Raw genomic sequence first — 72,089 nt, 5'->3', positions numbered from 1 at the left:
AATTTAAACAAAGATGAACATTACTAAAATTAATTTGTGTGTTTAAATTCAACCTATATAAATTGTTTGCAACAAATTTGCAGAAATCTTTTTTTTTCAGTGTACCTAAAGCCAACTACTACCTTGCTAACTTTTACCTAATAGCTTAAAGTCTTAGTTAATGGTTTGTTAATAGCGAGAATTTAACTGTAAATTAAAGTGTGACCCAAATATCTTCCAAAGATGAACAAAAGCAGTTTTGAAAGACAAAAGGCTGAGAATAGACATATTTTTTCCCACTTTGCATACACTAAGCCACTAAATGCACTGCACCTCCTGAAGACTTTTTTAACAGGATGTACAATTGTTTTAAACATACCTAACGCTGTTATGATCACGCAACCACTGAATTCACAATGTAGGAACAAGTAATGTGCTTTTGTTCAGTTTACATCCACAGAGTCATAGACGACAGTGAAGATAATTCAAGCAAGAAAAATTCACTGCTTTTAACATTAAAAACATCCTCGTTTCATCTCTACTGCCGAGAATATGGACTAAGCGACGCAGGTGTCATTTTGCATTTGTTTAAAGCACACAGCACCGGCCTTTGATGCAAAGGCTCGACTTTCTACCATTTCCAACGAAACCAATTTGAAATATTCCATCGCATCACATGTCGTCGATCTCCGTGTAAAATGGTCATGATTATTTTATTTTGTAACATTAATGGAAGAACATGGGCGGGTGGAGGGGCGGCTCGTGCATTTGCAATTCATATTCCCCTGCATGATTACATTAAGAGAGTGTTCTGTCATATTTGATTAATGTATCTTGTTTTCCTTAAAACCAGATTAAAATATGAAAACTGACAGAAATGAGGCCATTACAAAGAATTATCAATTTTTAATAATCTACTCAAGAGAGGAAAAATGAAGTGGCGTACACAAAGGAGCTGCTCAGAAATTCAGTAATCAGGATTTTGCTACATTTGCAATCAGTGTTATGTGGCAGATGGGGACTAGGCGTCTGTGTTTTAAGGGTCTTAGCTGGAACACAGACACAATTAACATGAAAGGTTCTGCGCTAAGTGTGTTCATGTGTCAGAGCGCGAATGAAAAGTGTTATTGACTGTGTAAAAGCCCCAGCAGAGAATTTCAGATTTCCATATGTACATAACAGAGGGTGACAAGAATGGACTTGAAAATATTACAGCGACGGTTCACAGGAAAGTGTAAATCTTCTGTCATTCTTTACTTGGATTTTTACAAACCTTTGTTCTCCAGTGAGAAAACACAAAAAGAAATGGATTCCAAGCATCAAAAACACAAAAAAGTATATAAAAGGATAGTTCTGAAATAAGATTATAGCTTCTTGTGAGGAACGGGTTAAACTTATGGTCTGAACTTCCAGTCAGATGTTGACATTTGTAAGTGAATCTAGTCTCCATGATTTAAAGTGATAGTACATGCAAACAAATCATGATTTGATGTAATTTTCCTCGCTCTTAGGACCGGCAGGTGACTTTTTTTTCTTCAGTAGAACATTTAAGACGGTGTCACAGTGGCGCAGTGGGTAGCATGATCACCTCACAGCAAGAAGGTCGAGCCCCGGCTGGGTCAGTTGGCATTTCTGTGTGGAGTTTGCATGTTCTCCCTGTGTTTGCATGGGTTTTCTCTGGGTGCTCCGGTTTTCTCCACAGTCCAAAGACACAGGTGAACTGGATTAGCCAAATTAGCCATAGTGCATGTGTGCGAATGCAAGTGTGTTTGAGTGTTTCCCAGTGTTGGGTTGCGGCTGGAAGGGCATCCGCTGTGTAAAACATATGCTGGATAAGTTGGCAGTTCATTTCCGCTGTGGCGACGCCTGATTAATAAAGGGACAAGCTATAACTGACTAGCAATAAATGTCATGTTATTCTTGCACAATTCAGTTGCTTTTTTTTAATCTGACCTCAATGTATCATCAAGAGCCATGCATTAATTTTGTGTTCTCTATATATTTTGAATATTTACTCTAAAAGTGCTGCATTTTATGATTCATCAATAAACACAGTTTCAGCAAATTATCCTACTGTTGAAACCAAAACATCTGGGAATAAGCTGAGTTTTTTTTCTTTTTTTTTTAGAGTGAACTGTCCTTTTAAGAATAAATAATTCAGACATCTAAAACTATTAGATTTATAAGCATGATTAAGTAGACAGCTTTCAGGTTATATTTATGGTAGAGATGCACCAAAATGGAAAGTTTGGCTGATAGCATATATAACGGATAACTCTTTATATATGAAAGCCAACAATACATATAATCAGGTGGAAAAACATAAATCCTGAGATTAATTTTTTAGTGCATGATTACAAAACCAAATAAAGTGGATAACTGATTTTATTCTAAACACCTGACGGTAGAAACGGTGAGGAAACAGATATTTCTTTGCTTAAAATGAGGTTAGGGTTAGGTCAGGGTAATTAGGCAGATTATTATATAATGATGGTTTGTTCTGTAGACTATTGGAAAAATTGCTTAAAGGGGGCTAATAATTCGGATTGACCGTAAAATGGATTTTAAAAAATTCAAAACTTCTTTTATTCTAGCCGAAATAAAACAAATAAGACTTTCTCCAGAAGAAAAAATATTATCAGACATACTGTCAACATTTCCTTGCTCTGTTAAACATCATTTGGGAAATACTGAAAAAAAAAAAAAAATATATATATATATATATATATATATATATATATATATATATATATATATATATATGTGTATATATATATATATATATATACATAAATATATATATATACACACACACATATATATATATATACACACACATATATATATATATATATATATATATATATATATATATATATATATATATATATATATATATATATATATATATATATATATATATACATACATATATATATACATACATATATATATATATATATATATATATATGTATGTATATATATATATGTATGTATATATATATACATACATATATATATATACATACATATATATATATACATACATATATATACATACATACATATATATACATATATATATATATATATATATATATATATATATATATATATATATATATATATATATATATATATATATATATATACACACATATACATACACATATACATATATATATATGGTGCATTTTTATTTTATGGTGTTTACCGTTATAAAATATTTGATAAAATATAAAATTGTAAATTATATTTATAAATTATAAAATTACGGAATTGTATCAAGTAATTGAATAAAATATTTTCCCCATTAAAAGCCCCAGTGCTCACTTTCACTGCATAGAAAATAGCAAAAAGTGAATTGTTTCATTTTATTGTCTATTTAAAAAGACAAATGTTACCTAATCCTTAATTTCTGTTGTGTAAATTATCCCAAAACAACCAACTAATCGCCACATTCCCTTCACTTTCTGAAGCTACCCAGCAGCTAATAGCTTTACACGTCACCACAATGAACTAATTGTGTGTACACCATTTACACAATTGATATATTCATAAAGCCCACACTAGAGCCAACACAGAAAATGTTTAACCTTGTGAAACCGAAGAGGGGGAAATGTACCTCTCTTCAACCATCAAAGTTAATGGCTATATTTGGAACAAAGAGTGTGGTGTATGGGTATAAACTAGGATTTCAATTCCAGTATCAGCCATTTAGCATGACCGTGGGTGACTGTGAATTAAAAAGGTGGTCCTTTATGTGCAACCCCTCTGCTCAAAAGGGTACATCCATAACTTATGTAGACAGGCCGGCCATTAGCCACCCGAGCCGGGCCACCTTTACATAATACACTCTATACTAATCACTGACCAACCCAGTCACACGGCTAATAGATCACACAATGCCCAGAACATATATTTTAGGATAAACGTGCAAGATCATGCTGCTTTATACCATCCTCAATGTGATGAATGAAGGATTTCAGAAGCACCAGAAAGGTAGATCTACGACAATAAAGCAAACCTTAACATAACATTATTTTATAGTGTAAAATCTGAAGTACTCTAGAAACAAAATCATAGGTTTTTTTGTGTGAAATATGTATCAAACTTAAGTGATATTAAGGTTAAAAAATGAAAGGAAAATATCAACAAGGTGATTTTTTTTTATATATATTACCACAAAAGCCCATGCACTTCATGAAATAATGATATATATAATATAATATTAAGTGTTTTGTGGCAAAAATATGAAAAATCACTTAATTTTCATATTTTTGCCACAAAACACTTAATATTTCTGTCACTTCACTTCTAAAGTAAGTATTCTTAAATTCGAATTAGTGCTGGACAAAGAATAATCACAATTATTTGCATCTAAAAAGTTTGTTTTGGCATAATATGTGTATTATTTTTATTATGTATATGTGATACATTCATAGAAACTAAACTATACAAAAGAATGTTGTTACATTAATTTTCCTTCGGCTTAGTCCTTTTATTTATCAGGGGTCACCACAGCGGAATGAACCACCAACTTATCCAGATTATTTTTTTGCACAGCGTATGCCCTTCCAGCTGCAACCCAGTACTGAGAAACACCCATACACACTCATACACTATGGCCAATTTAGTTTATTCACCTATCCCGCATGTCTTTGGACTGTGGGGGAAACCGGAGCACCTGGAGGAAACCCATGCCAACACAGGGAGAACATGCAAACTCCAGAAATGTCAACTGACCCATTCGGGACTCAAACCAGCGACCTTCTTGCTGTGAGGCGACCGCTGAGCCACCGTGTCGCCCAATGCTGTTACATGGATATTCATTCATTAGTTTTCTTTTCAGCTTAGTCCCTTTATTAATCTGGGGTCACCACAGCAGAATAAACTGCCAACTTACCCAGCATGTGTTTTACGCAGCGGATGCCCTTCCAGCTGCAACCCATCACTGGGAAACACCCACACACACTCATTCACACACACACACATTCACTACGGACAATTTAGTTTATTCAATTCACCTATCCCGCATGTCTTTGGACTCTGAGGAAACCAGAGCACCTGGAGGAAACCCATGCCAACACAGTGAGAACATACAAACTCCAGAAATGCCAACTGACCCAGCCGGGACTCAAACCAGCGACCTTCTTGCTGTGAGGCGACCACTGAGCCATCGTGTCGCCCAATGCTGTTACATGGATATTCATTCATTAATTTTCTTTTCAGCTTAGTCCCTTAATTAATCTGGGCTCACCACAGCGGAATGAACTGCCAACTTATCCAGCATGTGTTTTACGCAGCGGACGCCCTTCCAGCTGCAACCCATCACTGGGAAACACCCATACACACTCATTCACACATTCAGTACAGACAATTTAGCTTACCCAATTCACCTATATAGCATGTCTTTGGACTTGTGGGGAAAACCGGAGCACCCAGAGGAAATCCATGCCAACACGGGGAGAACATGCAAACTCCACACAGAAATGCCAACTGACCCAGCCGGGACTCAAACCAGTAACCTTCTTGCTGTGAAGCGACAGTGCTAACCACTGAGCCACCGTGTCACCCAATGTTGTTACATACAGTTGAAGTCAGAATTATTAGCACCCCTGATTTTTTTTCCCCCCAATTCTCAAGATTTTTTTTCAACACATTTCTAAACATAATAGTTTTAATAACTCATTTCTAATAACTGATTTATTTTATTTATTTTATTATTTTATTATTTAACTTTGCCATGATGACAGTAAATAATATTTTATTAGATATTTTTCAAGACACTTCTATACAGCTTAAAGTGACGTTTAAAGGCTTAACTAGGTTAATTAGGTTAACTAGGCAGGTTAGGATAATTAGGCAAGTTATTATATAACGATGGTTTGTTCTGTAGACTATATCGACAAAAAAATTGCTTAAAAGGGGCTAATAATTTTGACCTTAAAATGGATAAAAAAAAACTTATTCTAGCCAAAATAAAACAAATAATACTTTCTCCAGAAGAAAAAAAATATTATCAGACATACTGTCAACATTTCCGTACTCTGTTAAACATAATTTTGGAAATATTTAAAAAAGAAAAAAAAATTCAAAGGGGGTTTAATAATTCTGACTTTAACTGTAAATATTTAAATTTATAAATAATTTGTATCATTTACACATATATTTTAGATCTATTTTCATTCCTGCAATTCATTCTCCTAATAGGTGATTTTCCCTTGTTTTAAAGCACAATAAATTCAGTTATATGACTACAAAACATGCACAGCATTAAAAAGTCTATATTAAAAAAGTCTTGCTTTAAACAGATAATAGTTTAATTTTATTTATCTTTTTTACAAAACAATGTAAACCAATTGATAACTATAAGAAAACAAGAAAGGAAAACAATTGATGCATGACTTTTTCAGATATTTAAAAGTGTCAGTTCACACTTGTCCATGTGCCATCCATTTGCGTGGTATAAGGAGAAATGAGCTCATGCTGAGAATATGACAGTTGCCATTGCTTCTCTTTTGATGTCCTCATTTCACATTGACACAGAGAATGTAAATATGTTGGCAAACGTCTCGCGGCAGTGCTGAGGCAGACTCTTTTGTTATTGGACAACAAGCGAGAATGACAATGTGTGATTTTGCCAATACAAACCATATGGGTTATAAATGTACACAAAGGCCTGCCTTCTCCAAAACTGAAGCAGAATCAGCTGTTTTAACAGAGACTGTGTGAAACAAAGTCACAGAGGTCTGAACGGCTCCACACACTGAACTGGTTAAAAAGCCTGTTGTGTGTTTGCTTCGCTACACATGTGCTCATAAGATGCTCTGAGGATTTATTGGTTCCTCCAGGATTTTGAAGGACTTTTTTTTTTTAATTTGCAGACTGTTCTTGAAAATCTATGGCTATATTTGCTGTTCGTTCATTCATTAATTTTTCCTTCGACTTAGTGCCTTATTTATCAGGGGTCACCACAGCAGAATGAACCGCCAACTATTACAGTATGTTTTACACAGCAGACCCCATTTCTAGCTGCAACCCTGTACTGGAAAACACCCATACACTCTCACATTCACACACACATACACACTACGGCCAACTTTGTTTACCCAATTCACCTATAGCGCATGTCTTTGGACTGTAGGGGAAACCGGAACACCCGAAGAAAACCCACATGAACATGGGGAGAGCAGGGAAACTCCACACAGAAATGCCAACTGGTCCAGCCAGGACTCAAACCAGCGACTTTTTGCTATGAAGTGACAGTGCTAACCACTGAGCCATCGTGCCACTATATTTGCTGTAATGTTTGGAATTTTGCTAATGAAGATATAGACAAGCAATATTGTAAACATTGAATTTCTATCGTTACACTTTATTTTGAGGTACAATTATCGATAATAACAAACCATTAACAGACTATTAGCATCATAAACTCCTAATTTGCTGCTTTTTAATAGTTATTAAGGTAGTAGATGCTTTAGGTATTGGGTGGGATCAGCTAAGACTGCATGATCTTATGTAGAATAAGATGATGCAGAATATGTTCTTTATAAGTACTAATAAACAGACAATATCTTAACAAGGTAATGAGCCACTAGTTAATAATTATATTTTTACATAAACTAAAGTGTTAAAAAAAATTTTTTACTTTAAGAACCACTGAGCTTCCTCTATTTGTCTACACTCTCAGAAATAAAGATATGTGAGCTGTCACTGGGGTGGTACCTTTTCAAAAGGTACACATTTGTACTTAAAGAGTCCATATTGGTACCTCAAAAGTATATAATAGTACCTAAAAAAAATTTAAGAGGAGCACTTTTTAGGTACTAATATGTACCATTGAGGTATTAATATGGACCTTTTAGGTACCACCCCAGTGACAGCTCAAGTATCTTTATTTCTGAGAGTGTATAAAGAAAAAACTGAGAGAAACAAACAGTTACTCAAGTGGATCACTCTTAACACAAAAGCCTACAGCATCATATCTGCTACACAAATGACTCAAAATTAACAAAATCTTTAAAAAAACTCATCTACAAAGATTAACAATGCAATAGCCATTGACAACCTCAAAAAATGGGTTAAGAATTAATTCTAAAAATAACCCAATCACTTGGTTTGTCCACATTTGACCCAACTTTGTGTGGAAACAACCCAGTATGTTTTTAAATTGTGAAATTTTACTAATCAAATCAACTCACTCAGCTACTTCAAGTGTGCTATGGCTGAATGTGTTAAAATAAAGCCACGCAATACACCTACAGTAAGTTGCTCAAAATCTGCACTGGCACTTGCTTGATTTGCTGTTAAATACTGTGATCACGGAATTGCTGAATCTTGGAGTGACTGCTCAATGTGCTGACATAAGGACAAATGAAGATGACCTTTGGAAAGTGTTGCGTGTTTGTTGAGTGATTGTGAACCATTTCTTTGACACAATCATCAGTGAAGGAGCATTCATTAGTTCAGCTCATCCCAATCACATCCACTACAGACACCGCAGCCGATCTCAAGGCACCAAACCTGGCAATATTACAAACAAATTTAAAGACTGCACTGGAGAGATTCTCATTAATACTAAATAGACGGTCTCAGTAGCGGAAGGCGTCATAGCTGGGTAAACAGAGCACAGTGAATGGGAGAGTACAACAAATAATTTTTTTACAATCTTATTTGGTGAAATAATAAAAGAAAAATGCCACAATAGTGTTATCAAGACTTTCAGGAAAAGGAAAAAAAATAGTGTGAGACTGATGACGGCAACCAGACGAGAGAATAACGTCAAATTTACGCTCAGCTACATAGACACTGCATTAGAAACACCTCACATTAGCGGTGATGCGCTTGTTGTAATCTGACACAGAGATAAAACATACATAAATGCATATAAATGTTCATACGCTTTTCAAAAATCTAAATATTAAACCCTTTCAAGGATTTAAGATTATGGTGACCGTTAAACGTGTCATAACAGTCTTGTGAAAAGGGTCCATTACTATGAAACTGTTCATTATCCTCTTACACATAAGTAAACGTCCCTTAAAATATATAAAGTGTTAAAATATATATTAGAATAAATTAGAAAACCTATACGACAATTTATAATATTTTTTCTTACTTGATATGCCCTGTTTTTAGGGAAAACAAATATAACATATAAACAATACAATTTAAACAATATATTTAAAACAAAACACATTTACTTAAAAGTTAATTAATAAAACATACAAAAACAAGAAACATACTAATTAAATTGTAAATCTGAAATAAAAAAAAAAATAATAGTAATTTTATATTAAAAATATCATATTATATATTTTTTTAATTAGTAATATTTAGTAATATTAGTAATAATTAGTAATATTTTAATAGTAATATTTCACGGGCGTCACAGTGGCACAGTGGGTAGCACAATCGCCTCACTGCAAGGCCGCTGGTTCGAGCCCCGGCTAGGTCAGTTGGCATGTCTGTGTGGAGTTTGCATGTTCTCCCCGTGTTCACGTGGGTTTCCTCTGGGTGCTTCAGTTTCCCCCACAGCTCAAAGACATGCACTATAGGCAAATTAAAGAAGCTAAATTGGCCATAGTGTATGTGTGTGAATGAGAGCGTATGGGTGTTTCTCAGTGATGGGTTGCAGCTGGAAGGACATCCGCTGGGTAAAACATATGCTGAATAAGTTGGTGGTTCATTCCGCTGTGGCGACCTCTGATGAATAAAGGGACTAAGCCGAAAAGAAAATGAATGAATGAATGAATGAAATTGGCCATAGTGTATGTGTGTGAATGAAAGTGATTGGATGTTTCCCAGTGTTGAGTTGCAGCTGGAAGGGCATCCGCTGCGTAAAATATATGCTGGGTAAGTTGGCGGGTCATTCTGCTGTGGCGACCCCTAATTAATAAAGGGATTGATCTGAAAAGAAAATGATTGAATGAATGAGTAATATTTTACTTTTACAATTTCATTTATGTTCTTGATTTTATATATTATTTTATATTTTTAAAAAATGACTCCTATATTTTTCAGTATTATCATTTTGAAGGTGAGAAAAAAAAAGAACATAGCCAAAACATTGGCATATTTTGCAATGAAACCGAGTAAATATCATAAAGAAAAGAAAACTGTAACTGAGAAGTGTTAAACTAACAAACAAATTAATACAATTTGTTTTATAAATCTGGTTTATGCTTAAAACAAATAACAACTGTCATTTCTTGAAAACACATTTTTTATAAAAGCAAAAAAACAAACACTAATTGAGAAAATGATCTTAGCTCATGGAAATGTCATTTTCCCTACATAAATGGAGGCAGACACAGATGGCCGTATCGTCCCCTCTAAACTCCCCTGCCGCCCCTTACATTTTTTTTATACCAGTCCATTGTGTTGTTTCTATAAGCTAAATGCTTTAAAAGGTATAGAAGTCCCTTGAAATGAGAGCAGTTGGATAATTGAACAGCTTAAAAACAGGAATCTAATTGTGCGGGCCCCTCTGGGGGCCAATATTGAACTACCTTATAATAGGCCTGAGATATTCTCTTTGTGATTTATTGCCAAATCCCTGTATTTTTCAATACATTATAGTTTCTAAATTGTGTTTAAATTGAGTGCGGAGGAGCTCAGGCCATTAGGAGATGCAGAAAATGAAGATCATATTTAAATATTCATGCACCCTTTACCTTATTACTGAATCTGAACACTAACAAAATCAATATTAAGTGCAGTTTGACATAAATTTATTTATGAATTTCGACTTTCTAAGTAGCGTATTTTTTCACTCAAAAATGCCTGCTATAATGTAGTAATGATATCAAAACAGAGTGTCAGGGTGCATTAGGCGTTCGGCCTCATGAAGGGCCGCATAAAAACTCAGAGCGACCATGTAAAACTGCTTACTGCGCACAACCGTCCCGTTTTACAAACATCACTCATTTTACTGCGCCGCATATGAAACCGAGGGAAAGATACAGTCGTCTTGTTTGTCCAAACGATAAGCTGGATTGTATTAGAGCCTTAATGCGATGCGGTGTAACAAGCGATCAAAACGGATGCCCTTCCTTGACTTCACCTGTCCTTATAACTCACCTTCCTCTGCTCTCAGCCTGCGTCTCATTTACATAGCAATACCATGAATTAAAATGAACCCGGAGAAACAGGGGGGAGGAAGACTTACAAAAGCAAACCTACAATTGCTTTTACTTGCTTACGCTCAAAGATTTCGTCTCCTTGCACAAACACTGAATAACACATCAATGATGTATGGATGGCAAATGACAAATAACAAATACGCAGTTTTTCCTCCCGACAGAGTTTTTGAGTGTCATTTCAATTTGATAATAAGATATTTCGAAACAAAACTAAGCAAATTATTAGTTTGCTCACTATTTGTACTTATTTTGCTCTCAATTTTGATCATTTGTAATTGCTTTTGCTTGCATATTTTCAAAGGATTTGTGAAGAATATATCAATGGCTGGGTTTTCATCAACCTGTTTTAATGCATATTTTGAAGTATCGAATAATGCAAGATATGATAACACATTTGCAGAATAAACTCTGACTAAGCAAACATTATACCCAAGTTACTAATCAGTAGGCCCACACTGCACGAGCAGAAATCTGTAGATTTCCGCCAATATCAGTTAAGTATCAATCCTGAATAAGGATCTGCAAGTTTTAAGTTACTATTCTCTCAAAATTGTGCCATATAAATATGCAGATTTTTTACAAACCTCTGCACAGAAATAGCAAATAATGTCCGCAGATTCTGTCTGGCCCTACTAACCAGTCTTCATTTTGCTTGCCTTGTTTATTGTTGGTTAAGTTAGCAATACTACAGTCAGCTACTATAACACCTTGGGGAGAAAACTACTTTAACAACTTAATGGAAACACACCTAATTTGCATTAAGGACATTCTTTTCTTGCAAACTTTAAAAAAGATTTCCTTCACATAAGGATGTATCCGGCTAATGAATTAAGAATGGCAAAACATTGTCTTAATTTAAAAAAAAAAAAAATTGTCTTTGTTTTATAATAAAAAAATAAAATTCTCACAGAATTTTTTTAATTCTTTTGATTGCTTACATTTTGATCATTTCAATTAGGTAATTTCAAAATGGATAGAAATGATCCGCATCTAGACAAATAGCAGTCAAATCCAAAATACACAGTTTTTCCTGACAGAATTTTCTCATGCCATTTCAATGATAATGACTTTTGCTCATTTTAATTTTAGTAATTAAATTTTCTAAACAGAAACTAAGCACAAAAACAGAGCATTTGCACATCATATAACAATTTAAATATTAGCACTTTTGCTTCTCTCAATTGAGTCAATTTGGTAATTGCTTTTAATTGCTTACATTCAGAGATTTCATCTGCTTGCACAAACTCTCAAAAACACATCAGTGACATATGGACGGCAACAAATGCTCTTTATCTAAAGCACAAGACGCTTACATTGGAATTCTTTATAGCTTTTTTTGGTCTTTAATGTTGAGTATTGAACATTAAACGGGGCTTTACTGGGCTGATGCCACATCTCTGGATACAAGATGATGTTGTAAAAGCAGAAAGGGCCGGAAAAAGCTCAGCATCAATCCAGAGAAAGACAGCGAAGCCATAAATCTCAGAGTCACAGCCTTGCCTCTCCTTTTAAAATCATCTAAACAGATTCAAAGAGCTTGATTCTGTCTGTAAGCAGCTCTTGTAAAGTCCTTACACATTGGAAACACAGAGTCAAAAAGGAAAATAAGCTCCTTCAAAGGTTCTAAAACTGTATTGATATGAGGGGGGAAAAGACTCAAGCGGCACTTGTTTAAAATCCAGTGTAATTCATATAGGTCATTTAAAGATTAGTGTGGTATTACTTGCAAAATTATGGTATTTTCTATGCAAAATCTTAGCATTTCTTTGCAATTTGATCTTAGCAAAAAAGCCATTTGTTTTTCCACCCTCCAAAGAATTTTTGTACCTTTAGTCATTTCTATTTTACTAATTTCGGTCATTTCAATTTTGATATTATCAGTTTCTAAAATAACTTATTTTTGCTCATTTTAATCCCGGTAACTACATACTTCTAAACGATCCAATTCTTAAACATTATTTTAAACATTATTTTTACAGTTTTGAGAGCTCCTAACAAATATTATTCCTATAACAAGTTCTTTAACACTAATAGGACATTGTGCAAATTTAAATCCTTTTGTGATTTAAATATCTATCTATATCTATATATATATATATATATATATATATATATATAGATATATATATCTATATATCTATATATATATATATATATATATATATATATATATATATATATATATATATATATATATATATATATATATTAATTTCTAAACAATAAGGCAAGATATTGGTCATTGAATTTCAGAAAATTATTCATTCCTAAACAAATGACAGAACAAAAAATTTGTAACTTCAAATGTGCTTATGTGTGGTAACAGCAGCTTTGAGTAGTCCTGCCTCTGTCCTCTTGTGTACAGTAATGTTGAGGTCAAGACTGTGATGTGAACAGCTCTGTCAGCAGAGACACAAGGTGAGCTGGAAGAAGACAGAGACGCTTCATATAAGACGACACTCAAGATCCACAACACAAACAAACTGCATCCACTTCTGTCCACTCAGCTCACAGTGTCTGTATAGAATGACCTCATACTCACAGCTGATGATGCAGGAATATGAAGAAACAGTTTTAAAGATAGATATCATAAAATCAATCTTTACTTTACTACAATCTTTCATTTAAAGAGGATAACAATTGGAAAATGGCGGCAAGGTGGCTCAATGGTTAGCACTGTCGCGTCAGAGCAAGAAGGTCGCTGGTTCGAGTCCCGGATGGGTCAGTTGGCATTTCTGTGTGGAGTTTGCATGTTCTCCCTGTGTTGGTGTGGGTTTATTCTGGGTTTACACAGTTGCTCCAGTTTATCCCACAGTCCAAAGAAAAATGTGCTATAGGTCAATTGGATCAACTAAATTGGCCGTAGTTTATGTGTGTGTGAATGTGAGACAAGGTTATAATAGTTTTGGATTTATCATTAGTTTTAGTTTCTATTTTGTTTAGACTTTTTGTTTTCAAATTTAGTTAGTTTTAATTAGTTTTAGAGGGAGATTTACTAGTTTTTATTGGTTTCAATATTTTTAAATGACTTCGTTTTAGTTTAGTTTTTATTAGTTTCGGTATTAGTTTTAGTTTTTTTTTTCTAAATGAGGATATTTGTTAGGTGCAAGATTCAAAATCAACAGAATAAATATTGTATAATAAAAACTCAGCCATACATTTTCTGAAACCTGTATTCAGAGGACACATGAACACTATCATCTACCCATCCTCAAGTTCAAATACAACAGCCCACAAGACAGCAGCCTTAAGTACAATATATGTGCAGGGTTGATTCTGATGTTAGATACACAGTAGTGATCGGAAGTTCAGATATTTATCGCGGATGTTAGGACTTAACCTTATGTAGTCAGCAATAGTAATTTCTGTCAATTAAAACATCACCATGATCTGAAAAATGTCTTACAGTAAAGTTTTGCAACCCAACTGAAGCATTTAACCTATTTAAACTCCATTATGATTTTCTTTTATGAAATAAACTTACGTTTCATCAGATCCTCTCATTTAAGCCCTCGGTTCACCCACGCTGCAGTTGTTGAAGTTTAGTTCAGTTCTGAGTTTAGTTCTGAGGTGCCGTACGGGTCAAACACCTGCATTGCGGAGTAAATAGATTTACTTCTTAAAGGCTTACAGCAAGATTATGTTTTAAATACATTTACAAGTACGAAAACGAAGGAGGCTTTTGCTATAATTTTAGTTAGTTTTGTATGTACACAATACAGTTTCAGTTAGTTCTAGTTTTTTGAAAAACTCTCGTTTTTATTTTTATTTCAGTCAACGACAATTATTTTACATTTTAGTTTTCGTTTTTTTCGTTCGTTTTCGTTAACTATAATAACCTTGATGTGAGAGTGTATGGGTGTTTCCCTGTACTGGGTTGCGGCTGAAAGGGCATCCATGCGTAAAACATATGCTGGATATGTGACCACTGATAAATACGGGACTAAGCTGAAGGAAAATGAATGAATGAATTGACAAAATGCACAATAATAAAAGTCCCATGCCAAAATGTTGCCTCAATGTTGATAAAACAGCAATCACTTTTTGTGCAACGTACTTTTTGGAAGATTCATTCAGAAATGCACATTATTTCAAAGAATATTGAGGTAATATGATTCTTTATAAAGAAACTAATGTCACCTCAGAGCTGTGTGAATAAATATATTACAGGATGAGCTCACAAAAATTGCCAAGAAATGGCTAGGTCATGTTTCAAACTAAACAAAAAAATTGAAGACATTTTTTTTTTACATCCCATCCAAAATCTTGCTTATGCTTCCTTACTTGCCTCAAAATACAGTTCATATTTTCAGAAAAATAACAACATACATTTTGTATATACATATATTGAACGGGCATTATCAGTGGTTATCAGCTGATAGATATGTGCCAGTAGGGGCCTTCTGCGCCTAATAGTAGGCTCAGAAGGTTGTTATCATCCATCCACATGGTTAATCAGCTATAGACCAGATACGGCTGCGGTCAGAAGCTAACAAGAATTATTTACATTTATTACATTTCCCATTAATTGTATTTTATTAACGTCTACCCCAACCCTAAACCCAACCGCCACAGTAATGTAAAAACAGATCTGGATCTGGAGTCTTCTCTATTAGTATAGCTGAATAACCACGAGAATTATTTACAATATTTAATAAATTCCACATTAATTGTATTTTATTAACGTCTAATAAAGCTGTGTTATACTGAAGAAAGATGTGACTTGATAGCATGCTAAATAATGCGGTATTCGATATATGATGTTATATGTGACATGTTTTACATACTGTATGAGAGGAAATAAAGCATTCTGAAAGGTGAACAGCCATGTTTTACCACTGGATAAAACAAATAGGACATTTCAACGGTGTAAACAATCAAAAATAATATTAACCTGAAAATACTAAGAACACTCCAGCTGCAGACACGTGTGATCTATAGCTGATTAACCATTTGGATGGATGATAACAGCCTTCTGTGCCTACTAGTAGGCGCAGAAGGCCCCTACTGGCCCATATCTATCAGCTGATAACCACTGATAACACCCATTCAATCGAGTGATAAGATTCAAACGGGTATACATTAATCATGTATTAATCATATCAAACACACGGTCAACATTTTGCTATAATTATGTGAAAATTGTAGTGAAAATCATCCTGAAATATATCTTTTCCTTGGAATTACATCTCTGTCCTTTCTAAAATAAAGAATAAAAAAAAAATCAAACAGTATGTCATCCTCCTTCCATTCCTCCCAGTTAGTTTGTCTTGGTATTTATTTTCTCATGAATACAAAAATTCCATAAAAGGTGCGTCAAGCCAATGAAATAGTGACATCATAAAGCTAAAGCCATTATAGGAAGATTACCCTCCCCGTTCCCAAATATCAAGATACAAGCAGCTCCCTTTTCATCATGTTGCAGCCTTTTCTTCCTCATTGCTTTATGCGCATTAGGGAGAGCAGCCATATGTCATTACTGTAATACAAGATAAAAGTCAAAAGTTGGACTCTTTAAAGCCGCTTGCTAGGATTAGCAATAAAGAACTGTATACAAGTCTGGGAAGAGCTTAGCGAGCAGAAACCGGGCCTCTAAACATCAGTCAATTTATATTAGAATTTCCATACATGCATTTGCTTGTTACTGTCAATATGCAAAAATGGTGCTTACCAACAAATAAAGCGTAATGTACTCAAGCTGGCGCATCAATAACTGCGTCTGAGCTTTAAAAGAAAATGCAAAAAGGGGAGAGAGCACAAAGACGCCTCCTGTGAAATATATCTCGCATTAAACGCGAAAAACGTCAGAAAAATAAAGCTGGCTCTTCGCTCGCACGGCAGAGCCTCCATTCATCTTAGCGGAGACTGTGGCTCAACGGGAAATAAATAGCATCCTGTCAGCTCCCGTATTTCATTGAATTACACAGTCAGGTTTTCGTGTTATGGACGACTCTCATAGCACAGACCTCCTAGAAGACACACAAGCGGAAGAGGCCTAAGAGAGAGAAAAGAGTGAAAAATGGACTCGAAGTGGAAGATCAATGAAATCAGATTGCGGGCAAACAAAAACTAGCCAAAAGTGACAGTCTGGGCTTCTATCGTGATTTTGAATGCTCATTTATAATGCATGAAGTGAAAGTAGGGAAGGTAGACAGATGTGGAGCGTTAACCGCAAGGGAGCGTCTAGAAGTGAATGATGATTGACCGCTATCCTGAACGTGAACTACTGGAAAACGGAGGTTGGGTCAGTTGAAGGAGTGATTTTAGCTTAGTGTAATACGGTTGTTATTGGCTGGAGTGTGAATACAGTTCTCCCAAATCTCCACTAGGAATGCAGATGCTTGTGTGTAAATATATAAAGGCCCTGATATACTCACTGCAAAATTCCTTTCCGTTCTTTGTTTAAATGTAAAGAGAAGTTTGAAACACCTGAGCCAATGTATAATATTAGCAATGATCCAAAAGTGATTCGCAATGTTAAGAGTGGTGTTTAGTGACATTTTACATTTATATGTTGTTCAAAATGTACATAGACAATTTATAGTTCCTTTAAATATCAAAATAAACAAAGTAAAAATTACAGCGGTTAGACAAGCTTCTGACAATAGCGATATGTAAAGAGCTCTATGTAATTCAGCACGTCTTGTCATGTTCATTCATTGATAACTTTACGACTTTAAAGGGTCACGAAACACCAAAACACATTTTTTGAGATTGTTGACAGTCATATATGTGTGCCACCCTGCTAAAAACATTATTAGGACACATATGTTTCACAAAAAAAGTGAAAATTGGTTGTTTTTGTGTTATTTCCAGCAAATTTGTTCTTCTGGTTTGAAAAGAAATTAAGATGCAACATCACTGTGAATAGATCCTTGTGTGAACTTCAGCGTGGAGACTGGATGTCTGTACTGGCAGGTACAACCTGATGTCTTTGAGCTTTAATTCAAGAGAAAGACTTGATTCGAACCCATCAGCATGCTCTATTGTGAATGAGGTGCAACTTCATTAATATGCATGATAGCTTTTTACCTGTTACATTGTTCAGAAGGCAGAGAGACGCCACGTTGTGTTGATAAACCGTAATTCACACAAGTGGAAGAAGAAGAATTCTTTGAAGACATGGGTTGTCTGTGGGTTTTTTTTTTAGATGTGCTGCAACGAAGATTTTGTTTTAATTTTCCCGCTATGAGAGCGCAGCTGGACTCACGTGTGGATTTTGGTGGTCATGTAACACGCGACAAAAATATGTTTGTAAGGAAAATTTTTTTATCCGAGAGCTTTTCGAAACTGGAACAGTTTTGGTACAGATTTGGCAAGTGTGTGATCAGTGTTCTTTGTTTATGTTTATTCAGATGGCAAAGCTAGTTAGTATCGTCAGCTGGACTCTTGCTTTTTTTAAAGACATACCTTAGTCAAAATGATGTAGCTACTAAGTCTACAGTACGTTAATATCACTACATTATTATGGACTGAAAAATCCGCTGTAAATGCTGCTCTCCGAATGTAAACATGTAAACACCTTAATCAAACTATTACTATAGTGTAGGATTTTTGCCGCATTTTGTGACAGGATAGTCCAGTGTTTCCCAACCCTGTTCCTGGAGGCACACCAACAGTTCATGTTTTGGATGTCTCCCTCATCTGACCCATTCACTTCAGGTTTTGGAGTCTCTTCTAATGTTCTGATGAGTTGTTTCAGGTGTGTTTAATTAGGGAGAGAATGAAAATGTGTACTGTTAGTGTGCCTTCAGGAACAGGGTTGGGAAACTCTGGGATAGTCTATCGAATTATGTGCTTTAACATGTAAAACGGGATCATGAAAGTAACATTCAAAAAACAACTCATGTAAATACCTTAATCATATTATTGTATTATTCAGATTAAGGCAAATAACTTGATTACTGATATCCATGTAAACGTAGTCACTGTCTATCTCCCCTGCATCTGTGTTTGTTTTGCCTCTGTGAAAATCAGCACGTGCACATCCTGAAACTCATCTTTTCATGCAAACCCTTCCCTCTTTCGCCACTCGACACTCTCACCTAAACAAAGCTGGACTCACCCACTTTCCTGACTTTATTTTCAAACTAGAGGTTTAACACCCTGCTGAGACATGGGGGGGGTGGTTTCAAGGCCCTTTAAAAGCAGTTTTACAGACGCAGTATAATTTCCACAGCTAGAGGGCACATATTCACAATAAACAAAGGCATAGTTTGATGACATTTTGACTGAGTGTGAAATCATAGGAGTCTATCATCATGGGACGTGTAAAATGTTCTTATGTTGGCTTCGCTTCGTTGTTTTCTCCATGCCGCTTTTAATCATATAATGCACTGCGTGGGCGTTTACGCTCAACTTTCATATATGAATAAACTGAAAATGCTCGCTAAGCTGTGCTTGCAATGTGCAAGTGGAAACCCACCATAATGCTAAAAGCGCTGAAGCAATTGCTGATGAAAGACTAGCGTAACAGCACAAAAGCAGCAGAGCTTTTATTATGCCGCATTAGAATTACACACTTCAGTTTCTACTGTAAAGCAGCTCTTTGGTGTTTTAACTCATAAACTTCTGACATTAATAGATTGAACATAAAATATCAACCAGAGATTTCCATGTCAAAGAAGGCGGAGCCTCAGGGCCACACACATCTAATAAGGCAGCAAAGAAGAAACTTCACTCGGTTTTAAGAGTGTTTCTAAGGTTTATATTATTTTGATTGTTCACAGTGTTAAAATGTCTTATTTACCATATCCAACAGTAAAACATGTTAAAAACATGTTTGTTATAATATTTTTTAAATATCTCATCACATATTGAATATTGCATTATTTTGCATGCTATAAGGTCGCATCTTTCTTCAGTATCGCACAGCCCAATTTTAAAGTAATCTTTTTATAAGCAAAAGAACAGCGATAACAACCAAACCTCTTCCATTTGAGACACAAAACCTAGTTTATGTGTGACATTGCAGATATTCAGTGTGCATCGGTTGCCATGCGTCTGATGTCGTTGAACTCCAATGCTTTTTCCGGCATTTGCTCCCGCAGGTCTGACATTCAAGATCTCTCAATTATGTATGAACAGCAAGCAATATCCTTTACCGTCATGCCCACACAACATATTTCATCTTCCTGGGCACAGATGCCCAATCAAATTCTCCACATAATTATGATGACTTATTAAAAATGAGCCCAAACACGTTATTAGGAAGACTGCAGTTAGTCTCAGTGGCCAAAATTATTTCATTCATTAAAACAGCCTCTATATTTAAAGTCGGTGAGCTCTTGTCTATTGTTCACGAAAGACAACAGGTAGAATCCTGAGAGATTTAGGGCACCGCTAGCATTCGTCAAAGTGTCAATGTGTCTAAAAGGCTGAGAAACAAAGCAATGTGGTAAGATTACATATTGGCTGAGGCAATTTGATATTATGAAGTGATATATTTCAAGTGCTTTTTCAAACAAACAGTATGGCTCAGGCGTGACTTACTGAAACTCACTGAAAATGTCATTTTTTTTTTATTGGTCGTATAAATGGCCTTTTTGTGGCTGTGGTTTCCCGGCGTACAGAGTACAGCCATATCTTGGGAATACACAGCTCGGTGGAGAGAAAACATCTCAAACACCATGTTTATCTGCCACACAACATGCAGCCATTAAAAATACATGAGGCTACCATCCATTATTCCGTCTGCGAATGGCAAAATCTGCATTAAGCTTGAAGAATCCTTCTGTTTTAGGATAAATAAATAAAACAGGCACTTAGAGATTCCTCGTGCTTTATTATAGAGTGAAGGAAATGCATGAGTTTGCAGAGGAGCGGGAAATGTGCTGCGCTTTCTAAATATGAATGAATAAATCAAAGCCTCTTCAATTAGGGTCTCGCATCTTTTCTGTTAATTCAAAAGATTTTGCCACTTTTCTAAGAAAGTGTATTTAATATTTAAATCGCTTTTTACTTTCTCAGTGCCCAGGTGATTTCTGCCGCAATGTGCCGACTAGGGCTTGTCAGTTGTGATTTGGGTGTTAAGATGTGGCATAAATCTGACATGAAAAAAAAAAAAACTTAAAAATTTAGCAACATGAGACAAATGGAGAAATGCATGGCAAAACAACAGAAAGCAGAACCGAGTACACAGTTTTACCATCAATGATTCATATCTCTCACATCCAACAACTTCTGTCCTGTTTTCGTGCCTCTCGTGTGTAATTTATGGCTCTCAACATAGTGCGTCTTAAATTTTTGAAAGATCTGTCAAAATGGATTTGTTGTTTTTACAGATAATACAGTTTTCAAGACTTGTTGAATGTGCCTTTGGAAGTATAGTGAATATGCAGGAATATTGAAATATGCAGAGTTTAGTGTGTTATAGTGCATTTAAAACACAATTGACATCATTTTATTCATTTTTGCAACTCGTCATGGCTGCAAAAATCTATAAAAACCTTAAATGGACTGTAAAAATAGCTGATTTAACAGCTTGATCACAGAGAACACTATAACTATGGTAGAACAGTAACTATAAAGTTTTAATAATCATTCTACTTCTATGAGGCACAGAGGAACAATAGCCATGAAATCACTTTCAGAACAATTATTTCCAGCTGACGAATGATAAACACAGACAGCCAATTAGATTCTTCTTGAGTATTTATAAACAGTAGACAATATAAAATGTGTAAATATTTTAACTTTCATAACTGTAAATTTAATACAGAATACTATGTATAAAAATATAGACTTTAACAAGATATATTTAATAACTATTAATATTTAATACAGCATATAATATAATATAATATAATATAATATAATATAATATAATATAAAATAATATAATATAATATAATATAATATAATATAATATAATATAATATAATATAATATAATATAATATAATATAATATAATATAATATAATACTGTTTAACAGGCCCAAAGTCAGGACCTTTTGCAGTTAAGTTTCTATTTATTTACAAGATTTAAATACTGCATTTTAGTGACATTATAAGCACTACCTTCAGCTGAATTAGCTTGTCAGATAGTCATCATAACCACCAAAAATATTTCCTAACAAATTAGAAGAAACTTTAACTTTCCTCAGTCAGAAATTGGACATTTAAATAAAAGAAAATTCTTAAAACAACAACAACAAAAAAACAACAACAACAACAACAACAACAACATAATAATAATAATAATAATAATAATAATAATAATAATAATAATAATAATAATAATAAGCTCTACAATTTTTCTGGCTTCACTTGTAAAAAAAAAAAGTACATTTAAAAATTCATGGATAACAATAACAGCCAAAATAGTACTTAAATTACCACTTCTTATTGGTAATTTTTTTTATTCAAGAATAAGCTCCAAGATTTAGAATAAAAGTTACTTTTAAGACGTTTTCTCTATTTAACAAGTACGTCAGATTGTATGTTTTCTTGCACAGCTGGATGTTGGATTCTTGAAAATCAATTGTTAACATTGGCCAAAACTGATTAACTGAAGTCACACCAAAGTCACAGCCAACAAAGGATTCCTAAAGCTTTTTTGATGGGTTATTTTCACTATTTATAATGGCATAGCAGTTAAAAAATAGGACAAATGAGCTCATGTATGGGGCAAATTCTGGACCTTTGTTAGTCAGGGGTGGGTCTTCTGAACCACTCACCCCTATTTAAATAAATAAAATTATTTATTAGTTAACTAATAAGAACTAAGTTATTTCAACCCAATTTGATTAACATATATGGACTGGAACTGTTGGATTAAAATTGCTGAATAAATTTTATAAAAAACTTAAGCGGCCTTAACTTATTTGTACAGCACTTATATTGAAATTAATAATTTGTTACAATGTACTTAATGTGCAAATACATGTTTCTACAATGCACTTAAGATTGAGTAAATACCTACATGTAATTACATCTAAATCATTTCTGTAATTACATTTAGAATTATACTGTTGACCATCTCTTATACCTTAACCCAGTCTAAACCTACCCAAACTTTTGCCTAACCCTACCTGTATCCCACCAAAAATGTTCCTCAATACATTATGAACACATTAAGTACATTGTATTTATATTTTGAAGCAAGTACATAGTAGTTAAGGACACTTAATATAAAGTGGGACCTTTTAACTATTTAATGAACCAAACCTGGGATAAAATAATCAAGACTTTTTATAGTGAACCTGAATATAATATAGCAATATTCCAGAAGTGTTGTTTTAAATCCACAACTGTAAGTTACTTCTACATATCCTTCTCCTCATAAAGCTTTTCTGACGACAATTTTAGACAGACTTGCGTTCAACAGAGCCGTACAGGATGAAAAATACTGCATTATCAAGATCAGAGGTGCTGCTTAGATTAATGGTAAAACTTGAAGTGGGCCTAACAAGCACACTTCAAATGATTCGCTTTCTGAATGTGAATGAGAAACGGGGGGTCTTCCTCTCTGACACGGCTGACCTGCTCTTGTCATTACTGTAACCCACAAACAACAACTCTCCATCCACTGTAATTGCTACATAATTCAGCAGATGCAGTGGATGTGACCTCCAGGTAAACTTATATTTACTTTGCAGCTGTTAATGACTAAAGCTTTGATTAGCTCTTCTCTTGGAGGATGAGGATCCCAGACCTCAAGCTTTGTTTTGTTCAGTCAAAGGAGAGCTTTGTATCCATTGATGCAAGAATCAAAAAAGAAAAAGAAAAAAGAATGTCTTCTAATTAAGATGGGCCATTTATCAGTCTGAAATATGTTAACGAATTAATAGTGCCTTCAAAATCAGTGTGTTTGACTTGAATCATGTAAAAACAAATAGGTTTGCCTTATATTTTGTGATTAAATCAAATTAACCTTACAAGTCATTTTAATTTGCTTTACATTGAATTTAAAAAGTGTATGACTTTAGGGATAGTTCACACAAACAGGAAAATTTACTCAGTAGTTTTAAACCTTTATGAGTTTCTTTCTTCTGCTGAACACATGATAAGATATTTGGAAGAATGCTGAAAACCTGAAACTATTGACTTCCTTAGGAAAAAATATGAAGGACCAAACCTGCATGAAATAAAATAAAGGCCCAATCGCAATTTTATATTTGTACGCCTACCCCTTCACCTTGGCCCTTAAAACAGAGTGTGAAGGAGAACGGCTTCAAAATTTACCCCTAAGAAATGGGACAGCACTACAGCACCTGCACACATCATCATCTGTTATCACAATCTCTTGCTTCATATGAGATTGACGATCGCGACTGCTGTAGTTATTCCAGTTGCGTTATTTTTTGGTATTTATCTTCAGGAAATCACTGAACGATATCATAACAATATAATGTGGCAATAAGATCGTAACTGTACTGAGCATTTACACAGTGGCCATATTTATCTATGTAAACACACAAAAACAACATTAACATTATACCAGACACTGTAAAAACGTCATTCCCAGCCACTAGACTTTTCTGACAGGGTATTTGAGTGTCATCGAGTGACAGTATTTTGTGGGATTGTTATACAAGAGTTATTATTAGGGATTATAGATCGCGAAATTTAGCGGTTTTTATTTGAGCATTTTTTTAAAAAGCATGACGGCAAAACACAAACGCGGTTATAAATGTATTAAACATGTGTTTGTTTGTTGTAAAAATTCGTAATAATGACAAGAAAATACTCATTTGTGCCTCTTCTGACGTGTACAGCCATGCTATCGTTGTAGACGAGGTAAAACTAAATAAAATCAAATCAAAAATAAATAAAATTGCGAGATTAAAAATAGAAACAATTGAAAAAATTTGAAAAAAAACGAAGAAATACATGGTTTAAAACAATTATATTGCATTTTATTTAAATTTAATCCCAAATTAATTAATTATTTTTCTTTCATTTCTTCGTATTATTTTCTGCATTCATTTTTTCTTAGCTTATATCTAAGCTTATTAAAATAAATGTTGTTTTTTTTTTTTCATTTATTTTTATGTTCACAGATCATTTTGTATCCCTACATTTATTTACAGTTGAAGTCAGAATTATTAGTCCCCTGAATTATTAGCCGCCCTGTTCATTTTTTCCCTAATTTCTGTTTAACGGAGAGATTTTTTCAACACATTTCTAAACATAATAGTTTTTAATAACTGATTTCTCTGCCATGATGACAGTAAATAATATTTGACTAGATATTTTTCAAGACACTTCTATACAGCTTAAAGTGATATTTAAAGGCTTAACTAGGTTAATTAGGTTAGCTAGGCAGGTTAGGATTAGTTGGCAAGTTATTGTATAACGATGGTTTGTTCTGTAGTCTATTGAAAAAAATATAGCTTAAAGGGGCTAATAATTTTGACCTTAAAATTGTGTTTAAAAAATTTAAAACTGCTTTTATTCTAGCTGAAATAAAACAAAGAAGACTTTCTCCAGAAGGAAAAATATTATCAGACACACTGTTAAAATTCCCTTGCTCTGTTAAACATTATTTGGGAAATATTTAAAAAAGAAAAGGGTGTGTGATAATTCTGATTTCAACTGTATTTATCTATTTATGAATACATTTATATGGATAATTACGCATTTATTTATTTCGGTCTGGTACTCCATAAAAAAAATTCCTTGTGAAGAAAAAACTTAAAGTGTCAAAATCAGAATTTTAGATTTTTGGGTGAACTAACCCTTTAAACAAGAGGGAACAATTTAATAAGTTAAATTAGCATAAAAACCTGCTGTAATGATTTATTGATCATATAATATTTTACAGTACAGTTTCTCTCTGTCCTCTAGCTTGTTTAAAATAATCTCCTTCAAGCTTTGACAAGGTTTTTGTGCATTAGTACAGACATGTGCATTAAATCTGAAAGGAATATGTGAATAAACATGAAATGTAGTAAATTAATGGGTTGTTTTGCCTGAGGGCAGAAGGGAAGACGGACCCCCCATGAGTTCATTTTTCACGGCTTTGGTTATGCTTTCAACACTAATTGAATTTCAGTGTACCTTCTGAAAAGTCTTTATTAGAGTAACTTTTGATGTAAATCATACCTGATCTATAAGGGGACTTTTGCCCATTAAGTGCATTCATGACATGCTCTTTCTGGTTTTATCTTGTCCATGTCATTATCATTTGCGCTCACGGCCAAAATATTATCCTGTGAATTAAGAACAAGGTAATCATGGATTTGGGAAAAAATAACAATTATGTTTTAATCTGAGATTTAAAACCATTTTATTTAATTAATTAATGTATAAATGGATATTATACATGCACTCAAAAAACTATTTTATTGCTAGTTCAAACTACTAATTTAAAATAAGTCGAAACAACACAATTCTTAAGGTTTTTTTTTTTTTTTTTGTTAATTGTTTTATGTTCAATTCACTTAAAAGCTATTAAAATAACAATCGATTTGTGTTGCATTACTTATAGTGTGTATACAATCACAAAATTTGTGTTAGAATATATATATTTTCATAACTGTTTATATCAGAGCTGCCCAACATAGGGCCCGCAGGCCAAAGTTGGCTCATGGTAACCTTTGATTTAGCCCACTATTCCATCTGAAAAGAGAGAGAGAATAATGGAGAGGGTTGGAGCAAATTCCTTTAACAGAGATCATCATTTCGAATTTCACATAACCTTTTGTTTCTTTGTTTTATTGCTGAGCTACAAAAAAAGCCAATTGAAATTAAATGATTTAATTAAATGTTGTAAATGAAACAGACTTTTAAAACGTAAATACTTTCACTTGAAATGATAGAGTACAATGCACAAATCATCTGTAAGAAAATCAAGGTGAAGGCAGGAGCAGCTCGACTAGTGTATTCTGTTTCTTTTTACAGTAATAAGCTCATTTTTAAATGTTAAATTATGTTAATGATACTGGGTTAGTTATGATTAAAGCTAATTTTTTTGTTTTTTTGTTCAAATATTACCAAATAAATTAGGAAATTCCCCTTGGCAAATTTATTGTAATATGGTTTGGTATATACTCGCCCCACGGCCCTCAATCAAGTTTGGTTTTTGGCCCTTTATAGGAAAAAGTTTGGGCACCCCTGGTTTATTTATATATTTATATATATTTATATATATAAATATAAACTATATATATTATTAGCAATCATGTGAACTAGGAATAATTTACTAAGTGCTGTTTAACGGATCAATGATTGTAACACATGTTGATACATAATAGTTTTCATAACTAATTTCTTTAGTCATTTCAATGATAAGACTTTATTTGTTTTTATTTGTATTTTGTTTATCAATATTTATTTTGCAAGATACCAATATTCAGCTTAAAATGCAATTAAAAGGCTAGCTATGCAAGTTAAATGGTAGCAGTTTTAATTTTTTTCTTTTCAATTGATTAATTACAGCCAAATTAAAAGAAAATAATAGAAAACACTGTGGAAAATATTTGAAAACACAATTTTTACAAGAGGGCTAATAGTTTTGTCTTTAACTATATATAATTTAAATGTCAAATACACTAAAAAAATAATGTTGGAAACTATTTTTGTGTGTTGTATTTGAACAAATAAATGTTATACATTTAGTAGCGTTAAACTTAATTTGATTGTTTAAATTCAGCCCAAATTAATTGTTTACAACCACTTCAAAAAAACTTAAATCCAAGGAATCATCTTTGAATAATTTTTTTTCAGTGTACAGTGCTCTGCATATACAAGTCACCCTTAACAAATCTGTCGTTTAAATTCATATTTTTAATAGGAAGCCATACAATATTATATTTGTGCATATACATTAGTCAGTACTGAAGCCAAAACTTGAGCTCATCTAACAAAATAATTTACGATAACGGTCCAAAAACTAGTACTCTCAAATTTATATGTTATAGAAAAATAATAAATACAAATGAAAAAAAAATTAAAAATAAAAATAAATATTAAAAAAAAATGAAGAAGCACAAAAAATATATAAAAAAACGGAAAAAAAGTAGTTGAAATTTTGGAGTTTGTCATTTTTTTGCATTATTTTGCTTGAATTTAAATGTATTATCTTTCAATTTCTAAATATGTTTGGTGACTATATATATATATATATATATATATATATATATATATATATATATATATATATATATATATATATATATATATATATATGTTATGTGTTTATTACTTCATATAAAAAAGCAATATGCAGAATATGTAAAAGCAATTTTTGCAATATGTGCAAAAAAATATGACACTAACATTGCAGCAAATCCCATAATTTCCCAGCCTGATCTCATGAGAAAACGTAAGTATTTTACGTTTTGTCAATTTAGTGGGTAATTTGTTTGATTTTAAAAAGGAGGCATGGCACCCAACCCCACCCCTAAACCCAACTGTCATTGGGTGATGAGCAAATCATACTAAATTGTACGAATTAGATCGTACGAATTGATACAAATTAGCCACTAAATCAAAAAGTTACATATTGCCGCAAGATTGAATTTCCAGACGTAGCAACTAGTTAGCAAATAGCTCAGCATTTACAACATTTCTCCTTGTTTCCATCAAGCACTTTCACTGGTATCTTAACTCTCCAGGCACTGATCTGTCCAAAGAAACAAAACAATTTTCTGTTTGCTCTGAATCTCTGCTCCTTGGGCCACGGGAGCCTTTGGGTGGCTGTCAGACAGACGTCCAGCACGGCATCACACAGAATCATCTCATGTCAGAGACGGGCATCTCCAGCCATTAGAGTTTACCAGCACATACTGTCCCCTCAAACACCAACGCCCATCCTCCATCCGCCCAGAAAACAACCAGCCTGCCTCTTGGTCACCATGCCACATCTATTCAGATCAGCACGCATACACAACACCGCAGCGGAAATTGGTCTTTTGTCACTCAAGATTAACAATGGTTTCCAAATCTCCACGGAAACGCCTTAATCATTGGGTATGTTTCCATAGACATGGAATCTAATTGTAATCTAATTGTTTACCTTATTCTGAATAAGGTGGTACGTCATCACTTTACAATAAGGTTGAATTAGTTAATGTATTTACTAACAAACAAGCAGTGAACAATACATTACAGTATTTTTGCAACTTAACTTGTTAACATTAGTAAACGGAAGCAAAGTTGTTTGTTAGTTCATGTTTACTAATGTTAACAAGCATGAATTTTAATAATGCCTTAGTAAATGTTGAACTACGATTAATAAATGATGTACATGTATTGTTTGTTATTAGTTTATTTTAGTAAATATATAAACTAACAGTAACCAGAGTTGTAAAGTAGCTAATTACAAATACTCAAACTACTGTAGAGTAGTTTTTTTCAGGAATTGTAATTGACTAAGTTTTAAAAATGAGCAATTTTACTTTCCCTTGAGTACATTTTAATTGCAGTATCGATACTGTTACTCCACTACTTTTTTTCAACCTGCAGTCACTACTATTTTTTCTTGTCTTTGGGGATTGGAAAAATTAGTTCTTTAACTCCCGTCCAATCAAATCGCACATAGAAAGTAAATTGCATCTTACCTCAAGACCTCAAGACATTTGCGATTTATAATTGCAGCAAACTGTTTGGAAGCATTAAAAGTGTCCAAGAAGATGTCCAAAATCTTTACACACATTGACCGTTTATATGCATGTCACTGATGAGAGGATGACAGATGTTTACTGTATGATGACTGAAATGGCTTTAAACACGTCATGGGGACATTGGATCTTGTTTGAAAATGAAAATCGGGTTGACGTCACAACTCAAAGTTAGGCCAACATCAATGTCCAACAACCAACCTAAAACCAACCAAGTATCAACATCTAATAAAGTTACCACTATGACGTCTATCGGGTGTTGGATCTTGGTTGCCATAACTAATGAATAAATGTCAGTATTTGACGTCAATATGACACTGGTTTAAGAAGTTTGCTCGACGTTGGATTTTGGTCACTTTCTAACAACCTAAAAATCAACCAAATATCAGCATAATTTCACATCAATATCGGATGTTAAAATAGTGTTGGCCTTAGACGCTGGCTAGACATTGAATTTTGGTCACCTGACATCCCCTCCAGCATATAGTTGGTCTTAGTTATGGTAGTTTTTCTAGTTTTTATTTCGACAGGAAAGCATGAAGAAAAACAGAGAAGTTGGGAAAAAAAAGAGGGGATGGGATCTGGAAAGGTCCACAAGTTGGGACTCTAACTCAAGACACCTGCAGCAATGTTACGCTGTATGTCGCCCCACTGCCCATTAGGCTACCAGTGCCAAAAATTGTAATATTTTTTGCATTGTTCACAGATTACTTGATATACACTAGTATTTTTTTTGTTTTGAGAATAAAAAAAATTGCAATAATTGTATTATAAAGTATTTACTCACCAATTAATTTTTATTAACTACTGATATACTTTCGCTAATAAGGAAATTATTATTTTAAAATAGTTATATAATTTTACTCAACCTTGTTTATGATTAGAAGAATTGAGTGCGTTACAGTCATCCCCTGTACCAATTGTCTACAATTTTCCTGTAACACATACAGTTTTCAGTGTTTAATTTTTACATTTGAGGAAAGTTTCCAGTTCAGTTCAAATTTTGTCATCCTTTACATGCAAATAGATGATGGCATATGCAAATTCATGCCTTGCTCTTTTGTTTCCTCTCAAACTGCTGATTATGGTAACCACGCTACATGTTTATGTTGCATTTCGATAATGCTGCTAAAATTGGGATAATCCAGATGTCTTAATCTGCTTTATGTTTATTTTGATTATGACTTGAGCTGGGTTAAGATCATCGAAAATCAAACATGCTAGATTCTTTATCAGTGTATCGCCTCAATGTTAGTATGAGAATGCTGTTGTTCACTTAAATCTACTGACTCACTGACTCAAGGTGACGCAAATGTGCCTTGCATCCAGGATGCTGAGCACACTTTTAAAATAGAAGTGTTTTAGTAAAATCTATCTTAATCATTTCCACTAAACGCAAAAAGACTGGCAAAACAGGATGACCATTCGGATGGGTTCAAGAGTTGGTCAAAAATAGACCTTCAAATGCATCATTATTGGCATTTGTGTATAAACACACTGAAAGTGAGACAGAATCTGCCAGATGTAACTAACAGGGAGACGCCTGACTCGATATTTCCTTTGTTGTTTGGTCAGGAAAGGGAAGGTTATTGTAAACCGACTTAGGAGTAAATAATCCCCACGTTTCCATAGCAAATTCATAAACAGCCTAGAGAAACAAAGGACGAGAAGACAATAAATCTAACGATGGTCAATTTTGTTTAGTTTCCAAAGTGTTTTCGAGGGAAATTCTATTTCAAAACAAAGGGGGACCTCATTTTTCCATGGAGAAAGAGGAAATCAGATGTTTCAGAGATTTGGATGCTTTTTTTTTTATTTCTTGAAATGAATAGGCCGTGTATTTTTCCTGGCAGACCTGCCCTGTGTTGTGACAGATATATGTGGACAATGTTTTGTTATTCTGTCAAGAAACTTCCAGTTTAACAAGACCTGTTTTTAGGGCTCTGTCGCAAGGAAGTTTCAAAGTTCAAGATGTTTGGGACTATCGCTTGGCTTTCGCTCAAAATGTGAGAGCATTGATCTAAAAGAGAAGGTTTGAAGCTTCACATTTAAACTGTGAACTTCTGATGCACTATATTTAAACAGTAACAGACAAAAGTAACTTATCCTAGACGTCGAAAATGTGAGGGTCAATTTTACAGCAAAAACCCGCTGAGTCTGACAAGAAGTGAATTAAACAAAATCTGTCAAAATTCAACTACATTTTAATTTAGTAGTGGTCTCTCGATGCTCGCTGGAGTATTAATGTAATGGGGAAAATCATGTATAAATAATTTTAACTAAAAGCTTAATATTAATTAAAAACTGCAATTTCAGGTAATACATTAAAGATTTAAGTTAACATTATTTTGATGGTCCATTTGAGTATTAGTAGACTGTCAGCTTAATATCTGTTGATACTGCTTCTTCAACAGACATTTAACTGACTAGAAGAAACTTTGCAATTACATGTCAACTTACACTAACCCTAACGCCAACCTAAGAGTCTTATAATCTAATGAGAATTAGCTGGCATGTAGATGCAATGTAACTTAAATTCAACAAACGGACCATCAAAATAAAGTGACACCATATTTAATAACAGCATTGTTTAAAAAATACTGGTATGTCCACATAGTCTCTTTTGCTCAACAAGACTGCATTTACTTAAAGAAAAATACAATAAAAACTGTAATATTCAGAATTGAATTATCCAAATTAATTTTATTTTAAATTGACACATTTATTAGAAATTATTTGTAATCTTACAAATGCCTTGTCTGCCACTTTGACCCTTAATTTGACCGTCTTATTGGGCTAATACATATCAAAATTAAAAATAACTATTTTAAATGTGGACACATCGATTTTATAATTTTTTATAGAGTAAAAACAAATCAAAAGCATTTTTAAAATTAATTTGTAACATTATAAATGCATGTACTGAGCACGTTGATACACCTAATGTGTCAGTGCTAAATAAATGTAAACCAAATAAATCATTTTAAATATACAAAAGAATTTGCTAATGTCTCAGAAACAACACACGCTCCACCTTTAACCTCTTTTCCAGGTGGAGATGGCCAGTAAAATGCAGCATGACTCTCTTACCACACTAATACATAAGCAAACAGCAGAGTCTTTACCGCGTGTCATATGCGCAGTGCTGTACAGCTTACGTGGCTTTTGGTAGCTGAGAGACATGATTATTCAGAGGTAATATTTTATCTTAGCAGTTTGCAGAGCTTTGTTTGCCATTCTTTCAAGCAGGGGATAAAAGAGCAGCCTTGGCGTGCTGGCTCTGATTATGATCTAATTGTTAACATTCAGTGTGCCTTATTATCAATCTGGTGCCTTACAATGAGCAGTTAGTGCTTTGTTAGTGTTGGCAGAAGGCTCTGAGAGAGCGATTCTGCTACCGGTGGTGCATTACAGAAGTACTAGTTAGCGCTAAGGTGGCATGAGAGGAGCCCCTGCCGCCAACGACAACAACAACAACAAACAAACAGGAATTGATGGCAAGCGTTTATTATCTGGTTTAATTGCTCATCATCTGGAGGATCTGACAGTTGTGGTTAATGAGAGAGAGAGAGAGAGAGAGAGAGAGAGAGAGAGAGAGAGGAGAGAGGCGCAGGCTGTTGGCAGAGGGCTTCACAGCACAGAGGATGCTGGGAAAGAGGAGGGAGACCGGGGGAGTTTGACACCCAGATCTGGAGCAACTCATTCCAGTCGAACAGAAGCACTGGATGTAAGCGAAGTCATTTTCTAATCAAAATATCAGCCTTCACTTTACTTCCACCCAGCTCTTCGGAGGTCTATTTAACCTGGATGTCATTAACACACACACACTCACAGAGATGAATTGGGCTCCGTGTGTAATCAGATGGTGAACACACGCAGGATATCATTCTTCATCTGGGATACAGGCCTGGATGGGCTTCAGAAAAGACCTCCCAGATTCTGCAGAATCAGGCACGTAGTGAAAGGGTTCAAACTGACAGTCACCAGAACAAGGCCTTGGTTAAATGTACCAAAGTGCACTTATTTCATTTACATGTATCATATCATAAACCACACTTCTGCAGTCTTTATTGTCCTTGTGGTAAGATGCATGCCAAACTGTACACTTGAGCACTAATTTACACCATTTTGTAGTATGAATACTTTAAGTAGTACAATCACGTCAAAAATTATGAAAATATGTGCACTTTAAACAGTGGTGGATAGAGTACTGAAAAATCACTCAAGTAAAAGTGCCATTACCTGCCTAAAAATGTAGTGCAAGTAGAGTAAAATTATCTGTAGTAAATATTACTCAAAGTATAAGTAAAAAATAGACCTTTTAAAATGTGTGTAAACGTAACATTCTGTAGTGCATCAAGTTATTGCACAAAACGTCATATGACGTTAATATTAGGTTAGATTTTGGTTGTGATGTCAGGTGACCAAAATTCAGTCTGTCTTATGTCTAGCCAGTGTTAAACAACAACATTATTTTGATGTCCAATAATGACATTAAGTGATGTTGATATTTGGTCGATTTTAGGTTGTCAGAAAGTGACCAAAATCCAACGTGGAGCCTACATCTTAAACCAACATCATATTAAATGTAAAATTCTGACATTTATTCATCACGTATGGCAACCAAAATCCAATGTCTTTCGTTTCCAAACAAAATGCAACATCCCCATGATTTTTGGCTACAATATCAATCTGACGTCATGTTGACGTCTCATGCCTGCTGGGTGTTTAGGGCCATTTTGGTCAACATAAAGTAAACATCCGTCATCTTCTCATCAGTGACATGCATCTAAACAGTCTCTGGGTCAATGCGTGTAAAGATTTCGGACATCTTTTTGGACACTTTGAATGCTTCCAAACAGTTTGCTGCAATTATAAATCGGCCATGTCTTGAGGTAGTTCATTATGATGCGATTTACCTTCTATGTGCGATTTGATTGCACAGGAATCACAGGACTGATTTTTCTAATCCCCATGGACAAAAAAAAAATAAAGTAGTGACTGCAGATTGAAAGAAAGTAGTGGAGTAAAAGTACCGATACTGCAATAAAAATGTACTCAAGGGAAAGGTACACATTTTAAAAACTACTTAGTGAATTACAATTCCTGAAAAAAAACTACTCAATTACAGTAATCTTAGTATTTGTAATTATTTACTTTACACCACTGACTTTAAATAACTGGATGTATTTATTCTATGGATAAAACAAAAGAGTGTAATGATGAATTTACATGCAGTGGTTGCAACTTGTCTCACATGGCTAAAGGAGAGAAGCACTAATGTATTATTGTTTTTAAACTGTGCAAGCAAAATTGTCCAATGAAGACAATTGAGCCGCCTCCTGATTGTGAATATGATCTTTCTTACTTGATTTATGATTGATTTATGTCATTAATTTGGCAACCGTTAATCATAATCTTGCAAATAGTTTGAAGGATTTGGGATGTTTGAGATGACACTAAACTCTAAAAAATATTTTCTGAGGGTGATGAAAACAATTGGGGAGGGGGGTTGCGTTGGTGCCATAACCCGGATGAGAGTGAGGTTTAGTGGTGAGAGCATAACAGAGATCAGAAAGAAAGAGTTCAAGTACGACCTCATAGAAAGTCTACTAAAGGAGGTCGAGCCTTCTCATTTATGGCTCCTAAACTCTGAAATATGCTTCTTGATAATGTCCGAGGCTCAGGCACACTCTTAGTTCAAAACTAGATTAAAGACCTTTTCAGATTAAAGATCTTTTTAGTATTGCATACACACACTGCATCACATAACAGTATGATGCACCAGTGTGCTCCACGCAGGTGAGTGGGCATGACAAACCACCTGTAGGACACACTCCTCCTGTCTTAATGCACCAGACATTTTATTTGAAATACTCATATGCTTTGCATGTTTGTTTATAAAAGTACTATTTTCCATTTAAAGCACTTAATTTTTGCATCTCGTGTTTAAATACACTATGAACAGCAACTACGCTAATTATTTTCTTTATTCTCTATTTCAACCTGGGGATACTCATACCGAGGCATCTGGAGATTATGCAGCACCACTGATGCGGTCCAAGACCTGTGTAGAAATGATGCCCAGGTATCCATAATCTTGGACCAGGCCGCATCATGAGCAGATGCTGTGGCTGTCATGGAGGAGCAGAGAGCATGAGACTGACACCTGAAAGACCCCAGTGACAAATGAGTCTTCGCATTGATCCCATGGGTCAGCCTGAACTACTAGTGAACTACTCACACCTGCAGCTTCTCCATGATGGACATCCAGTGTTCTCCAGCCTCGGGCACCTAGACTGCAGCGCTGCACAGGTAGTTTGGCCAGAGGAGAAATGGTCATGTCCAACTGACCCTGGCTTCTCTCGAGGTTTTTTCCTTCACTTATGTCAATTGGTGAAATTTTGTTCCTCGCCACTGTCGCCACTGGCTTGCTTGGTTTGGGACTTGTGGAGCTGTGCATCGATGGATTTGCTCTTTAGTGTTTGGACTTTCAGTGGTGAAATTTAAACCACACTGAACTGAACTAAACTGAACTTCAACTCTGAAAACTGGACTGACAGTTTGAATTTACTATGTTAAGCTGCTTTGACACAATCTACATTGTAAAAGCTTTATAGAAATAAATATGAACTGAATTTAACTTCTCTGGCCTCGAGGAGGAACTCTGTGGCACTCTTTCTGGTAGACCTGAATCCTATACTGGAGAAGAGTAGAAGCATCCTTGTTAGTGTGCATGCCTACTACACCAAAGACAGTGATTTAAAACCCTCTCAGAGGATGATGAGCAAAACTGGGAGGGGTTTATATTGGTGCCATGTTCCAGATGGGAGCGATAATTAGTAGTGAGCGTGTGAGAACAACTCACTGTCCTGGCCACAGTATATAACATCTTCTATCTGTTGTTTTGTTATTAGTGTGTCCACCTCCCATTCTAGAATTGAAAGCCTGTTTAGAGTAGGGCTGGGCGATTAATCGGAATTGACATTTAGAACCTATAATCGATCAAATTTTTTTCAGGTCAATTTTTTCAGTTACTTTCTCTAGTTCTGTTCTTTTTAGGCAATGTGTAATTTAATTTTAGCTGTTCAGCTTTGATTTTCAATAAATAATCATAGATAGTGGATAGTGTGCGTTTCTTTGAATTATTTTAAAATCAAGTAATTCACCCTACATTTAAAAATGTCTTGTGATATTTGAGCATATTTACTGTACAAAACCTGTCAGTGAACAATGAGGGCAAAAAAATTAAATAAATAAATAAAATAATCGTTCATTAATCCTAATCGAGTTAAAACGTCCAATTAATCGAGATTTAGATTTTAGGCCAAATCGCCCAGGCCCTTGTTTGGAGCACCAACCTAGAGAGGTTACATCGGTGCTGTGACAAATGAGAGTGAGGTTTAGTGATTCAAGGGGAATGGAAATCAGCTGCTCAGAAGTGATATCAAATTATACTAAATGTACATTTGGAGTAAAATCATGACAAATAATACTAAATGTTTCTTGATTAGCCATTGTTTCACATAATGGCTTCTAAAAGATCACGTGACACTGTAATGAATAATAATGTTGAAAATTCAGCTATGCGACAAGAATAAAATATATTTTGAAATATATTAAAACACAAAGCAGAATTGTAATAATCTTCCACAAAATTGTTTTAAATGTACTTTTGATTAAATAAACTAACTGGATTTAGATAATCATCATAATGATTATGGATTGCATTATAACCAATACTGACCTAAAGGCGGAATTAAATGCGGCAATGTTTAATATTTATTTGACAAACATTCCTTTTTAAATTAATTTTTCATAACCCACCCCTAAAAAAATTATATATTATTTCCACGTCTAAAATTAGATTTGTAATCTCGCATTTTCTGAAGTGGTCTCCGACTTCTGGACCCCACAATTATATTACAACAACATGAAAATATCCATCATATGTCTTGAGCTATTTTTGAAATCACTCTGTATGACACACAGATGGGAAGTTGTAGATTAGTCCTAATGCACAACCACAAACAGTTGTAACATTAGTCTTCGTTACACAATGATTTATCCAATAAAAACTACATTTGTGAATGCAAATAGCCTTAAAGAGCAATCTCTTCATACCACTCTTGTGGCTCACTAATAAAAAAAGACTTTTCCATTAATTTCCAAACATAAATGTTAAATTGAAGACATGAAGAAAACTGCTTCATCAGCTCAAACTTACTGGGGGGGGGGGGGCACGATGCCAACGGGGAACACCCTCCCAAAAACCACCACTGCTAAACTCATTCACAAACATCCCATTGAGAAACTCTGGCACTGGTGAAGCGCAGCATATGCCTGCGTTCTGCCCACTGCTGCAGATACGCACAAGCACACATGGGAATCATTAGGGCACACAAGTTGGCGAGTGTCCCTAGCAACCAGCTGCATCTGTTTATGTTTACCTTCACGCTCCTACCAGCTAATGCCATGAGTACATCTGCTACTGTGCAACGAAGCTGTGGTTACATGCATGGTTGACCCATGATTCTGTAATTGCCCAGCAAGTAAGATAAAGAGTCAGAGCGTAACCACCAAAGCCCTTCCAAAAGCCTCTTTTCTCTGCCAGCTCTGGTGCTGCTGTGGAAAGCTCATTCCTCAAACGCTTCAACAAACTGAGCCGCAATAGTAAACCTGCTTTTACAAATCTGTGCAAGAAATATGGACACTGACTAATGGAAGCATATACAGTTAAAGTCAGAATTATTAAACTCCCTGAATTATTAGCCCCCTGTTTATTTTTCCTCAATTTCTGTTTAACACATTTCTAAACATGATACTTTTAATAACTCATTTCTAATAACTGATTTATTTTATCTTTGCCATGATGACAGTAAATAATATTTGACTAGATATTTTCCAAGACGCTTCTATACAGCTTAAAGTGACATTTAAAGGCTTAACTAGGTTAATTAGGTTAACTAGGCAGGTTAGGGTAAATAGGCAAGTTATTGTATAAGGATGGTTTGTTCTGCAGACTATCGAAAAAATATATAGCTTAAAGGGGCTAATAATTTTGACCTTAAAATGTTTCTTTTTATAAAAACTGCTTTTATTCTAGCCAAAATAAAAAAATAAGACTTTCTCCAGAAGAAAAAATATTATCAGACATACTGTGAAAATGTCCTTGCTCTGTTCAACTGTATGCAAAATTCCACCGACATTTAAAATGCATTGAAAATATTAAAATATAAAGGTAGTTTTGGGCATTTAACATTGTAATACACATTTGAATCCCACTGCATATATTAAACACATCAAAAAATAAAAATAAATTCCCATATTTTAATAAACCACAAAATAAATGCTGATTATACATAATAAAATATTAAATATAATTTTACATCTTTACATTTTATGTAAACTCTCCTTCAGACCACTAGGTTTAATTGTTGAAACCAATATAATAATCTAAACATAATCAAAATAAATTTATCATGTTTAAATTTATATGTAAATATGTTCTCCCCGTGTTCGCTTGGGTTTCCTCCGGGTGCTCTGGTTTCCCCCTCAGTCCAAAGACGTGCTCTATAGGTGAATTGGATTGACTTAATCAGGGGTGTCCAAATTCTGTCCTGGAAGGCCTATGTCCTGCAGATTTTAGCTCCAATTTGCCTCAACACACCTGCACAGATGTTTCTAGAAAGCCTAGAAAAAGCTTGATTAGCTAGCCCATGTGTGTCTGCTTGGGGTTGGAACTAAACTTTGCAGGACACCGGCCCTCCAGGACACCACTGGACTAAATTGTCAATAGTATATGAATGTGTGTTTGAATGAGTGTGTATGGGTGTTTCCCAGCATTGGGTTGCGGCTGGAAAGGCATCAGATGCATTAAACAATTGCTGGAATAGTTAATGGTTCATTCCACTGTGGCGACGTCTGAAATAAAGACTAAGCTGAAGGAAAATGAATGTTTGAATATATACAGGCCAGAATAAATCCTTTCAATTTTACATAAATTATTTTTTTACACCATATTATGATATGGGCGACACAGTAGCGCACTGTCACTTCACAACAAGAAGGTCACTGGTTCGAGTCCCGGCTAGGTCAGTTGGCATTTCTGTGTGGTGTTTGCATGTTATCCCTGTGTTCGCGTGGGTTTCCTCTGGGTGCTCTCTTTTCCCCCCACAGTAAAAGGCTTGTAGTATAGGTGAATTTAATAAACTAAATTGGCCGTAGTGTATGAGTGTGTGTGAATGAGCGTGTACGGGTGATTCCCAGTACTGGGTTGCAGCTGGAAGGGCATCCGCAGTGTAAAACATATGCTGGATAAGTTGGTGGTTCATTTCTGCTGTGGCGACCCGTTATGAATAAAGGGACTATGCCAAAGGATAATAAATAAATGAATATTTTGACATTTTCTTTTCATAAAAAATAATATAAAGCATTATAAAGCAAATTTACTTCCATTTAATATACTTTATGTATGCAAAGTTAGCAAAATGTCATTGTTGCTGATATTAGGTTAAAAAAAGGACATTTCGAATTTCTTGCATCTAACCTTGAACTTAAAGTATCCACAATAAAAACATCCTTCTAGCCTCTACATATAATGTTCAATCCAAATGTTAAGTACCTTTAGAAAGAAAGAAAACAAGAACAAAGTTTTGCTAATGTGTGAATGTTGAGCCCATATCTGTATCAATTATGACAATTAAAAACATCTTTGAAAGCAATGCAGAATTTAACCAGAGTGTGGTTTCAAACATCTCGCAGATGTGCAACTCGCATGAAAAAGAAAAGAAGGGGGACATGAAAGGAATTTTTAAGCCTACACTAATAACATAATGGCTCAAAGCAGCCACATGAAAGCCTTGAGATGTTGGTGTACTTTGTGCTGTTATTGTGTTTCCTGTTCACAAGTTCATGCAACAGATGCCAAAGAAAAGCGTGGCGGCGCGGCCCCCCTCTGACCCGCCGGGTGAGAAATACACAAATGCTCTAGAGGACACAATATCCAACGCATACAAATGTGCTTGTGTTTCCTTATTTCAAACGGAACACACACTTTCAGATGCAATCACAATTAGGATGAGAAAGGGTGTTCCTCGGTTTGCTCAAATATCAAGACTGTAATCACAATAAATTTTTACGGGTGTCTGTGGTCCTTTTTTCCAGATGCTCAGAATTTAGAAGAATATCTTGACTGGGTTACATTAAAATGGCCTGCCCTTTCAAAAGTCTAATTGAATTCATTCAAGCGAGGGAAATTGCGCAGTAAAGGCAAATTAGCTAACCTCACATTTGAGCTTGTTTTCCCACTGAATCTGACCGAGTGCGTATTTCTGTGCCCAGTGTATGCCTTATGTTATGCGTGAAATAAATTATGTCCATAAAGCATCACTTTTTCATATTCATAATGACAAATACATACACCACACCTGTGCTTTAGAACAACAGACATGGCATCAAATTTTGATTAAGTTTCACACTTCTTTCTGATTGCCTTGACGGGGAATATTTTGTAAAAGCTAAACACTGATCAACACTGACCTCTTCTGGCTGTTTCTTATACTGACACAGAGCGGCAAAAACACCAAAAAGACCAAGCATTTTAACAGATTTCACATCTCTAAAGGATAAACACGATAACATTTTGTAGACTTATTGCAGAAATCAGCTTGAAACCTTCTCTAATGTTTGATCATATCATGATCGTCATGTATTACAGGGATAGTTCACACAAGAATGAATTCCTCACCATTTACTTACACTCAAGTGGTTTAAACTTTTATAAATCTCTTTCTGTTGAACACAAAACAAGATATTCTGAAAAAATTGTAGAAAAAGCAGCCGCCATTGACATCCATAGTAGGGACAAAAATACTATGGAAGTCAATGGCTGTTTGTCCCCTCTACATTCTTCAGTAAATTTTCTTTTGTGTTCAATAGAAAAAAAGAAAGTCTATGGTTTGAAGCAAGTGGAGGATGAGTAAATGATAGCAGAATTTTCCTTTTTGATTGAACTATACCTTTAATCCAGCTCATACACTGTAAAATCCAACAGTCAACTTTATTAAATGAAATGAGTGTGGTTAACTCAAAATTGACTGAAAGTTAATTCTACTCATTTGATGAGAGTTTTTAACTCAGTTTTTCAACGTAATGACTTAATTAATACCTCATTACTTCAACTTAAATGGAGTAAGTTCACAGTACTCATATAGATTAATTTAACTCAAATGGTTTGAGTTGCCTTAACTTATTGGACTTTAAAGTACTCAGCAGAGTTCTCTTCATTTATTGGGGCTTACTGTGCTCAAATTGATTACCTTCAACACCGAGTTCAAAACTCTTTTCAAATGAGTAGAATTATCTTTCAGTAAATTTGGAGTTAACTACACTCTTTTAATTTGATAAAGTTGACTGTTGGGTTTTAGTGTATGAATGGATATGTAATATCCATTTATTCATCCATTTTTGCTTAAATATAGGGCACGATTATTCAATAATTCTGAACAGAGAACAATTAAACAAAATAATTTAATTTACCGCAGGTTCAGACAATGTGTAATATTTAATTAATTTGAAAAAACTATGTGTGGCACGGTGGCTCAGTGGTTAGCACTGTGGCCTCACATCAAGAAGGCTGCTGGTTCGAGTCCCGGCTGGGTCAGTTGGGATTTCTGTGTGCAGTTTACATGTTCTCCCCATGTTCGCAAGGGTTTCCTCTGGGTGCTCCGGTTTCCCCCACAGTCCAAAGACATTTAGGATAGGTGAATTGGATAAACTAAATTAACTAAAGAAATTTAAACAAATCAAAACAAGGGATGTGTTCGAGAAATGTCTGCTTTTTCTCTTCTGTCTTTAATGCGCATTTTGTATCGCAAGAGGAACAAGTGAGGTTGAGGTGGTTTTGTTTTGTTTTTGTCAAAAAAGGGAATAACGGTGAATAATTGGTGATGGAAACACCTTTGTCAAATAAACTCTGCTGAAGCAAAACTTACACCCACCTGACTAATCAGATGTCTCCACTATGTTTCCATTACCAAGGTTACCAATACTACAATCAGCCACTCTAACAACTTGACAGAAACAAGCATAATTCACATTCACATCATGTTAGGATGAAAACCTGGCTACAGTCACAATTTTGCCCATTACAGTTAAATACAGGCTTTAGAAAGGTGTCTCCTTACAGCAGATCTCAGTTTGTGTTTGATGGAGGAATTTCTGCAGCTGTTTTGATTGCTCATCACATTTAATCAGCACTTCAGGAGCTCTCAAATTGTAAATATACCATCAGATATCACATATAAGGAGCATTTAGTTTAGATCAGCCCTTTTAGATCAGTTTGGATCAGTTTTATTTTGGATCCTCAGTTAGTTTCCGGCACAAAAAATACGTCATAAAAATATAAAGCAAAAAGAAAAGGCTTTAAAATATAGGTTTTCAAAATAACACTGAGAACACAAAGTACACTAGGGGCTACATGGGTTATTTACTTTTTCAGTCTGGAAAAAACAAACCTAGAGAGCTGAACAAGTGTGAACAAACTAGGGCTGCACGATATCAAAGACTATGGAATACAATACTTAAAGGGACTTTGATGATATTATACAAATCTAACATTGCAATATTTTTTATTCTGCTATATATATTGCAATAAAAAATTAAATTTCACTAGATGAGTTGCATAACTATTTGCAAACGTTGACTGGAATGATTCTGTAGGGGTGTGCGTATTCATAAAATATACAAGCATAGACAAAATCTATTTAATAAAAATCTACAAATCAAATAAACAGTGATTTATTGTTTTCCGAGGAGGTGAGCTGTATTCAGGAACACAGTAATTGAATAATCAAATGTAAAATAATACCACATAGTCTTTGTTTTATAAACAATTAAATAACATTAATCATTTTTTTAATTTGTCAAAGTTACAAACAGGACCATTTCTTAAGCCTGAATGCTTTTAAAATCCTCACACAGTCAGAAGCCTCAAAAAACACTTGTAAATTGATAAATTATAGTCCAAAATCAACATTGCGTATACTCGTGATGTGACTGTTGCAAATGATCGCATTGCGATATCGATGCTGAAACGATATATTGTGCAGCCCCAGAACAAATTCAAGTATATCTGAACTGAAAACTTTAACCCTGGTGACAATTCTGTGATAACTGACTTTTTGTGCAATATAAATAGCAATACTGTTTGTTTAAGAAGACTGAGGCATTTCTAAAAAATTATTTATACATAGCAACTGCTCTCTTAGTGTCAGTGCTGGTGCAAACACAGATTTGAATGTCAAGATTATATGTGTTAAAGTCTGAACAGATATAAACAAACAGCTGTCATTTAGGAATAAGATTGAGAGGGTGTTTAGATGGAGATTTCTATATCAATTAATCGTGCAGTAGAAACAAAAACATGGCTACAAATGATAATAGAAACTGTAGTAAACTACTGTAAAAATATTTTATACTAACTGCTCACGAAAAAAATAGAGAAGCAAGTATTAAGCTGCAACTGATAAAACTGCCAGCAACTTCAGATTTTAAATTAAAATATTTAATACATATTTTACATAATTTATCACCCACTTTATTGTGCTAGATGTCAATTAAGTCCAGTTCCACCTTTATAATAATAATAATAATAATAATAATAATAATATTAATAATAATAATAATAATAATAATAATAATAATTAATAATAATTCCTTACAGTTATATAGCGCTTTTCTGGACACTCAAAGCACTTTACACATTTTTGGGGGGGATGCTTCTCATTCATGACATTTATTCCTGGAAGACACCGAGCTAAGATTTGTCCATTTAAATAGCATGACCAACACAGTCCGAGATGTAATCATTCCCCGTATGTGATTCCAAGGCACTTTGCTTGTCAACAGAAAAGATGCATGAGTCCGCTTGACTGTTGTGTTGTAAATCCCAGTCTGAGTGAAAATGGCGCTTAAATGTGTAGCTGTATTTCAAACTGTGATTACATCTGCTCTCTGATTAATGGACTACCAATTGTAATAGTGTAGTATGAAAAAAAAAATCACGTGTGCAGTCGTTACCTGCATATCCATCCGTTGTGCAGTCACTGGTGTGCAGATGAGCTTGTCGAGTTGTGATTTGGGCTGTAAAGTGTACTTGCAAACACTTCTTGGGGTAAAAGTTGAGTTGATATATTGAATACTGTGGTTGTCTGGAGTTGTGGTGTTGGCACTGAGGTTGTGCTGGTGTCTGGATCTGCAGTCTGTAATGCTGTAGATGTAGTCGATGGTGGCCCTGAAGGAGTAAATTTGTTTGTGTAATCAGCTGGAATTTCTGGCCTGTCTGTAGTATATGTTGGTAAATGTGTTGTAAAGTTTGCTTCTTGCGGGTCATCATGGACCCAATGTGATTTTAACATCTCTGAAAAACAATTGTAGCATTTTATAGTTTCATATATCTGATATTTTCAATGCTCCAGAGGCATTTTGGGTCTTTATTTTAAAAATGAACATTAAAGAAAAGGCTAAAAACACACACTTGAAGTGAAACATTTTGAACAGACACTAACCTGAACATGGAGAGGTGTTTTCCATGGTCCAGTGCATTTTGTGATTTGTCTCTTTAAATGTGAGAACAGCATCTATCTTGTAGAAATTTTGCTGAAGTTTTTCACCTGTTTGACTTAAGCACTCCTAGAAAATAGAATAAATAGTAATCTGTAGCTTTATCTAATTTATTTACTTGGCTTAAATAAAAAAAATCTAACTAAATAAAACTGAACGAACAACGGAATTGCTTCATGATAGAAAATATTTATAAAAATATAACACTTTAACTATAATTAATGTATTCACAGAGACACTTAAATAAATATAAATATAAATAACTTATTTCATTACCTCAGAGCAAGGTTGTTATACAACTAAAACTACAGCTAACTAAATCTATTTGTTAAAGAAAATAAATGTTACCTGAAAATAAAAGCATTAATATAGCCTACAATGGTTACTCAGTGCTTCCCACAGGTTTGAAATCCACTTGCAGTGGTGGCCGAAAACCGTTTGAAACACACCTTTTACCCACGTCACATAGTTAACTGTATGCGACAAACAAAACATAATATGATTTTTTAAAAACATTTTTATTTATTAGGAAACTGTTATAAACTGTTTCTTTTTAATGGGTTAAAGTTCAAAAAGACTGTGTATCACTTTTTCTCTTACTTTTCTGCTATTCCAGAGCCATGTGTACTCATTGACAGGTAAAATCAGCTTTTCTCTCTCTCGTAGAGGTAGATTGCTTTATTGGCATGACATTTTGTACAGTATTGCCAAAGCATTTTAGATGTATAAAATGTGTAAAATATCTTCAAATTAATCAAATATATAGGAAAAAAAGGAAAAAAAACAGACAATATCTCAAAAAATTATAATATTTACAAGAATAAAACGTGTAAAATTTTTAAATAAGGCTTAAATAAGAGTTAATTAACCATTTCTAATGATGTATAAATATTTTGCAGCCAATATAGACGTAATTCCGTCCTCTACGAGTATTTAGCAAAGTTTTTCTAATCCGTTTAGAATAAAGAATTAATTGTTTAATGTTTCTCTCACTCTCACGACATACGTGTGCACATAGAATTAAGAGCAGATTAAGAAAGCCATCCCAAGTTTATGTGTGAGAAGCACTGGTTACTCATTGGCGCTAAATATTTTTATTAGAATATTGTTAAGGTACATGCTGCTTTTGTGCTCAATAAACAATTTTTGCTATTATAAATGTCGAAAACTAGTCTGCATAGATTGTGTACATTCTGCATCAGGAATCTCTGATGAATAATGCGTTTAAAATAAACAACAGTTAAATAGAAAACACATGTGACAGTGTACAGGTCCCATGAAATGCTTTGAATATGCATTTTTATTCGATGTTTGACATAATCAACCAAAACAGCTGTTTTATCAAAGCTCTGCCAGCGAGAAGGGTTGAGCTCAATCGCATTAAAAACAACTGAGAAGTGTCTTGAAGGGGACAGAGCATGTCAGACACTAGAAAGCATTTGATTGGTTATGATTTGATGAGAAACTGAAGGTATGAGGTGATGTGAATAAAACTGTTGATTTATTCAGGCTGAAGTGACAAACTACAAGCTTTACATGTTTACATCAGTTATATATCTTCTAAAAGCGAATTGTCACCATTTTGGAGCACACTAAAAACCTTCATGGGACCTTTAATTATCTTTATTGTTTTGATTAACTGAATACATCAGTACTGTACAGAAGTATTACGTTCTATGTAAACTTACAACATCATACACTACTAACCTTATTCTGTTGAATGTAGGATGTAAGTATGTTGAGCTGCACAAAGTCAGTGGTCTCCGTCCAGCTGAACGTGTGAGTCTGCTCCACCATTACACTGCTTACTGACAGGGTCTCATTTTGATATCCACCTCTCCTGGTCAAACCCATGCGCCGCTTATAGATATGCAGCACCGTTTCATTAGATGACGACATGTTCCCTAAAACAAACATGCAGTGTATCTGTTAGTGACTGAAAAACTATGGTATGTTATGATGTGCAGTGATATAATAATATTATTAACAAACCGTTTGGGCAGGTCGCCTCCATACTGTAGGCGTAATTGCCACTGACCAATTTGAGGGGTAAGAAATGTCCTTCAGATGCGAAAACCTTAAAAATGAGTAGACTTTTAATGCAGATATATAAGAGGGTCAGGGCTTTTTAGACAGTTTGGACACTTTTAAATCAGCTAAAGCACTATTGATTCAACTCAGCTTTTGGCAAAATATGATTGAGTCAGCAATTTGCTATTCAGTTAAATACCACTAGGTGGCACACTTTAGTAAATTCAGGGTTTAACTCTACCCACTCTAAGCCAAATGTCAAATTCCCTGGCTTTTTTCCTGACTAAAATCTGAATTTCCATGACCTATAATAAACAGGCAGCTATTGTGTTGAGCACTGAGCAGACAAAAACACAGAGTGTTTTTAAATCCATCCATTTGAAGCTTTATTTACTTATTCACAGATGTTTTTAGTACAAAACTAAGTTTAATAAAAACTCTCAGTTAGGGTAAAAAATTATTCAATTGAAAAAAATATATATTTACCATGTTGTCATGTTGCATATGTTTAAAATACAGTGCTAAAGGCCAAAACTGTGCTGGACGGAAAGTTGGACTCAATTTAATTTCAAGGCCCTTCAATCTTTTTCATTTAGCCTATAGCACTGATAACTCTAAAGGGCTATGTTTAGATTTTTCAATTCTGTCAGCGACCACTTATGTTACTTATAACAGGCTAATTTTATTTTTTTATCAAAAACAACTTAAATATAACAAGCTAGCTAACATTATAGCTACATAGCACTTTGACCTGTATGGCCAGTGGGACTACAACAAGCACAGGTGACTTATTGCTAGTTGACAAGCAGGAAAGGAAATAATTATTTTGAAACATGTTAAATGTTAAAATTCCAAAAAAAATCCCTGATATACCATGACTGGGACAAGTAAAATAAAATAAAAAATATGAAGACATTTTAAAATTCCATGATTTTCCAGAAATTCCATGACCCATGGGAACCTTGTAAATAATTTTAGTACAAGCAAGGACAGAAAACAAAGAATTGAGGAAAATTTAGATATAAAAGAAAGTTGATTAAACCAGACAGTTAAGACCTTGGTGTTGTTTTTTAAGCAATTAAGCACATTATAATGATCTAACGGATCATGCGACACCCATCTGAAGGACACTCAAGACTGGAGTAAAAATACTGAACATTAAGCTTTGCCATAACAGAATATATTTGCATATTAAAACATCTTAAAATAAAAAGTTCTTAATTCTAATAATAGTTTATTGTATTTTTTAAAAATCAAATAAATGCAGATTTGGTGGGCAATCGAGAGCCTAAATTTGTGTATATAGTTAAAAACAAATTAAATCAAATTTTAGTAAAAAATAAAATTTATAATAATAATAATAATAATAATAAATTGATTATATATATTTTATAAATTACATTTAAACCTAACAAACTGTATTAAATACAAAGATTAAACTGTACCCTTTCTCAAAACAATGACGCACAGTTAGATAGTATTTTAAAAGATGCAATCACAGATATAACACACAAAAAGACACTTAAAGGAAAAGTTATTTCCAATTAACTATGAGAAATTCCTACCTGCACAGGACTTAAGATGGTGTCCCTCCTCCCTTGAACTGTAATGTTTGGTTTGTGCATTTCAACATTTACTTGAATAAGGCTGGAATCCTCTAACGCCACCACCAGACTCCCTCTCAATGCCAGAGACCAGTCAAGCTGAGTGGAAAAATTACATCAGAATCACCACATCAAATGCATTCATCAACTCGTCACCTCATATTGATGCATTTATTTAAATATACCTCATTATTCCAGTTATCCAGGGGGATCTCTCTGGTAACCTTATACACACAAACACACACAAAAAAATGAAAAAGAGAGATCAAGACAGCAAGATGGTAATTATTACAATCAGTTTATTCTTACCTGAATAGAGTCTGAATCACATTGGATGTACTCTCTATTAGGAGGTGCCAACACTGCTGGACATTTCATCATAAACTTTTGAGTTCTGCCTCCAAAACGACTTACTCTCTTCAATAAGTTCAGCACAATCACGTAACTCCCGTGCTGTAAATTCACAACAAAATGCTATTCTGTGACAAAGCACAGATTTTTACCAGCAAAACACTGAGAGGTGAATGAACAAGGACATTTTCTGACCTCTAACTGGACAAAGCATCCGCTGTACATGACTCTGAAAATATAGTTCTTATCCAGATCTCTGTGCAGTGCAAATCCACATGATGAAAGCTGATGGTTTAGATTCTCCATGGACACCAGACCCACTGGACAGAGTAAGAGATTAAGAATTAAAAAAATAATAATAAAACAAAATAAAATAAAAATAAAAACTCACACACATACAGTGAAATCCACTGGAAAATTAACAAATTGCGTAATTATTTTTCATTGTTGTTCAGTGTAGTTAATATTTGACACATTTTAATTAATTACATTGATATAAATTATAAATAAATAAGTTAATATCTTGTTTAAAACCTGCAATAATATGATTGTGTCTTTTATAAAAAATAAAAGTTTTGGGGTTTTTTTTGTTTGCCTTAAAGCCACTTTTGTGTCAAAGCAACCGAATTAAGACAAATAAAGCCTTAGAATTTTTTTAAATTGTGACTAAAATCCAATTTTAATAGAAGTAGTCTGTGCATCGTGTTTATTAAAATGTACACTGATAAAAAAAATGTTTCTGTGATTAAATAAATAGCACAGAAAATAGTTAGTTAAGGCAAAAAAAATTGTATTTTAAAAATTAATTCTACATAGGTACTCAATTTAAGCTTGCAGAAAGTAAAAGGAGAACCGATTAGTACATTAATAGGAACTGCCTGTTATGTTTAAAATGATTATTTAAATAACCATTGTATCAAGTTATACAATTAAGTAAAACGTTCTCTTCAGTCTGATACTAGGGTAGGCATGGGAAAATAACCGGTTTTAAGGTAAACTGCGGTTTGGAAAAGTCCATTTTAAAACCATCCAAATTTTCTATAATACCGCTCCTACGGTATATGTAAGATTTTTTGTTTTTAAGACAACAGTATCTCCAGTGGAAAATATATCCAAAGATGCTATTTTAAATTGTAATGAAATCTGCTTTTAAAATTAATGAAGACAGCAAAAGTCTATGATCAATTTGAATTATTTAGCCTGCTCCAAAATGTTTCTCAAAATAAAATATACTGTGTTCAGGAGGAAAAAAGTTTATTGTTTTACCCAGATATTTAAAAAATATATATTTTAGAGCAGTAACCATAATATCGTGAAAAAACGTGATATTTTTATCCAAGGTTATCATACCGTCAGAATCACATACCAGCCCATGCCTACTAGTCTGAAAATACTCAAACTAACTGCCAAAGTAAAATTTACTTCTTCTGTTTGTCAATTTTATATAACTTTAAGCAGATCTGACTGAAATGTAGGTGAAATTGACTTTAAAATGTTTCTAAAAAGTCTGAAATCACTAGTCTATTAGCATAGAGTTTTACAGAATGAAAAAAAAAACAGAATTACTGAAAGTATTACAGCAGATAATAAACAAATTCTACATTTATATAGAAGTGTAAATTACAAATAAATAATATAAGTGTAAAATAAAGGGTGATTTAAATAATGTTTTTACTAAAAACTATTTTTTATGACACAGCAAATACGTTTGTGTGTGTATATATTATATAATGTCTATATACATTAAGTAATTAAATATCCATACATCTCACCTTGAATTCTTAATATTCCAGAAAGCCAAAGCCTCAATCCTTCAATTCTCAATCTATGGATCCAAAGTTCCATGTACTCAGAAAAACATTCCACGTCGCCCTCTAAAAAAAGAAAATCAGCCACTTCTTCAACATGGTTTTACTCCGGTGGAAAAAAATAGCATAACTTAAGAATTACCTGTCATGCTTGAAGATGGACTCCCCATCCAGTCTCTTTTCTGCCGCAAACCATTTCCCCGTATTGGCAAAATGAAGTGTCTATATGAAGCAAAAAACACAACAATAATCATTTTGGCAAAAATACAGATGAAGATACGAATATAGCATACAGTTGCCTACATCGAAATAAGCAAAACCCTTGTCAGTATCAGCTTCATAGCTCATTTTACATCAGTAAACGGAGACATAGTGCTGATACAAGCGTTTTTATACTGCTAATAAGTCAGCTGTGTTTGAGCTTTTATGTTACAAGTGAGTGTGAAGACAAGGCTGACCCACTGTCCTCATGTTACAACATATAGCCATACAATAAAAAAAGCAATGGAAGGAGGGAAACCTGCACCTGCATGGCAATAAACATTAATCTTCCTGTTGTTTATTCACTGATACGTTTGCCTTTAATGACAAAATGGATTTGGCTACTCAACTACTGTTGTCAAGTGAAATGCAAGTTCTAAAACATTTGTGTAGGCCTATTTGTGATCTTTGTGTATGATATTGGTAGACTGAGGCTGAAAGAGTGTGTTAATATTACAATAGTGATTAATTTCCCCATAGGCCTACTTAAGACACAAATCTTAATGAATGCCAATTTATTTGTAATATATAGTTCCAACTGCATGGAAAAAAAATATAGCTATTAATATGAAAATCAACATAATCTGTAGTTACTAAAAACTGATAGGCTAAGTAAATTAAAGTAAACTAACAAAGTACACAGTGATCAAAAAAAGGGAGTTTAAGCATACCCTGTTGTTCATTTACTGATTATTTTGCCCTCAATAATAAAATGAATTCGGCTGCTTAACTTATCAAGTGAAATGCAAGGTCTAAAACCTTAGTGTAGGTCCAATTGATCTTTTTGTGTATTGGTAGACTGAGGCTGAAACAATGTGTTAATATTACAATAGAGATTATTTTTCCCCATAAGCCTACTAAGGACACAAATCTTAAAGAAGGCCAAATTATTTGATATACAGCTCCATCTGCATTCAGTGTAAAAACTAGTTATTGATATGAAAATCAAAAGGATGTCGAGCTGAGCATCGATGGATTTGCTCTTCAAAGTTTGGACTTTCAGCAGTGAAAATTAAACCACAATGAACTAAACTAAACTTTAACTCTGAAAACTGGACTGACACAGTTTCAATTTACTAGAATGTGAAGCTGCTTTGACACAATCTACATTGTAAAAGCTATAGAAATAAAAATGAATTTAATTGAATAATCTGATCCGTTGTTAGCTACTAAAAACGAATAGGGTAAGTAAATTAAACTAAAAAACTACACAGTAATCAAAGTTAAAATGATTGCATTGACGACAAAGGGGTAAACAGTGCAGGCCTACGTTTAGATTTAGGCGTAAATAAGATTTAAAATGAAAATTAATGTGTATTTTAAAGATGCACTGTGCCTTTTAAGCTGGATATTGTTGCATAAACTATGACAAAACATAAATTTTTGGTCTATATTTGTGGTTAAAATATGATTAAATTGTTCGACGATTATCAATTCGCGTTCTTGAGGGAGAAAAACTAAACGGGGCACCTTACGCTCGAGTAAAACAGTAAAGGGTTATTACACTTTAATTGTTGATGTTATATGAACAAATATTTAACCTGGTTGCAAACTAGTTTTGGGCCTTTGTCTTTAAAGCCATTGTTTTACAGTGCTTTTGTCTGTTCTGGTCTGATGTAACGAACCTGTAGGCCGCGCGATATGAGAGGCTTTCTACCAGCTTTCAACACTCCAGTGGATTCTTATATGTTCACATTTCTTTTAGCCGCGTGAGATACAAATTATAACCGGATCGATCTGCCGTGAACACAAATTAGCACAGTAGATTCACACCACATAACCAAGTGTACAATAAATTACGTTTAGCGCTTGAAAAGCTAACATATTACATTTTCAAACCCCTCCGTGTGCTGTGGTGAGACGCTCCAGGGTGATGACGTCATTCCTTCAGTGACGCATCAGGGTGGCCATTTTATCAGTTTAGGGGGACGGAGCAGAAACTGGATGCAATAGTCCACGAGCTTTCTTTGTGTTATTACTTTAACTTACTTGTTTTGTACACATTCGGTCGATAATCACGTACAATCGATGAGGTGATATTTGCAAAGCGTATTATTTGGCGGGAAAAGGGTGCGTCGCGACGTCCCATTCATTTCTAGCGTGCGCGCGGTTAGCAACTAGCTTAGCTTAGCTAATGGCACCCCGCGTTATCTAACAGTCGCACGTAAACAATAGCCCTAACTCGTGTAGCCAACCAATTGGTTGTTGGGTGTTTATTAAGTCGTTTTGGTGTACTAGTTTCGGTTTCGGCTCCGTTTGTTGCCTTGGTGCTGAATTATTGATCGAGTTAAAAGCAGTTAGCATAGCTCGCGCATTCGGTGTAATCATGACGGAGTGCTATATTCGTGTGGCGGAGGATGAAAACGAGGAGCCGATGGAGATTCCGTCTGAAGAGGACGGCACCGTGCTGCTCTCCACCGTCGCCGCGCAGTTTCCAGGTGCCTGCGGCCTAAGATATCGAAGCCCCGTGTCCCAGTGCATGAGAGGGGTCCGACTAGTGGAGGGGGTTCTACATGCACCAGAAGCAGACTGGGGCAATCTGGTGTACGTGGTTAATTATCCAAAAGGTATTGTTAGATCTGGTAGTTTTTGATTGTATTTATGCAAATCAATCAATTATCTGATAGTTATACCAATCATAATGCATTTGACCTGCTTATTATTACAATCACTAAATGAATACTCTTTTCAGATAACAAGAGGAAGATGGATGAAATGGATGCCGCGTCTGCGGTGAAGATCAAGAGGGGCATCCAGAAGACATCAGATTTGATTGTGCTTGGGCTGCCATGGAAAACAACAGAGCAAGACCTTAAAGATTATTTCGGCACTTTTGGAGAGGTGATCATGGTGCAGGTTAGTGTGAACAAACTTAGTGGTAATTTTCTTTAGAAAAGGCATGAAATATCACAAATATATTAATATTTTTCTTTTGTCAAAATCGATTACACTGAAAGAGATAAAAAAAAAAATGTGACTTTAATTCTTGCAACAAATTAAGAAATGAAATGTAGAGTACAGACAAAGGCCTACAATCTAGGCCTACCTCAAGATCACTAGAGGCAAAAAAAAAAAAAAAAGTTCACTTGGCCAGTCATCACCTTTGACCATTACTGAGAATGTTTTGTTTTTCTATGTGGTGACCAGTATTTGTTGCTCCATTTAATTTAGCAGTGGTTAAGATGTTTAAAAAAATAATTTTATATTTGCTTTTAACTTACCCAGAGATCATCCAAAACACAGGTAACCTGTAAAATTCAAGTCAACAGCAAAAAAAAAACATGCAAAACAACAAAATAAATCTGAGGCTATATGAAGTGTCACTGCTGAATATTATTTGATGCACAGCCACTGCAAATGGTCCTGAGTGCATTTACAACAGTCACAAGCTTCTTGTTACATAATGAATGCATGGGTACAGTCTCAAATGTAAGTGGCTGTGGATTAAAGACAATAATGCTATAAAATATTGCATGGACCAATTGTTTTGCTCCCCAAGATCTCAACGTATTGACAGGAGCCACAGGTATTAGACTTGTTTAATTGTTTTTATTCATTCTAAAATTGTCTGAATCACGAAGGACCACAGTCTCCAAACTAATTTGCGTGCTAATGAAAAACAACTCCTATATTTGGGATGGCTTGAGGGCAACTTATTAGCAGATAAACTTTTTGGTTGATCTATGCCTCTAATTTAGTGATGCATTTGTAATTGTTAGCTGTGACATTGACTATTTCTTGTTTTCTTAGGTGAAAAGGGATGCCAAAAGTGGAAATTCCAAAGGATTTGGTTTTGTAAGATTTACTGACTATGAAACACAAATAAAAGTCATGTCCCAGCGACATATGATCGATGGAAGATGGTGCGACTGCAAACTTCCCAACTCAAAGGTACGTGAGCAACACTGATGCAAGGTTATAACACGCACATACGTTTAATGTTCTGATTTGCACATTCCAAGTTGCATTTCAACATGTCCACATTATATTTCAAATGTTTTATCATGCTTCTGTTGTTGTGAAGAATGCATGAGTAGACTCTGTTTTCTATTAAATGATCTAGTATTTCCTGGAACAGGCTGGCCCTGATGAGCCTATGAGAAGCAGGAAAGTCTTTGTGGGTCGCTGCACTGAGGACATGACAGCGGATGAGCTCAGACAGTTTTTTATGCAGTACGGTGAAGTCACAGATGTGTTCATCCCCAAACCCTTCCGCGCTTTTGCCTTCGTCACCTTTGCAGACGATCAGGTCAGTTTCCTGTATCTTTTGCTGTCTTCATTTTCAATGTTCTCTTCCTATATTAACACATGCTTGTTTTTCTCCAGGTTGCCCAGTCTCTGTGCGGTGAGGACCTGATCATTAAAGGAACCAGCGTGCACATCTCCAATGCTGAGCCTAAGCACAATAATAGTAGGCAAATGATGGATCGTGGGCGTTTTGGGGGGTATGGGGGGCAGGGCTTTGGCAGTAGTCGCAGTCCAAACAGCAATGTTAATTTTGGGGCCCTAAACCTGAATCCAGCTATGATGGCAGCCGCTCAGGCAGCACTTCAGAGTAGTTGGGGCATGATGGGGATGCTTGCTAATCAGCAAAACCAGACCCCCGCCTCTGGCACCAACCCTAGTGGGCAGGGTGGTAGTAGAGATCAGACCCAGAATTACAACGCAAGCAGCAATAACTACAACACCGGCAGCACAGCTGCTCTGGGGTGGGGGGCAGGTACCAATTCGGCTGCAGCTGGTGGGTTTAATTCTGGCTTTGGATCTAGCATGGAGACAAAGTCCAGTTGGGGAATGTAGAGAGAGATTTGAATTGGTTCTTGAAAGTATCCTAATATCTAGATTATATGGTAAGTATTTTGAGAGAAGAAAGTTTAGTCAGATATTATGTCCCTTAAATATTTGCCTTTTGATTTAGTAAAACTCTGAATGTTCTTCGTACACACAAATTGACTGCTCTTTAAGATTGATTGATAGTTAGTTGTGGAATGAACACTATTTTCTGTTTTCATTATTGATAATTTATTTTGTATCAGGCATTGTTTCAGTATGCCCACATATCAGAGTATCTCTTAGCATTTCAGTGCCCTCTCAACATACAGTACATTTAAAGATGTGGAAAGCCATTTAAGTTGTGTTCTCTGCAGTTTTTTTTTTTGTGTACCTCAAAGTTTTTATGGTCAAGCCTTCATACATCTCTTCTACAGTTCATCACCTCTTTTCCAATTTCCCGGGAAGAAGCCCCTCGTTGGCCGCAATGTTCGAGCGATCTCAGTATCAGTTCCCTTCTTCCCATGTGTAAATGCTTTGTCATCAAAGAGCACAGCTTCACTCTGCATATACTGTGTTAGACGGTGGGTGTTGTCTTTTTTTCCCTTTTTTCATGGATGAAATCTGTCCGCTTTTTTGAGAGCTGAGAATGATTTGGTGATGGATTGTTGGTGCGCAACGAGTGAGAGACTGAATGAGCGAACGCGCTGAGAGAGAGAGAGAGCGAGCGAGCGAGAGAGAGAACTTGAACGAACGCAAGTGTGAAATGCTGAAAAGTGACTGTGAGAAGAACCTGTGTGAGCGAGTGTGACTTAAAGCAGCGAATGTTTTTGTTTTTCTGTAGGACTATCTGAAGGACATTTATTTCCATTCTTCCACCCCTCTCGTCCTGTCTACCTTTCTTCCCTTTCTTATAATGAAATCATATTTAAAAAAAAAAAAAGATATATACTTGTAGTGGAATGTTTAAGTGATCTACTAAGTATTTGTGTTCTTGCTTAATTTGATGTGAATGCTGTGTATGATGTGTGTTCTATCTTGCTGTTACTAAACTCGTGTGAACGTGATGTGATGCTGTCTGTGGGCGGGGCTTCTGGGAGTGGGCAGTGAATGAAGGAGAGTGTGAGCTCTGAGTGGCTTAACTGAGATGATGTCATTGATGATGATGAAAGTGAAGAATGCTTTCAGAGGAGGTTGCTTTTGTTATGTGTTTTGAGTGCTTTTTATATGTTTTGTGATTCTTCTAAGGGAACTCGAATAAAAAAATTGACTAGTTATTTTGATAGTGGCTTATTTGCTTCAAGACATGAATTAAATTGCAAACACTTATTTAATTCGCATGTATAGGGACGTTGGACTCGGCTGGCCCAGGTTTACCTCAGAACCCTGAGTGAAGTCAATAATGGAAGAGCTGAAGACTGAAGTTCACACAGTCCATCTGTGGAGACTGCTGCTGTATGCCTTTAACCTGAAAAGGGACTACATCACTTCACTAACCAGATTTCCCAGGAATCCTTATTGAAATTACAATGGACAATTCCCAATTGGCCGGAGTGCATGACTAAAGACAGTACAAGGCAATCTAAAAGCAGAGCTACCAGTTGGTTTATGGATCAGTCCCCATCACAAATGACTTCATGTCCATGCCCGTGCCCGTGTGTATTTCCAGCTCTGTTTTAGGCAAGATGTCAATGCAATCATTGATCTTGCTTTTTAAGTCTTTCTTTCTTCTTTTGTTTGATTGCTTGTATATGATCTGTCTTCACTGTAAATACAGTTTACCGCAAGTTGAAAAGGCCTATTTTTCATACAGTGTCCTGTTGTGGGTGGGGTTTGTGTTGTCATTGATTTGAGTCACTGGCAGGATATTCATTTTTCAAAGTACTTAATAAACATGCACAGAGGAATTGCATCTGTTTTTTTTTTTGGTTTTGTTTGTTTAGTTGTTAACATTAGTCCTACAATTTAACAATACTAGTTCAACATAAAGAGACTATTCTCATGTGGGAAATCACAGTAATGGTAGAACTGCAGGTTTCACCGCATGAGGTGATTAATTGCTAATTAAATCTTTCAATGATAACTTAGACTATTGTCCTAGTTTATACAACAGATGTTTTTTTTTTAAACTTGCAGTCTAAGTGTTTTTTTTTTCACAGCACTTTTATAAATTCTGTCGTAAATATGTATCATGAGCTATACAATTTAATAAAAGCCATTTTTCAATGGAATTGCTATGCCTGGCCAATTAACTTTGAGTTGTGGTTACAGGTAAGTTCTATGAAAACATGATTTGTTTTTCTTGTTTACCCCCCTAAAAATGTGTTCTTATCTGAAGTGTAACACAATTTAGCTTGCAATTTAATACTGTTTTAATACTGCAAACATAGCTAAAGTCAGGAAAAGTGAGACATCAGTTAAAATGAAATAAGCTTTTTGGTACTGTTCGAAATAGACACTGCTTAATGTGAGAAACTTGTTTTATATTTAAAATAATTAGAATGCTGTAGGTAGAACGATTGGAAAACATCTAATAAACAACAGTTTACTCATCAATGAAGTATAAAAATGAAAGGCAATTGACGTGTTCTGCTTCTGCTGAAGTGTCTCAAACAAATTGGGACATCTGAACCAATACCAAACTTTGGACCCCATTAGCAATCCACTAGTCTGTTTTTAATTTCTTCATTTACATGCGTGCACTCAAAAAGAAGAGTTGCTGCAGAGCCGCCTGGGCTCCAATGAGGGGGAGCTTGAGCTCCAGCTCCTCCTATAAGCTGTTTTAGTACACCTAACCCCCAGTGACATCACTTGTCGAAGAAGTGCAGGAGCTCAGCTCTGCCCAAGTGGCTCTGCAGTGAGTACAACTTAAAAGAATGACGTTTGCTGTTTGTTAACTTAAGTTGTCCCCTAAAAAAGTAGGTAAGTAATTGTTTCATGTTGTGCAGTTTGATGTTAAATCCACTTTAAAAAGTAAATTTTACAACAATTATGTTAATTGATTTGTTTTGGGACAACATGAAGTAATTGTGTGGAACTCAACATTTTTTACAGTGTACATTTGTACAATATCTTAAGCAGTTCTATTGAAAGTTCAAACTTAAGGAAAAATATGCATGTATGTGTGCAAATATATATGTGTGTGTGTAAAAAAAGGTGGTGTACTATTGCACCCAACCCTAATTTTAAATGAAAGTTGGCAAATAAACGACAAAAGTCAATATATATATATATATATATATATATATATATATATATATATATATATATATATATTTATATATATATATATTAACTTCCACAAAAGGAAAAACAAATACTATGTCAATGGTTACAGGTTTCCAGCTTTCTTCAAAATATCTTTTGTGTTCAACAGAAGGAAAAAAGACAAACCAGTTTAGAATAAGTCAAGGTTGAGTAAATGATGAAAACTTTCATTTTTTGGAAAACTATCCATTTAAAACGAAACAAAAATAAATTTGTTCGTTTTAAAGGTAGATGCTAATAGTCTAATCCTATTCAATGATTTATGTTTAGCTAATAGTGCCCCCAGCAAACCCAAAGATTGACTGAATATATAAAGCAACTGTTTAACTCTAAAGAGACTTAAAAAAAAAATTAAAATACTGTACAAAAAAATCATGTTTCAAGACAGCTATATCAAGTACTGTATGTTGTTGACATAAATTACATTTAAAATAAACAAATAAAATCGAAAACAAACGCAAAGCACACTTTCAATTAAGATTCAAATAAGATACAGTATTTAGCTTATATAATCATTTTAATATTGAAACTTTCTTTACTGGCTTATTCCTTTACATTTAATAAGTTCCTTTAAACATCAATCGGCCATTATGTTTGATTGTCACATTTGTGCATGCTTGCACAATTTGTTACAATTGATGCATTTTGTATAAATCGCGGCATTTTCCGCCCCCTGACGAGCGCAGCAGCTGTGAGAAAGTTTCGTGAGTTTTTCGAAGACCACGACAAGTCAACTGAGTGATGATGTCTCGCTGAAACGCTCAGGTAAAATTATAAAACAGCATGGGTGTCGCTTTAGCCCTCCTATATTTCTATTCAGCCCCCTAAAAACACACATATGTGTGTGTGTTTGTGTATATATATATATATATATATATATATATATATATATATATATATATATATATATATATATATATATATGTGTGTGTATATATATGTGTGTGTATATGTATATATACACATATATATATATATATATATATATATATATATATGTGTGTGTGTATATATATATATATATATATATATATATATATATATATATATATATATATATATATATATATATATACATACATACATACATACATACATACATGTATGTGTGTATATGTACACAAAGCGTATATATGTTTATGTACACACAGTCTCCATTCACGGGACTCCACACTTGTGAGCGGCTCTCACCTCGCCCACACTCGTCAGCGCTACCAAGCTGACCAATAACAGAGCTTGCGCTACGCGTACGCGTTACATTTTTAAGAGGTGTGCATCAGCGACGCCAACGACCACGGCGAGGGGCTATGCGTCCACGCGTAGGCTGCGCCATAGCATATGCGTGCACTTAACGCAGAAGTATAAATCAGCCTTAAGCTTTGCTGAGGACCATGTTGTGTGGACAGAGGAATACTGGTCCAAAGTTCACTTCAGTGATAAAAGCAAGTTTAATTTTCTGATGGGAAACATGTTCGGCGACAAATTGGAGAAAGAATGAACCCAAAGTGTGTAAAGAAGTGAGTGAAAAGTCAAGGATGAAGTGTCATGGTTTGGGGTATGTTTTCTGCAGCAGGAGTTGGACCTCTTATACAGCTACAGTACATGGGAGAGTGAATTCAAATATTTATCAGAACCTTTTTCAACAGCATATGGTTCCTTCCCTGCGTTCATCACCCTATCAGCTAGCAGTTTTCATGCAGGACAACGTTCCATGTCACACAGCAAAGCGGGTAAAGCAGTTCCTTGAAACTGAAAACATTGAAATAATGACATGGCCTGCCCAGAGTCCTGACCTCAACCCAATAGAGGCAACCTGACCAATTAGAGCACACTGACACTGTAGGTGCATCCCAAATCGCATACTTGTGCACTATTCTACGCCATTTTGTAGTATAAATAGTGCGTTCACACTGAAAACTCTAAAAATAATAAGTACACTTTAATTACCCGGATGATGCACTCATTTAACCGGTAAAATGAAGTGTGGAATGATGGACACTTCACGCACTTAACGACCGCAGCTTTGTTCACGTAGCGGAAGGGGTGGAGCTATGGGGCACACATGTTGGATAACTTTGTTTATTTTGGATTGTGAAAGCTAAATTCTCCTATGGGAGTGATTATAGCGCCTACCAATGGTGAATGCAATAATACTCACGGCACAGGTATTATTTGGTACTTCAACGTCATCAGGGAAACAAGTTGAATTTCCGCTTAATAAAAAAAACATTAGTGCTCCATTTGGGACAACACTACATACATATCCTATGTTGTTGAGTGTGTAAGTGCATAAGTACATAGTGCATGAGTGCATAGTGTGCCATTTGGGACGCAGCTATAGACCTACTTTTGCACGAAACGGTGCCGCATTTATAATGTTAATGAGTTTTAATCTGTATTATTTAGTTTAAAAGTCTTAACCATTTCATTGGGAGTGCAGTGGCTCAGTGGCAGGTATTAAAATGTTGCATTGGTAAAAACAGACAAGTTGCGTCACATGTTTCGTTAGGGCACGGTGTGAGGCACTTGACTAAAGCTGCGGTCACACTTGACTTTTCTTCCCATAGACTTCCATTCATACGCACGCGAATGCGTCAGACCGGAAACACAAGGTCATGCGTCAAGTTTCGCATGTTGCTGCAGTGCAAAGTTCGAGCTTGGTGAACTCTGACCTGCGAAATCGCATCACTTGACTGCGTGAGATCAATCGAGGATCAAAACACGACCTCTCTGGACAGAAATTTAAAACATGGAGCAATCGCTTGCTTTTTTAAATGTCTAATCATCTTGTTTAATCCCGCCCCTTTTCGCAGCGCCGTACGACAGAATTTCGCACACACAAAGCCCAGTGTGACCGTAGCTTAATCAGTGCACACAGCTGCCTCCTAACCAATCGGAGCACACCGGGCCACCCGACCAATTAAGAGCACGTCAGCCACCTGATAAATTATCGCACATACGCCCATCTGACCAATCAGAGGACCCAGATCCAACTGACCAGTCAGAGCACACAGGGCAACCTGACCAATCAGAGCACACTGACACTGTGTCCTACTTTCGCAGGATACAGCGCCGCATTAATAATGTTAAAGATTTTTAATAGGTATTATTTAGTTTAAGTCTTTACCATTTCATCGGGAGTGCAGTGGCTGGTATTAAAATGTTTCTGTCATGTCACTCCTCGCGTTTGGTGAAGACCGACAAGTTGCGTCGCATGTTTTGTTAGGGCACGGTGTGTGAGGCACTTGACCAATCAGCTTACACAGCAGAGCACACCAGGCCACCCGACGAATCAAGTCAGCCACCTGATAAATCAGTGCACATACAGCCCATCAAGAGCACGTCAGCCATCTGATAAATCAACGCAAATATGGCCACCTGACCAATAAGAGCACACTGACACTGTGCCCTACATTCAGATGATATGGCGCCGGGACACGCAATAAAATGTTATTAAATATGTTAAAAGGAGTTTTTGTGCCAACCTTCAGCAACATATTTTCACCTCATGACGTCAGCATGCGCGCAGTTTATTCTTTACTGATTGCTCAACATGGCTGAGTTCACACCAAATGTGCAAAAACGTAAATGAGGCAAATTCCATGTTCACTAAAACAACATCGCATGTTCCATATTGCTCAACTGTGGGACGGTAATCTTGCTCACATTTGCAGTCACTTGTATTGCAGTTTACACACAAAAATACTTAATTCCCCATTTGATGGGAACTGGGTCATTATAACCACCTGTTGGTTCGGCGTGCCCTTAACATGCGTCACAGTTTGTTTTCATATAAAAAGATTTTTTTTTTTTTAAACAAAACCAGGGAAAAACTCTGTTTATAAAAATACAGTGTATGTGTGGACATGGCCAGAGTGTCTTTTAAATGTGCAGATTCTGACCTTCTCTCTGATCTCCAGCGCTGTATTGCAGAGCAGCTCAACCTCCTTGTGTTTTCCACGTTTGCCATACAGTACAGCAAGGTTATTGAGTGTAGCTGCCACAGCAGGATGATCTTTACCCAGAGTTTTCTCTCTGATGGCCAGAGCATCGTTTGGCAGGTGAGCCGCCTCTTCATACTTATTCTGATGCCTTAAGAAAACACAACACACACATATTAGTCTGGTTAGCATCTGAGCAAGTCCAGTGTTATGAATGTGACAAATTGTTAGGGATGTGCAGTAAAAACTCAAAATATAAATTTACATAAAAAATATATGTTAACATTATACTGAAATATCTGTTTATATTTTCCCAAACAACTAACCACACAGTTTTAGGATCAATCTGTAAACATTTTTTTATATTTTAAATAAGGAAAATAGGCGATGCGGTGACGCAGTAGGTAGTGTTGTCGCCTCACAGCAAGAAGGTAGCTGGTTCGAGCCTCGGCTGGGTCAGCTGGCGTTTCTGTGTGGAGTTTGCATGTTCTCCCTGCGTTCCCGTGGGTTTCCTCGTAGGTTTTCCGGTTTCCCCCACAGTCCAAAAACATGCTGTACAGGTGAATTGAGTAAGCTAAATTGTCCGTAATTTATGAGTGTGTATGGATGTTTCCCAGAGATGGGTTGCAGCTGGAAGGGCATCTGCTACATAAAAAAACATATGCTGGATAAGTTATTAAAGGGACTAAGCCGGAAAAAAAATTAATGAATGAATGATGAGGAAAATAAACATGCGTTATAGATTTGACCAAAAAAGTTAGCAAGTTTACAGTACACAACAGTAACGTGTGATGAGGTTTGTCTAACAAATAATTTGACTTACAAATTATATGTACCAGATATATTTGCCAATGTAGCGGTAAGCAACAGCTACGTCTCTTTAATAGTCTATACTAGTCTTTGGCAATAGTCATATATAAAAATTAAATAAATGTGCGAATATAAAACTAACTTTACCTCAATACAACATCACTCATCTTGCACAACAAACACAGGCCCAAAAATCAAAAAAATCAACCACCCAAAAATATTAACACACACACCCTGAATCTAGTTTATTCAAAACACAACAAATCCTCATGTATAAAAATAAATCAAAGTTTAATTCAGCATTCACTCCACCATCACTGTCTGGATGACGATGAATAAAAACAACCGAATGCATCACAAAAACTCTTTAAAACAGTCTAAACAAACTGTAGTCCCCAACAACACACAACGTTTTAGTGTATTCTACTACATCACAAGCCTCTCTACTACATAATAAGCTTCAGGTTATCAATACAGACTCCACAGTTACTAACAGCAGCCTGAAAAAAAATCAAGAGGAATCTGGAAAAATCCATCAAGGTGACCCGCAACGTCACCACAACATCAATTGGGGAGAACTTTGTTTTATTTTTGCACATTCAGACTTTCTCCTTAAAAATATATTTTCAGAAAAGTATTGTTTGCTAACTCTAAATAGGAGACTCACACTATATAGTGCTGTGCTGAAGTAACACTTACATGTGATTTCAGACCCAATAATCAATGTAGTGGTAAGGGGACATTCTAAAACTCTTAACGTGAAAAAAAGCTGGCTTAATGGACCTAAACATCAACCAGAGAAACCCAAATTTCTGTCAAACTTTACTTGTAAGTACCCCTAACTACTGCAATAATAACAAGTCCCAATTCCATAGATAAAGAGGAAAGACATCACCTTTTTATGTGGCTTAATGTACCTAATTTCTATCAAATTTTACTTGTGATTAGCACTAACTACTAGGAAAAGAATGAGCCCCATTTCCACAGCTAAAGTGAACAATTCATTGCGTTTTATTTGCTCACTTCAACACACGGAATCAAGGCTTGATCTTTTGCTAGTAGTTAGTGTTAATCACAAGTAAAATTTCATAAAGTTTTGGTGTGCCCCAATTGTTGAGGTAACATTACTTTAAGCTTGTTCCTTTTATAATAAACTTAAAACGCACAACATGATTATTTTCACTCACTAAAATTACAGCTCATTCTTTTGACATCAGAAAGTGTTTGCCATTAGTAAAATTTGATAGAAATTAGATTTTCCCTGCTTGTTGTTAAGGTACATTAAGCCACGTTCAGCTTTTTCTTTATAATAGACTTCAACGGAGGGAAAAACGCTTGACGTGATGATTTTCACTTTATCTATAGAATTGGGGCCAACTTTAACTCAATACAACATCACTCATCCTGCACAATAAATGTTTAATTCAACATTCACTCCACCATCACTGTCTGGATGACGATGATTAAACATGACTGAATGCATCACAAAAACTCTTTAAAATGGTCTAAACAAACTACAGTGTAACAGTTCTCGTTTACAACATTAAGCACAATTCAATTCAAATACGAAGCTGTTGTTTTTACGGGTTAAACTTTTCTCCATTCAAACCGGGCTGCAGGTTAGTTAGCATCACTCTAAGTTGATCAATAACACAAACAAACATACCTTTTGTAAGTTGCTTTACGGATTTTGTGGATTCAGCTGGGTCCAGATTCAGTCCAAAAGTCGATTTTGGGGGTAAATGGTGCAAATCCCATCGAGTATTTTGGTGCGTTTGTTTGCTTGTTGTCATTAGTATAGAGTAAAGCAAACTAGCAAACTAAAGAAATGGCTGAGGTGTGTGTTTGTACCATAGACTGTAAAATATATGGACGTAGTATCCGTGACGTCACCCATAGGTTTCTGAACACTGCAAAAGATGCTACAAGTAGGCGCGGCCAACCGTCGCCATTTTGTTCGCGCGTCATCGCACCCACGGCGGGATACCAAACAAGGGCAAAGAGGCGGAGAGTGAGCGGAGCTACAGACGCCTGCTGGCACTTTGCTTAGACCTGGCAGACAGACTTTACTTTGGGAGAAACACATGATACTCTATTACCTGCGACTCGTTTGTGTTCTTACCACATGTGCTTGGCTGTACACTATATCAATAAAGTGTTTAGACTTTTAAAAACACTGTAGTAATACATTGAGCCACTAAGCATTGTTCTTATGATGTTTTTCTACAGGAGGAAAACGCAAATTACTTCTTAACACTTCAAATATAGTCTGTGTTAGTAAACACAAGACTATTGATGAAATCCAGCATAACACTGTACGATAACGCTTCAGATGACTGTTCTAGAGCCTACAGCTAATCAATCTGTCACATTCTGGAGTGCTTTACGGGTCTAAAGAAAAATATTAATGATAAATGATCTTAAAAAAACAAATACATTTATAGAGATGGTATACAAGTATATAACTTTACTCACATGGGAAACGAGGCCACACGAATGGTTTGTGAGCACAATTAAGTGCACACAGCAACCCAGATCATCTGATAATTGTAAGAAATAAGTCCAAAAGGCAGCTGACTGTGTAAAGCCACATAAAACAGAACAAAAATACAATGAATATGCTAAGATCAGTGGCTAATCTGCCGGATTCAGCTGAGGTGAAGTGACGGCGATCAGCGAGACCTAGCTGTCACTCAAGTGGCCACGCCCTTAATTATGCAAACGTAATATAACCTAATATAAAGGAAATGGATGAGTTATAAAAAAATTCACCCCCTCACAGTTGTCATGGAGGGTAATAATAGCTATACGAACCAAAATCGTTCTTTGTACCAGGCTGCAAACACCTTTTGTTCTGCTGTAAAGTTGGCCATTCTAACAGTGGGCTCAATTGCAATTTGCTCTATTATGGAGCCAGGACTAGCGGATTTTTGATGAATTGCAGTTTTAGTTACTTCCGTATTGGCTTCCCGAGGGAGAGCGGGAGGTTGCCGCTTGGTTTGTACTGCCAGAATCCACAGCCTGCCCCCCTGCGCGCTGACGTCACTATGCAATCACCTGGTTCTGGTAGCGCGCGAAATTCAGATGGAGGGCAGAAAGTAAAAATGAATGGGAGACAAAGTGTAAAGTCCGTATTTTTGCAATGTATACCATATTTCAAAAGAGATATAAATAGAAATAACCATATGTTGGGCATGATCCTTATATCATGAAGAGGGCCGAGTTTTTGACTTAACTAAAATATATTTGGCTGTCATCGAGGCAATAGAAACTGTAAAATTACATCACATGAAAAAATACTATAGTGTTTGGAAACATACTATAGATAATTACTTGAATTTAATTGTCATAGTAATTATATTACTGTTACTTCAGTTTTCTACTATAATTATACAGCATCTCAATTCACCACAGTTTACACTAACGTTGCAGTATTACAGTTTATCAGTTTACTATGCTACTAGCTATTCTGTAGCATTCATTGGGTTGTACACATTAAACTACTATACTTGACTATGGGGATCAAAAACACGTTTATTATAAATTACTATCGTTTTCCCCATGCGGGTATCTTCCGGATATCACGAAATAACAGATGGAAGTATACAAAAGGGTGGACGCATATTATACATTATTTTTTATTTATTTTTGTAAGGGGAAAAGTGCTACACAACAACAACAACAGTCAAGTTTTGTCGCAAGAGTTGCATTTCTTTTTTCTGTCGATGAACTTACCATCAACAAACATTCAAACAAACGCTACGGTTTTTTATTCTGCCAAAAACGCCAGTAAAGAGTTGGATTATTGCAAAACAAAACGGAGACTTAATTGCAGCGATTACATAGCAAGGTACGTTATTTATATTCTCCTGGATTTTCTATAAGTGTGTTAGTGTTTGTATCTGAATACATTGACATATTTAAACACATATAGGTCTGTATATAATCTATGGTGTTGTCAAACGAATTAAAGACTGTACACATGGATGTACTGAATGAATGTTTATTACATGCCGCCTTTTCCCGTTTTTCAGCCTTTATTTTCCCCTTTCAAACACTTTTGGATCTCAGCTGTTCGGCATTTCTTATTTTGGCCGAATTAAACAATTATAGACAACATAAAACAAACATTTGATGTTCTGATAGCGATTCATATGTAAAAGGATAGAGCCTTTTCAGAATTACGTCACTTTACTTCCCCCTATCGGTGTGTTTTTAGATCCGGGTTACCTTAGGATGAATGCGAGCCTTTTCTGGAAAATTCACAACTGAAAATATTAACATTGCACATTGTGATTTAAGTCTGTTAAAGTACTGGACATGTGTCCAAATGTTTCTCTTTCAGTACTGAACTGCTTTCTGAGTTTAAAAATGATTAAGTTATCAAGAATAGGGATAAGTTATTGTTTATCAAGAAAATGCTGTTTCAATAATGGATTTATTTTTGATGCTGCTATAAATATAAATGGATATTATTTGTTATGTGAATGTTCCAGTATGAGTAAAATTCTTTATTAAATTTCCTCATATAATCTGGTATTTCATCTATAAATGCATCATTTATTATTTACTGAAATGTTTTTTCAGTTTCTCCATATGAATGAATTAAGACATTTAGACAGTGTCCTGCTGGGTGGTTTCAATTTAAAAGGTATACAGATATTAAATTTAAACCCCCCAGCAGGACACTGTCTAAATACTAAGCCATAGTGACCATCAAACCATGTCTAGTAAATATACAGCTGACTGGGGTGAATTCTCTATGGGGAGTGTGTAGGCAGAAGTAAAGATACGCTGCTTTTTATTTATTTATTTATTTATTAATTCATTCATTTGTTTATTTGATTTGCTGAACATTTCGAAATGCAAATTTATTAATACCAAACCATATTTGCATGTTTTTTTGCAAGAATTTAGTCATTATGTAAATACAATTTTATTATCTGAAAATAAGAAAGCTAACAGAACTATTTCATTTTGTAATGACTTTATTTATTTATATATTTATATACTGTTCTTAAATGTCTTATCCTCATGTTTATATCTTGTTCTTTATTATTTTTTCCCATTCTTTCTTTCTCTATTTCTTGTATCTTTTTCATTGACAATGTAATTGATATTCTATAACAAATATTTTATTTACAATTTTTACAATGTTGTTTGTAGGCTGTTTTTTGGGGTGTTTTTTTTCTTTGTTGATTAACTGCTACACTTGTTTTCGATAATACAATGATGTTTTAACCTTTTTTCTCCAAGATTGAAATCCAATTTTCTAAATGATCTAAATTAGATGATTAAAATCTGTTGTAAAAAGTTTAGTGTAGGTTAAAAACTATTTTATTTTTGACTGCAGCCGATTTAAATTGCTGGTTTAAATGCACAATGTAAAGCTGCAATTGGCACAATGACATTGTATAAAATGTGATGTATGTTTAATGCTATTTTGAGGGAATATAATTGGAGTCGATTCTGGAGTTGATTTCACCGACTCCAAAATTAGGAGTCGAGAATCAGAGTCGACCCATAACCAAACAGCCCTAGCCACAGCCTGTACTGGTACCTTTTTTATACATAAAAATACCTAGTAAATAGATGATTTCTTTGTTAGTCAGGTTGCAGTTCCAAGTGGATAACTATAGTTCACTCAAAAATGAACAGTGTCATCATTTTCTCTTCAAGAATGTTAAAAACCTGTACCCATTGACTTCCATAGTAGGTAAAACAAATACTATTATACTATTATATTATATAAACAGGCCACATCCATCAACAAGGCGTTTCCTTACTTTACCATTAGGTGGTGGCCAAACTGCACATAACAGGCCTATTCTGACCACACTTCACTGCTACTAGTCAATTTAAACTACTACATAATAACGTGGCATATCAGTGTTATTAGTGAATAACACTCATTTTTTTAAGTTATAAAGATGACATGAAGAGATTTATTACTTTTATTACATGTTTCAAACAGGATGTCAAACAGTACAAATGGGCATGCAAAAGGCCTGGAAATAACTCAAATAAAAAGAGGTTTCATTCAGTATAAATCATTCATTTAAAAGTATATTTTAAAAAAACTATATTCCAGCAGAAGCCAAAGGGATACATTCTCTTAATTTCAATACAATACATGATTAGATTGGCAAACTTTAAAGGCAGGACTGTAGATTTAAACACTCATCAATGTCTGCTCTGTCATTTTCCCAGACTCAACACGAGGAGAAGGTCTTCCAGAAGAAGAGCTTGCAAGGAGATTTATCTTTAGAAGATTTATCAGACTTCTCCCACAGTTTGCCATTCAACAATTCAGCGTCAAGATCAGCCAGTTCTTTACTGGTGAGGTTCAGCTCTGCCACATATGTTATCATCTTCAACCCATCCTCTTCTTTGGACAGTATCTAGAAGATAATATACATTTCTGTGGACTTGAGCATTGGAGCACCGCTATTGATTTTTTACAGCATTACCAGTATTAAAAGACTGCAGTGCAGTTATTTTTAGCCAACAAAACAAAGAACTTAGCAAATACTAACCAACATGCATTTGATATCCTCTATGAAATTCTTGAAATAAGAATCTCACCTCATTGGTTTGTGATTGTTTATCTTGTACAGGTAACGCCTCGCCATTCCAGATCACAAAGACCAGAGAAAACAGACTCAGCAGAACCCGCATGAGGAACATGCTTCTGTGGAAAACGCCACGATTGTCCCATCTTACTCCCCTTGTCATGTTTAAGAGAGGTACCTGCACAAAACAAATTGACGCAGTACGGTAAGGAATGCCATTAGGTTGTTCCCTTATAAGGTGACTAAGAGGGCACATTAGTAGGCGTTCTTTCTGCATGCACGTTTTTAAAATGGGTACTTGTGTAATACTAAAAGTAGCCAAAGCAAATACATCAACTGATTTCATACTTCTTTTTAAGAATTATTAATGACTTCAACAAATACAATGCCCGCATGCTCTAAAAGGCACCTTGAAGTCAGCTTAACACAACCACAAACATGCATAAAGACATAACATGCTTGATTATATACATACATCAGCTCTTAAATGAAGTGTTGGTCTGTGGGATTTGTCGGTTCAGACTGCAGCATCTCTTGTTTTTGTAAGACCTCATCTGTAGTCTGACTCCTCCCCAGTCGATGCATAATTAATTGGCAGATGGGTCAAAAGATGGTGTTCACTTCCCGTCTGGCTCTCTATGCGCTGAATCGCCACAATGAGTCAGCATCATTCGCCTGAGACTGGCACTCAGCTCTGGAGCTCTTTCAAACAATATGTTAATACGTTTACTAGTTGTGCATCACTGCAGTAGCGCATTTCGATGGCTCTGTCAACGGATGGAGCATTTCCAAACTTAAAGGGATAGTTTACACAAAAATGAATATTATATCATTGTTTACTAAGCCTTTACTTGTTTCAAGCCTTCATGAGTGTTTTACTTCTGTTAAAAACACAAAAGAAGATATTTGGAAGAAAGTTGGAAACCTGTATCCATTGACTTTCATAGTGTTTGTTTAACTTAATGGAAGTCAACGGTTACAGGTTTTTTAACATTCTTCAAAATATCTTCTTTTTGGCTGGGAAAATTATGACATAATATACATTTTTGGGTGAACTACCCACAAAAAAAGAAATTTTAAAGAAAGTTGGAAACCTGTAACCATTGAATTTCATTGTATTTTTTTATCTACTAGAAGTCATTGGTTACAGGTTTTTAACATTCTTCAAAATATCTTCTTTTTGGCTGGGGAAAATGATGACATAATATTCATTTTTGGGTGAACTATCCACAAAAAAAGACATTTTAAAGAAAGTTGGGAACCTGTAACCATTGAATTTTATAGAATTTGTTTTACCTTCAAAGCAGTAAGTAAATTAGCATACTATCATCTCAAAAACCCTGCAAGAATT

The 72,089-nt window shown here is 35.0% G+C and overlaps 3 protein-coding genes across 6 annotated transcripts; 1 reads left to right on the top strand and 2 right to left on the bottom strand.

Moving 5' to 3' along the window:
• Positions 1 to 44,423: 44,423 nt before the first annotated feature.
• c23h1orf127 (chromosome 23 C1orf127 homolog) lies at positions 44,424 to 51,412 on the bottom strand. Its single transcript, XM_056449865.1, has 10 exons — positions 51,260 to 51,412; positions 51,082 to 51,183; positions 49,505 to 49,629; positions 49,268 to 49,411; positions 49,144 to 49,182; positions 48,920 to 49,057; positions 47,316 to 47,400; positions 47,031 to 47,227; positions 45,269 to 45,392; positions 44,424 to 45,120 (listed from the first exon to the last, which is right to left on the bottom strand). The coding sequence occupies exons 1-10, from the start codon at positions 51,369 to 51,371 to the stop codon at positions 44,804 to 44,806; spliced, it is 1,383 nt and encodes a 460-aa protein (XP_056305840.1). The 5' UTR covers positions 51,372 to 51,412; the 3' UTR covers positions 44,424 to 44,803.
• Positions 51,413 to 53,273: 1,861 nt separating this feature from the next.
• Positions 53,274 to 58,055, top strand: tardbpa (TAR DNA binding protein a). Of its 4 annotated transcripts, none has more exons than XR_008835851.1 (7): positions 53,276 to 53,945; positions 54,071 to 54,234; positions 55,129 to 55,269; positions 55,457 to 55,627; positions 55,705 to 55,789; positions 56,586 to 56,732; positions 57,496 to 58,055. XR_008835851.1 is itself a non-coding variant. In XM_056449049.1 (5 exons), exons 1-5 carry the CDS (start codon positions 53,705 to 53,707, stop codon positions 56,176 to 56,178), a joined length of 1,191 nt encoding a protein of 396 aa, XP_056305024.1. In that variant the 5' UTR covers positions 53,274 to 53,704; the 3' UTR covers positions 56,179 to 56,681. The 4 variants fall into 4 exon arrangements, 2 of the variants coding, with proteins under 2 accessions (XP_056305024.1, XP_056305023.1); XR_008835850.1 differs by having other exon boundaries at positions 55,442 to 55,627; XM_056449049.1 differs by lacking the exon at positions 57,496 to 58,055 and having other exon boundaries at positions 53,274 to 53,945; positions 55,705 to 56,681.
• Positions 58,056 to 70,112: 12,057 nt separating this feature from the next.
• sst6 (somatostatin 6) lies at positions 70,113 to 71,728 on the bottom strand. Its single transcript, XM_056449547.1, has 3 exons — positions 71,214 to 71,728; positions 70,752 to 70,916; positions 70,113 to 70,567 (listed from the first exon to the last, which is right to left on the bottom strand). The coding sequence occupies exons 2-3, from the start codon at positions 70,899 to 70,901 to the stop codon at positions 70,379 to 70,381; spliced, it is 339 nt and encodes a 112-aa protein (XP_056305522.1). The 5' UTR covers positions 70,902 to 70,916; positions 71,214 to 71,728; the 3' UTR covers positions 70,113 to 70,378.
• Between the last annotated feature and the right edge of the window lie 361 nt (positions 71,729 to 72,089).

This window comes from Danio aesculapii, chromosome 23 (assembly GCF_903798145.1).
Source record: "Danio aesculapii chromosome 23, fDanAes4.1, whole genome shotgun sequence".
Lineage (NCBI taxonomy): Eukaryota > Metazoa > Chordata > Actinopteri > Cypriniformes > Danionidae > Danio > Danio aesculapii.
This window is presented reverse-complemented; position numbering and strand designations above follow the sequence as displayed.

Bases quoted from the DNA above. Each gene is read 5' to 3' on its own strand.
- tardbpa (XM_056449048.1), top strand. From the start codon at position 53,705: ATGACGGAGTGCTATATTCGTGTGGCGGAGGATGAAAACGAGGAGCCG. The intron at 53,946-54,070 runs GTATTGTTAGAT...TACTCTTTTCAG, and splicing joins CGTGGTTAATTATCCAAAAG to ATAACAAGAGGAAGATGGAT. The intron at 54,235-55,128 runs GTTAGTGTGAAC...TTGTTTTCTTAG, and splicing joins GAGAGGTGATCATGGTGCAG to GTGAAAAGGGATGCCAAAAG.
- sst6 (XM_056449547.1), bottom strand. From the start codon at position 70,901: ATGACAAGGGGAGTAAGATGGGACAATCGTGGCGTTTTCCACAGAAGC. The intron at 70,568-70,751 runs GTGAGATTCTTA...ATTATCTTCTAG, and splicing joins AACAATCACAAACCAATGAG to ATACTGTCCAAAGAAGAGGA.
- c23h1orf127 (XM_056449865.1), bottom strand. From the start codon at position 51,371: ATGATTATTGTTGTGTTTTTTGCTTCATATAGACACTTCATTTTGCCA. The intron at 49,412-49,504 runs GTCAGAAAATGT...GTGAATTTACAG, and splicing joins GATGCTTTGTCCAGTTAGAG to CACGGGAGTTACGTGATTGT. The intron at 49,058-49,143 runs GTATATTTAAAT...TTTTCCACTCAG, and splicing joins TGGATAACTGGAATAATGAG to CTTGACTGGTCTCTGGCATT.